Below are 72,089 nucleotides of genomic sequence, written 5' to 3' on the forward strand. Positions count from 1 at the left end.
GCTGCTGTCGGCAGCCTACGTCCCAATAGAGGCGATGGGCTTAAGCTAAACTACAGTGACTCCCTGAGAATTGCCAGTTATCCGGTGACTCAAAAATGCTGTATGGAAAGAAAGAGTGAGCATTCCCACTTAGAACCATGACATCATCTCAGGATGGGCCAATTGTATACTATTGAACTGAAGCCATGATCACATTGCAGCCAATTTGTGTATGGCAAGTTCCCGTAATAATCAAATTGACTATCTTCAGGTGGCAGCCAGGACACCAGAAGAACTTGCTTGAATAATACCATAGTTACTTCACAGTCACTTAAGGGGTCTGACAGGAACTTGGAGTGTAATACTCCCTCCATCTGGGTACCGGATTCCAATCAGTGTTACATACTATATCTTGGACCACTTTCTGATTTCAGAGGTGAGAGAGCTCTCACCAGGCAACAGCTGGCAAGTTGGTCTGCCGGAGTAATTGTGAGAGGGAAGTGGGAGGGTGGGGTGATATTCTCACTGCCTTCCCTAATTTCTTCCATCAGTTTCATCAAGGGCAACATTTGGTGGCTGTTCTCACTGTCAGCTGGAAAGGTTTCCCCTTCAAGGCTGGATTCTAGCCCATAACATTGAGTGATCTACAAGTCAACTCCCCAATTCATGCTAATAATCCACACCCAGTCCAGGGTCAGAATCAGAGTCAGATTTATTAACAGTCAGTTTTGTCATGAAATTTGTTGTTTTGTGGCAGCAGTACAGTGCAATAAATAAAAGGTTACTATCATTTACAAGAAGAGATATAAAAGATAAGTAAGTAATGCAAAAAGAGAGCAAATAGTGAGGTAGTGTTCATGGGTTCATTGTCCATTCAGAAATCAGATAGCGGAGGGGAAGAAGCTGTTCCTAAAATGTTGAGTGTGTGTCTTCAGGCTCCTCCCTGAGGGTAGCAATGAGAAGAGGGCATGTCCTGGATGGGTAGGTTTCTTCCTGAAGGATGCTGTCTTCTTGAGGCACCGCCTTTTGAAGATGTCTTTCGAGGATGGAGAGGCTTGTGATCATGATGGAGCTGGCTGAAGTCTACAACCTTCTGCATTCTTCTTGCAGTCCTGTGCACTGGGATCTCCATACCTGATGTGATGCAACCAGTCAGATGGTTTCCAGTGTGGAGTGAGTGACCTTAAGTTTAACTGCACACTGTTTGCTCCTTTACTTCATCTCCCTGTAAAGGTTTAACCTGCAACAGACAAAGGTTTAATTAATGAACTGAGGTTTGACACAGTACAAACAATGCAGATAGTACTTTTCAGTGCTGACTGGAAACTTGGTTCTGTGCTTGAATTCAAGACTGTTTTTTATTTCAAAAATATATTTTGTTGACAGGAAATACAATTAACACACTTCTTTCTCTACATTCAGCTTACCATCAAATCAATACATTCTCTGACAATGAGCCACTGCTACTCATTTATACAATGCACTCCTGAAGCAATTGAGAGCCTGTTACACAGGACCCAGCCTTCCAGTGTCCAGTGGCAGCAAGGTTGTGGGTTAGAGTCCTCCCCCACAGAGCCTTTCCAGTGCCTGCACTGAGGCTTGGTACGTCTCCCGGCATGGATTCCCACACCCTGGAACATGCCACACAGCAGCATTCACTCATGGACTAGCTGAGAAATAACAAAGGTACCATCAAAGATCTCAGAATCAGGTTATCACTAACGTTTGTTATGAAATTTGTTGTTCTGCAGCAGCAGTACCAAGCAAAATTACTATGCAGGAAGTTACAATAAGAAATATATTTTAAAAATAAATAAGTAGTGCAAAAAAGTGAGATAGTGTTCATGGACTGTTCAGAAACCTGATGGTGGAGGGGACAAAGCTGCTCCTAAAATGTTGATCGTGTGTCTATAGATCCCTATACCTTCTCCCTGATGATAGTAATGAGAAGAGGTAATGTCTCTGATCGTGAGGCTCCTTCATAATGGAGTCTGCCTTTCTGAGGCATCATCTTTTGATGGTGGGGTGGTCAGTGCCCATGGTGGAGCTAGCTGAGTTTACAACCCTCTGCAGCTTTTCTGGTCTGCTGCATTGGTGCTTCCATACCAGACAGTAACGAACCAGTCAGATTACTCTCCACAATACCTATGCTGAAATTTGTGAGAATCATTGGCAAATTTCCAATTTGCCTACCGTCACAAGAGATCAACAGCAGATGCCATTTCATTGGCTCTTCACTCAACCCTGGAACATCTAAATGCTCTTCGTTGACTACAGTTCGGCATTCAGTACTATGATCCCCTCAAAAAATAATCGATAAGCTTCGAGATCTAGATCTAGGCCTCAATGCATCCTTGTGCAACTGGATCCTCAAATTTTTTCACTTGCAGACTAAAATCATTCAAATTGGCAACAACATCTCATCCACAATCACCATCAGCACAGGTGCACCACAAAGCTGAGTGCTTAGCTCCCTGCTCTACTCACTTTGTACTGTGAGGCTAAGTACAGCTCCAATGCCGTATTTAAGTTTGCTAACAACACCACCGCCAATGGCCAAATCAAAGGTGTGATAAATTAGCAGGTAGGAGGAAGATTGACAATGGCTGAGTGGTACCACCGTAACAACATCTGACTCCGTGTCAGCAAGACCAAAGAGCTGATTATTGACTTCAGGAGAAGAGGAAACCAGAAGTCCATGAGCCAGTCCTCATCAAGGGTTCAGATGCAGAGAGGGTCAGCAACTTTAAATTTCTTGGTGTTATCATTTCAGAGGTTCTGTCATGGGCCCAGCATGTCAGTGTCATTATGAAGAAAGCATGGCAGCATCTCTACCTAAAAGTTTGTGAAGATTCAGCATGTCACCTAAAACTTTGGAAAACCTCTATAGATGTGTGGTGGAGTGTATATTGAATGGTTGCATCAGGGCCTGCTATGGAGGCACCACTGCCCTTGAATGGAAAAGTCTACGAAGGTAGTGGATGTGGCCCAGCCCATCATGGATAAAGCCCTCCCCACCATTGAGTATGTCTACATGGAGCACTGTGACAGGAAAGCAACATCTATCATCAAGGGCCCCCACCATCCAGGCCATGCTCTCTTCCCACTGCCACCATGGGAAGGAGGTACAGGAGCCTTAGGACCTACACCACCAGGTTCAGGAACGGTTATTACCCCTCAACCAACAGGCTCTAAAACCAAAGGGGATAATTTCACTCAACTTCATTCACCCCATCACTGAAAAATTCCCACAACCTGTGGATTAATTTCAAGAACTCTTCATCTCAATTTCTTGATATTTATTTATTATTATTATTATTATAATTATTATTAAATAATTTTTCACAGCTCAAGCTGGTAAAAACCTGAGGTAAGGGCAAAGCAAAGCACATCCATTTCTTTATTGCTAAGAACTTTTTGGACTATTCTAGTGGTGTTTAGTATTGTGTCTTTCTGACCACAGTAAGAGATACTTTGTTTCCGTCAATCCTGCTCATTTCTTTGTGAACTATATTAAAGTGATCTCTTTGTTCCGCAGGTTTCTATGTAGTGGAAGAAGCTGAAATTCTTTATTGTGGATTTCCTGCTGATTGATCAAGTATACACCAGCCGGGCTCTGTGAAACTCCAGTGATCATTGACATGGATCACAGGTTAGACAAGCAGTAATCTGAGACAGTTATGATCAGTGTTAATTTGCGTCCCACTGGGAATTTCCAGCTGAGGCTACAGATGCATTGTTACCTTGGTTTATATAAGCTTTATTTGCCACATCTACATTGAAGCATGCAGCCAAACATCAAATCAAATCAGTAAGGACGTACTGGGCAGCCACACTTCTGACACCAAGTAGCATCAGTGCCACTCACTAATCCTAACTCACACATCTCTGAAACATGAGAGGAAAGTGGAGAACCGGAGGGAACCCATGTGGTCGAAGGGAGAATGTGCAAACCCCTTCCAGACAGCAGTAGGGATTGAGCCATGATTTCACAGGTGGCACTGTAACAGTGTTTTGCTAACCGATAGGCCGCCGTCCCCTCAGGAGAAGGAGAATTTGAGAAAGATTAAATGATGGAACAGACTTGATAGACTGAATGGCCTAATTCTGCTCCTATGTTTTATGGCCTCCTGAATAAGTCTTCTTAGGGATTTGCTGTTCCCAATAAGTAGGTTTAGTTTTCTTTCATGTCTCAGTTTTACCTACTGCTTTGAAACCAACCATTCAACACCCACACTGGAGCCCAACGTTTACATTCATGACTAGTGCAATGGAAATACTGCACTGTCAGATATGCTGTTTCTCCAGATGATGTATTACTCTGCCCTCAAGAGAATGGGGAAGCAGGAAACTCCTTCTTGGACTTTGGGCAACACATATCCCTCCACTAACAACACTAAAAAATAAAATTATTTGGTCAATCTGTCGGTGCCATCTCTAAGAGCTTGCTGGGCACAAATTGGCTGTGGTAACTGGTCTATAAAATAATTTACAGCCTATAAAGTGCCTCAAGACAGCCTGGGTTTGTGAAAACATTGTATAATTTGAGGAGACTGTTTCAAATTGCATAGGTTAGACTGAAATCCAGAGTTCACTGGGGCCAGGTTTCATGCTCCTGTGAATTGTGTTTCTTCTTCTCTGATCGAAAGCTTTAATTGTCCCTCTGGAGCTTTCAAAACTCAACGTCAAAGAGCAGACACAGAGGCCCTAAAACACTAATGGCTAATCTGAAAACTGAGAGGTGTCAGTAATAGCTTCACTGTCTATGCATCAACAGAACAAATTCAGGTACATCAAGGAGTCCCAGATCATTTATTCTATAGAATGAACTTACACACACACACACACACACACACACACACACACTCACACACACACACACACACACACACACACACACACTCACACACACACACTCACACACACACACACTCACACACACACACACACACACACACACTCATACACACACACACACACACACTCACACACACACACACACACACACACACACACACACACTTTTACATGAGGCCATGATTTCCACTTCTCAGCTTTTTTCTCTTTCCTCTCTGCTGGTTTGACGTCAGGTTGCAGCATTACCGAAGGGGCCATTGCCCACTCTGACTGGATATTTCAGTTGACCATTCAGTTCATTGTGCCTACTCCACCCTTAAAACATAGCTGATTTATTATCTCTCCCAACCCTGTTCTCATGAATTCTCCCCATAACCCTCAACACCTTTACTGATCAAGAACCTTCCATTTACCACTGGGTGAAAGAAAACTCAGATTTCAAGCCCCTGCTGCCTTGGGGGAAAATGGGAGTAAACCCCTCGGAAAGTTCTGGAATGGAGTCTCCAAGGCAGTCCGATGTTGAGTTCAATGCTGACTGGCAACCCCTGCGACGCCGATGGTGCCAGGCTGCATCAGTCTCTGCTGTTCCTTTGGATTCATCGGCTGCGTTGAGAGGGGCAGCCTGCTGCATGGGCAACAGTGTGGACTCCGTATTGTACTGCCCTGGCTTGCATATCAACTCTTGGCAACAATGTAGACAGCTAGGACACAACATCCATGGTCAGCACTGCAAACAGAGAGACTCTGCCATCCTCCGCTTTGAAGATACCTAATGGCTTGACCTCCACAGCTGTCTGTGGTAATGAGTTCCACAGATTCACCACCCTCTGGCTAAAGAAATTCCTCCTCAACTCTGTCCTGAGAGGGCCCCCAGAGGGCTGTGCCCTCCGGTCCTAGACTCTGCACCCTACTGGAAATGTCTACTCTATCTAGACCTTTCATTCCGGGTTATTCTTGTGGCTCTCCTCCTGAGCCTTTTCAAAACCAGGAGACAATATGACAGGACCTCGCCTCCTCTACATTCATTTTCCTGCTGACTGGGCCCAGCATTACCTGTTACACTGCCTGTAAGAGGTTTGTAAGTTCTCCCCGTGACTGCATGGGGTTACCATCCGATGCTCCAGTTTCCTCCCACTATCCAAACACATGCAGAGAGTAAGTTAATTGGTCACAAGGGTTTAGTGGAGCGGCAGGGGCGTTGGGTTGCAAAGACCTGTTAGTTACCTTGTTGTATATCCAAATAAAAATAATTTTAAAAAAACAAGAAACCATGGTCTGAGGTAATCTAACTGGTCAAGGGACTGCTAGCAGTGATAAGAAAGCCCACAAGCTGGAAGTAAGTCCCAGCCAGATCAGTGGAGTTCCCAGTAGGATCTTTTTTAAAACTAAACTCCGAAAATGATGAAGGGCCTCGCCTGTCTATTTCCCTCCATAGATGCTGAATTCCTCCAGCATTTAGTGTGTGTTTCCAGCACCTGCCGGATCTCTCGTGTTTCGACAATGGAGTCATACGAACTTGGTTGATCCGTCCAGCTGAACCACCCTCTCTGCTCTTGGGTCCAAGTGTAAACCGAGATCTTGAAGCACTTTGATATCTTTAGTAGCGTTGACCTGGACTGCAGTTGCCTCTTCCAAGATATACCTACGAAGTTTGCTCCTCTCTAACCCCTTCCGCTTTGCAAGAAATCAATGAGGATATTTGTGGGATGCAGCTCCATAGAGAGTTAATCTTCCTTGCTACGGTGCTGATTGCTGGCAGATATGGGGGCGGAATTGCTTCGGTCCTGGACTCAATTGATCCATGAAGCTTTCACTCTTAATAAATTTAGTTTTGAATTGCTGGAAATACAGATGAAAGATGCAGCCTTTCCCCGCTCTGTGAATATCAGGCACAAGGTCTATATGTTTAATAATGTTTATGATCTGTTTTGAAAATGTTTCAGAACACTTGATTGTAGCCAGCGGGTTTTCATCTTAGGTGACTTAACGTTGTTTGGCACAACCAGGGATCAGTAATATCAAAAAAATGAAATCCACATTTCTGTTACTTTCAGTTGTTCTGCAGCGCCGACGGAAAGGGACGAGAATTTCTGCCACATCCCTTGTCTGTTGAGGTTTCATCGCCGGCATCTGGTCCGGCCTCCACCTGCGGCCAATTCTCCCCCTGATCTCCTCCCCTCCGTTAACGTAATGTAAAACGATCAAAGGCTGACTACAGGCCCCGCCGAAGTCTTCCCTACTTTGATTAACCTCGCGGCTGTCAGCCTCCGCAAAACTAAATCAGGGGTTTCCAGACAGCGCTGTGCTTTGTTAGCCGAAGACTATATTTATTAAATAAGTTTGTGCTTGCAAATGGCGGGGTGGGATAGCCCTGGCCTTGGGTGGTTCGAGGGAGCAAACCTGAGATCGCCTCATTGAATAAATTCCACCGTTGCTAAAAATGGACCGAAAATTTCACTGTCAGAATTTGGGATGGTTAGTGACTTCTTTGGAATCAGGTTTGTCATCCATCACTAACAGACGCTGTGAAACTTGCTGTTTAGTGTCAGCAGTACAGGGCAAGATGTAAACTTCGTGATGTTACAAATAAGTAAATAAACACAGCGAAAGAGTAATAGAGAGGTTGTGTTCATGGTTCTATGAACCCCTTTCAGGTCTCTTCAACTCCATTGATCAGAACATTGGATATGCAAATTGTCAAATTATGTTGTAGCATGACAGCGTAGCGGTTAGCGCTAGCATCCCGGGTTCGGTTCCCGTCGCTGTCTGTACGTTCTCCCCGTGACAGTGTGGGTTTCCTCGGTTCCCTTCCACATTCCACCTGCTTACGGGTAAGTGGATTGATTGGACACATGGGTTCATTGGGCCGGGAGGGCCAATCACCTGCAGTGGCTGAGCGTCCATTCTCCGCTCGCTTTGAGCAACACACACACAAAATGCTGGCGGAACGCAGCAGGCCAGGCAGCATCTATAGTCAGAAGTACAGTCGACGTTTCGGGCCGAGACCCTTCGTCAGGACTAACTGAAAGAAAAGATAGTAAGAGATTAGAAAGTGGGAGGGGGAGGGGAGGGGAGGGGGAAATACGAAATGATAGGAGAAGACCGGAGGGGGAGGAGGTGGAAAGTTGATCGGCAAAAGGGACATAGAACTGGAGAAGGGGGAGGATCATGGGACGGGAGGCCTAGGGAGAAAGAAAGAGGGAGGGGAGCGCCAGAGGGGAATGGAGAACAGGCAAAGAGTGATTGTGAGAGGGGGCAGAGAGAGAAAAAAAAGAATTAAAAAAGAGAGAAGGGGGAATGAATGAATAAATAGATAAATAAGGAATGGGGTAAGAAGGGGAGGAGGGGCATTAACGGAAGTTAGAGAAATCAATGTTCATGCCATCAGGTTGGAGGCTACCCAGACGGAATATAAGGTGGGTTCAGAGTTTAAACTCTTTCGGTTCTGTTCTCCGACTGGATGCCACCGGAAGGGTGGCGTAGTGACACGATGCTTCCCATTCGAGGGTTTTGGTTACCGATTTACAAGTCAGACCTGGACAGTCTTACACTTCAGATCTCCTGGGAGCCAGCAGTGCGATTTCAGCAGGAGGATATAACTCATGTTGGGAGTAAGGTGCCCTCTAACCTCTTAGCCCGAATTAGAGAATGGTCCCGGGTACAGTGACCGTAAACGTCTCTCGCTGTTGGCTGCATCTCCAGCTGGCGTGCCCAGGAAGTGCGAGCAGCCTGCTTCTGGTGTGACTGCCGTCAGTCCGGCGTTTGGGAAGAGTCAAGAGAACCCCGTCTCATAGGAAGGTAATTAAATGTTTGCAGGGTAAATTAATTGCTAATCGTGAAACGTGAGCATAGTGTGCACAGCTGTAAAATCTGACCGAAGTTTGAAATTCCAAATGAGGTTATTATCATATACTACCCCGAGACTTCATATTCTCGCGGGCATTCACCATAGAATCAATGGGGAACCGCGCGCAACGAAGATGGACAACTAAAGTGCCAAAGATAATAGAGCAAATACAAAAATAAATAAACAAACAAACAAACAGACAATAGATGTTGAGAAAATGAGTTGAAGTGCTTGAAAGAGAGTCCGTAGGTTGTGGGATCAGTTCAGTGTTGGGGTGAGAGAAGTTATCCCCTCTGGTTCAAGAACCTGATGGTTGAGGGGTAATAACTCCTCCTGAACCTGGTGGTGTCGGACCTGAGGCTCCGGTATCATCTTCCTGATGGCAGCAGTGAGAAGAGAGCATGGCCTGGATGGGGGGAGGGGGGAGCGGCGCTTCTGGGCCCCTTAAGTTAATGGATTGCCGTCACTATTGTAGGGAGATTGTTGGCTAAAATGAACATAATAATCGACAATAAAACAAAAATCTCTTTATTGGTTGAAACATGAATTTTGTTAAGCTGACAAATTGTACCTCCGGATAAGGAGGGCCCTTTTATTCCTGCACAGGTGTATTTTTTGGCCGTTCCATGCGTTTCCAACTTCAATGGACTCAGTGAATCCAGTGGGTTAGTTTGCAGGCACGAGAAAATCAGCAGATGCCGTAAATCAAAGCAACACACACACACACACACACACACACACACACACACACACACACACACACACACACACACACACACACACACACACACACACACACACACACACACACACACACACACACACACACACACACACACACACACACACACACACACCCGCTGGAGAAACTCAGCAGGCCAGGCAGCATCTATAGAAATGAGTCGACGTTTCGGGCCGAGTCCCGTCATCAGGACGGGCCTGAAAGGAACGAGAACCGGACAAAAACGTCGACTGTTTACTCTTTTCCATAGATGCTGCCTAACGTGCTGAGTTCCTCCAGCATTTTGTGTGTGTTGCTATGGATTTCCAGCACCCGCTGTTCAAGAATTTTCTGGTGACCGAGATACTCAAACCACTCCATCTGCACCAACTATCATTCCATGGTCAAAGTCACTTGGATCACATTTCTTCCCCCATTCTGATGTCTGGTCTGAACAACAACTGAACCTCTTGACCATGTCTGCATGCTTTTATGCACGGAGTTGCTGCCTGGTTAGATACGAGAGGGTGTACAGGTGTATCTAAGTGGCCACTGAATGTATGTCACGTAGCTTCCGCCTAAAATGGTTCTCCGATAAAGAATATAATGGGGTAACAACACGTCTTTGTGGCCTGTATAAAATGATGTTGACGTGACGAGATTAAATTCCCATCAGAATCGCTGTCGATATTCTGTCGCTTTTACCCCCCCCCCCTCGAAAACACGCAAAAGAGACTAAAGTTGCGGCCCAATACAAAGCCAGGAAATGAGCAAAATCACACGCGTGAACGCAGTAAGAATGCCCCAGGAACAGACATCAGGCCGCTGTCTTCCCAAGGAAGAACGTTCCCATCGGTTGAAGTTACAGATGTTGGAAAGGATCAAAAATATATCGTGTTTAGCGGATAGATTCTAGTCCTCCTAGTTACCGTCTCCGATTTGTAGATATTTTCCCTGTTTAGACTTTGTCAATGTTGCAGCTAAAATAAAGTTTATTTTTACTGGATTTCTGAGCTAGTGCACTCGGTAAAGGCTGGAGGCTTATCAGATCTGCAGAGGTTTTTAATTCTTCACTTCCATTGACTGTTTCTCGAGCACATAACGGGCACAACACTCCCACCACTGAGGATGTCATCAAGAAACGGTACCACAAGAAGGCAGCGCCATCGGGGACGTGCCCTCCTCCCGTTACTGAAGACCCACAGTCAGCGTTTTAGAAACAGCCACTTCCCTTCCATCGGCAGATTTCTGAACTATACACGTTCAGAAATTGCTTTCATCCGCACCATTTATTTGGTGATTTATAGTAATCTTTTGCCTTTGCACTGCGCTGCTGCCGTGTAATTACAAATCCTAATGAAGGATCTTATCCCGAAAAGCCCCTTCCCCCAGCGCCGCCACCACCCCCACAGATGCTGCCAGTCCTGCTGAGATCCTGCAGCATGCTGTGTGTGTGTGTTGCTCTGGATTTCCAACATCCTCACGACCTCGTGTTTACTAAATGGTTCCATCGAAAGAAGATCTCCTGACCTCATAATCTACCTCATCGCGGTCTTGCCCCTTCTTATTTACCCGCACCGCAACACTCTGTTCTGCATCTGCTGTTGTTCTACCTTGTTCTTGCCCAGTTCACTATGAGCAATGGTCTGCTCTGCGTGAACAGTATGGGGGACAAGCTTCTCACTGTACAGCGGGATATGTTGAAAATTCAAAGAAAATTTATTATCAAAGCACAATACAGTCTGGCACTATATACAGTCCAGGGATTCATTTTCTAGTGGGCATACTCAATAAATCTATAGAATAATAACGATAACATAATAAATGAAAGACCACCCCCACCCCCACCCCCACCACCACCAGCAGCACCATCTTGGGTGTTCTACCAGGGTGCTAAAGACAACAAACCGTGCAAATATAAAAATAAATAAATAAATATAACGATAAATACATAAGCAATAAATATCGAGGACGTGAGATGAAGAGTCGTTGAAAGTGAGTCCATGGGTTGGGGGAACATTTCAATGATGTGCCAGTGAAGCTGTGGGTAGTTATCGCCATTGGTTCAAATGTCTGGTGGTTGAGGGTAATAACTGCTCCTGAACCTGGTGATCTGAGTCCTGAGGCTCCTGTACCTTCTCCCTGATGGCAGCGGAGAACATGACCTAGGTCCTCCACAATGGATGCTGTTTTCCTGCAGTAGTGTTTCATGTAGATGTACTCAAAGGTGGGAGGGAGGGGAGAGATAATAAACCAATTCAGATTCTTAAACAACAAACATCGACTGAAATATCGAACTGTCAGGAGCGGGTCTTGGCGCGAGACCTGGACTGTTCATTTCTCTCCATAGATGCTGCCTGACCTGCTGAATTCCTCCAGCATTGTGTGTGTGTTGATCCTAAACAACAAATGTCACGTCATCTAAGTGAGTGATAACTCAAGATTCAAGGATCTTTTTTCCACTACACGAGTGTCAAGGGGAACAAATAATCTGTTTCAATGATTGCCAGCCTGCCGCCCTTTCTAAATCAAATTCTCATTAGCTTACGTTTTCCTATGTCGCCAATCAAATTGGTTTAAATCATCCACCGGACAAGCATTTGCCAGGACAGTTGTAATCGCAATACCCGACGAGTATGGCTGAGTACATTGATGGTTTAGACACTGGTCAGATTCGGGATCCTCTCCCTGTGTTATCCAAGGAGTTACTCCGGCATTGGGATCGAATCTCCTCCAGAAGAACTCCGAGAGGGAGGATGTAACGGGAAAGAGAGGATTTGTAAAACTCCGGTACCCGGTCAGATTCAGAATCAGGTTTAATATCACTGACGTATGTCGTGAAACTTGTTGTTTTGTAGGAGCAGTACAGTGCAAGACATTCAAAAAAAAAACACTGAAATATATCTAAAATGAAATTAAATTAACCAGGTAGTACAAAAAGAGAGAAAAAACTATTGAGGTGATGTTCATGGGTTGGTTCATTGTCCGTTCTGAAATTTGATAAGGGAGAGGCAGAAGCTGCTCCTAAAACGTTGAGTGTGTGTCTTTGGGCTCTTGTACCTCCTCCCTGATGGGGAGATGGTATGCCCTGGGTGGTGTCGCGAGTTACCAAACATCCTTCACGGTTCAAAGTTAATTTTATTATCAAAGTACGTGCATGCCGCTTTAACAAACTCCGAGATTCATTTTCTTGCAGGCATTCAGAGTAGAACAAAGAAATTCAATACGCGCAATGTAAAACTGTAGACAAAGACCGACAAACTGTGCAGATACAAAAGAAACAAGTAATAATCAATAGACAAACAATACTGAGCGCATTAGTTGTAGAGTCTTTGCAAGTGAGCCCAAAGGTTCAATCAACAACACACACAAAATGCTGGTGGAACACAGCAGGCCAGGCAGCATCTATAGGGAGAAGCGCTGTCGACGTTTCGGGCCGAGACCCTTCGTCAGAAAGGTTCAATGATCGGTTCAGTGTTGTGGTGATGAGTTTATTCCCGTCCTGCCTATCGCAGCGAAAGCATTTGGTTTCCTGAAGTTTCCAAATACATTGAGGAAAGACCGCTATCCCGGGGCAATCCTAACCGACCCGAATCGAGCAATTGGAATCACGGCAATCAGACGGTGTCCTGATTTGAAAGGAAGACAGCGTGGGTGCTGGAGTTCTCGCTCTTGGCCGATCTTCTAAATAATTTCCGTTCTGTTCTCTGTGGTCCCATTGGAGCCGCTGAGGGGGCAGCCCTTCAGAATAGGCGAACCTCCGTTATAAAGTATTTCATACAGGCGCAGGTCGATCTATTCTCTTCCTTCGGCCTTGTAATTGTTTTAAGGTTCGAATGTTCCAACAGATCCCGCTTCTTCATCATCTCTATGATACTGTCGCAGACCAGGCGTTCGCCAGCTTTTGTTTCCATCTGTGTTTGCGGTGCGCGTCTCTCCCCCAAAGGCAACTCGTTGTGTCGATAGGAAGATACAAAATATCAGGGGGACTCGGTGGTTCCGGCAGCATCCGAGGATGCTGGGTCAACGGGGTTAAAAATCAAAGTGTGTCTCAGTACCTGGGTACATATGACCATAAGACCACAAAGCCATAAAAAATAGAAGAAGAATTAGTTTGGCCGATCGAGTCTGCTCTGCCATTTCATCGTGGCTGATCAATTTCCCTTCAAGCCCCAGTCTCCTGCCTTCTCCCCGTATCCCTTCATGCCCTGACTAATCAATAATCTATCAGCCTCTGCCTTAAATATACCCAATGACCTGGCCTTAATCGGGGTTAACGTTTCAGGTCGGCGGTTTGCCAGCGACGTGGGTTCGATCCTGACCTCCGGTGCTGTCTGTGTGGCATTTGCATGTCCTCCATGTGAATTTACTCCCGGTTTCCTTTGACTTCCCACGCTCCCTCATCACCATCACAGATGCTGCTCTTCCTCCAGTAGGTTTCTTTGCTCCATATTCCAGCATCTGAAGCTTCGCGTGTCTCTAGTGTTGTTTAATAATTTTATAAGACCAATAGTTTAAATGTAAATTAGAAAAACCCCGAATAATTTCAAACTCCGTTGTTTGTATAGAACGTCCCATGGCAAACTACAGGAGTGCGAGAAAGTCAGACCACATTCCGTGGATAGGTGAAATCACGGAGTTATACAGCGCGGCACAGGGTTCTCCGCCCGCTATCAACATAACACTATCCCATTTTTAATTTCCCCGCATTCCCAACAATTCGCCCCCTCCCACTTCCCTAGATTCCACCCCTCGCCGACACAACAGCGCTAGCTTACAGCGGCCACAAGCCATTTGGGATGTGGTGTGGGGTGAGTGGCGCTGGGGGAAGAATCAGAGGGAAACCAGCCATCACAGGGTTACGTGCAAACTCCACACAGACAGCGCCCAAGCTGAGGATTGAACTTGCTGAGCTTCCTCCAGCATTTTGTGCGCGTTGCTGTGGATTTCCAGCAACTATAGGATCTCCCGCGTTTATACCTCATCAGGAACCCACTGTCCCATTTGTAGTCGAGACCATGGGAATAATACTTGATCTGACCGTTTACCGCATCATGGCTTTGCACTTCGTTGTCTACCTGCCTTCTTCATTCTCTGCAACTGTAATATTTTATTCTGCTTTCTATTATTATTTTCCTTGTGCTGCCTCTCTGTACTGAAACGATCTGTATGAATAGCATGAAAATCAAAGTGTGTCTCAGTACCTGGGTACATATGACAATAAGACCATAAAGCCATAAGAAATAGAAGAAGAATTAGTTTGGCCCATCGAGTCTGCTCTGCCATTTCATCCTGGCTGATCAATTTCCCTTCCAGCCCCAGTCTCCTGCCTTCTCCCCGTATCCCTTCATGCCCTGACTAATCAATAATCTATCAGCCTCTGCCTTAAATATACCCAGTGACCTGGCCTTCACAGCTCTCTGTGAACGACTTCCACCGCTCTCTGGCTAAAGAAATTCTGCCTCATCTCCGTTCTAAGAGGACACCCGTCTATTCAGAGGCTCTGTCCTCTGGTCTTAGACTCCCTCACCATAGGGAACATCCACTCTATCGAGGCGTTACAACATTCAATAGTGTCTAATTTACCAATTGAAACATTACCAATGTTATACATTCATTATTCCATTACTTAACCAACATGAACACTGGAGATTCTGTGGAAGCTGGAAATCCACATACAAAACGCTAGAGGAAGTCAGCAGATCAGATAGCATCTATGGAAAGGAACAAACAGTTGACATTTCAGGCCAAGTCCCCTCATCAGGACTTGTTTATTCTTTTTTATAGATGCTGCCTGACTTGCAGAGTTCCTCCAGTGTATTGTAGGTGTTGCTTTGATTCATAATAGCAGAGTGATAGTGCAGTGACAGTGATCCATTTTCAGATTCATTCATGGAATTTAGTTTAGTGTCCACGTCTTGTACCCAGTCGTTAATGAGGAGTGGATTATCACTCAAAGGATGTCATCCATACCCAGACATAAAATTCAACAACTCAGTGTTGTGTTTATAAAGAGCATTGGAAGCACAGCTGACCAAAACCTTGATTAAAGAAACACGTTTTACGACACATCTCAGTGGAAAGGAAGGACTGGTAACTCGATGGAGACATCTGGGAACGGAGGGAGAATTGCAGAGGTCAGGGCCTTATCAGCTCAAAGCACAATTGCCAACTTGGCACCAATTAGAGGCAGGAAATTGCCAAAGAGGGTGGAATTGGAGGAGGGCAGAGATCGTAGAGATTATGAGGGGAAAGTAGGGAATACAGAAATACAAAGGGCAAGGCCATGAATGGATTTGAACTCCAGAATATGAATTCCAGAACCGCTGACAGTCGGTGAAGACTGAGAGCTGGGTGTGTTTGGTGTCATCGAAGTGATGAGGAGTGTTCTGAAGGCTGCAATCCTTTACACAGTGAGCCTCTTTGGTGCTGCCGGTTTTGAGTTTTTGTCTTTTGAAGGAACTGGAGTTTATGGTGGTGGGGGGGGGGTGGGGGTAGGAGGTGAAAGATAAGAGAACACCCAAGCAGCAGATATCCAGCATTAAGCTCCAACCTGAGTCAGCAAGCTGCACTAACAAATTCTGGAAGAGGATATTTGGGATAGGCCAGAGTAGGCGGAAATTCAATCTTAACTGGCCTCAGAAAGTGACACCATTTAATTATACCTTGAGGTAACAACATCTTTCTTCAATTGTCCTCTATTGGTTACCCATTCCAGATGAATGGGATGTCATTTGTCACATATCAATGATTCTGGAGGCCCAGGATGGATTCAGAGAAGAACTTTCAAATGAGAAAGTAGTGGAAAGGCCTTTCAAAGTTCGAAGTACATTTAGCATCAAAGTAAGTATATGTCATCATATACTACCTTGAAATTAATTTTCTTGCAGGCATTCACAGTAGAAGTACAATAGAATTGATGAAAAAATACTCACAAAGAATGACAAACAACCAATGTGCAAAAAAGGACAAATTGTCCAAATACAAACTAAACAAATAATAATATTAAGAATGTTAATAATTAGTAAGAAAGTAAATGAATAAATAGGCAGTTAAATAGATAAATAATACTGAGGACGTGGGTTGTAGAGTCCTTGAAGGTACGTCCTTAGGTTGTGGAATCAGTTTATTGTTGAGGTGAGTGAAGTTATCCATGTTGGTTTAGGAGCCTGATGGTTGTGGTCCTTGACAATGGATACCGCTTCCTTCCAACAGCGCGCCATGCAGATGCGCGCAACAGGGGAGTGGCCTTTGCCCATGACTGGGCTGTGTCCACCACTTTTTGTTAGGCTTTTCTATTCTGGGATATTGGTTTTCCCATACCAGGCCATGATCCAACCAGTCAGATCCAACCAGAGTGGGGGGAGGGCAAGAGTGTGACAGACAACTGACATCGGCCAATTGTATTTCACTTTACCTCAGGTAACCATTTTCAAAGAATGAGAACGGATTATTCAAAAGAGATGCAGGGGTTGTGTATCATGTTTTATTTTATAACATGCATTTGCAAAGAGCCAAACAGTTAATGTGAAAATCTAATGGTTTCAAGGAATGTAAAGAATACAATAAAATTCAAATTGGTTTTTGAGAAGTCATGTAGGAATGTGATGTCTCACCAGTTTGTATACAGTGAGGTTTCACATATCCCATCTCCAGCCAGAGAATTACTCATCACCGTTCTGTGCAAGTGATTTATACTAACACACCCAGCACCCAGTGTAAATGAGAATATTGCACTGCCTCTGCATAGGAAGCTTATGGACAGCTTTCCAACTTTTACAGCAAAGGTTTTACTTATATTTAGAGATTAAAATAAGCTGCAGAAAGTTGTAAAATTGGTCAGCTCATCATGGGCACTAGCCTCCTTAGTATCCAAGACATCTTATATAACCATATAACCATATAACAATTACAGCACAGAAACAGACCATCTCGGCCCTTCTAGTCTGTGCCGAACGCTTACTCTCACCTAGTCCCACCGGCCTGCACTCAGCCCATAACCCTCCATTCCTTTCCTGTCCATATACCTATCCAATTTTACTTTAAATGACAATACCGAACCTGCCTCTACCACTTCTTCTGGAAGCTCGTTCCACACAGCTACCACTCTCTGAGTAAAGAAGTTCCCCCTCGTGTTACCCCTGAATTTTTGCCCCCTGACTCTCAACTCATGTTCTCTTGTTTGAATCTCCCCTACTCTCAATGGAAAAAACCTATCCACGTAAACTCTATCTATCTATCTTCAGGGAGCAGTGCCTCAGAAAGGTGGCATCCATTATTAAGGATCCCCACCACCCAGGACGTGCCCTCTTCTCACTGTTACCATCAGGAAGGAGATACAGAAGTCTGAAAGGACACACTCAATGATTCAGGAACAGCTTCTTCCCCTCTGTCATGTGATTTCTGAATGGGCATTGAACCCATGAACACTACCTCACTACTTTTCATTTCTGTTTTTGCACCACTTATTTAATTTAACTATTTAATGTACACATATATACTTACTGTAATTCACAGTATTTTCATGCATGGTATTTTACTACCGCTGCTGGGAAGTTAACAAATTTCACAACATATGCCAGTGATATTTAACCTAATCCTGATTACAGCCTGGTAACAGGCCCTTCTGGCCCACTGTGCCCATGCTGCCCAATTACACCATGTGACCAATTAACCTCTTAGCCTGTATGCCATTGGAATGTGGGAGGAAACTGGAGCACCTGGAAGAAACCACATGGCCATGAGAGAATGTACAAGCAGCAGCAGGAATTGAACCTGGGTTGCTGCCACTGTAATAGTGTTATGCTAATCACTACACTACTGTGTGCCTTGGCTGTGAAACACTTTGATATGTCCGGAGGTTCTAAAGCATGTTATGGAAATGCTAAAATTTCTGCTTTCTTCCCCAAATGTAATTACACATATCTGCTTTTGATCTAACCCATTAGAGTGAAATCACATGTGCATGTGGAATCACAATCTAAATTTCACATTTACCCAAAATGCAGAGACATTAGTACTGTGTCAGACAGCATGATGTTACACATGTGATAACAGGATAAGCACAGATTACAATCACTGATAAAATTCAGGAACATATTTTATGCTCCCAGTTGATACCAAATAAGATGATTTATAGCCATTTCCCACTCAATGAAATTACATGTTCTTACTGTTTACACCAGGACCACTGTTTATGTGATTGATCTTCATCATTTTGTACCACTGATCACTGAAAACCTGGGAATGCCCACACTGTGTCAGTAATATGACCTGAGAAGCAATGCTTTATTCACCAAAATATTTTGTATGTTGGAGCTTGCAGTCAGCTGCTGTGGAGAAAGCTCAGAATTAGGATTATTATCAATAGCGAATGTCATGAAATTTGTTGTTTTGTGGTAGCAGTACAATGCAATACATAACAAATACTATAGATTACAATAAGAAAAAGATACATATAATTAACATATATGGTATCATAGTGGTTAGCAGAATGCCTTACAGTACCCGGAATCTGGGTTCAATTCCCGTCACTGCCTGTAAGGATTTGGTACGTTCTCTATGTGCCCTTGTGGGTTTCCACCAGGTGCTCCTGCTTCCTCCCACAGTCCAAAGAATGTCAATAAATAAATAAGTATTGCAAAAAGGGAACAAAAATAGTAATGCAGCTCTTCTTAAATCCTCTTGGCCGTTGTTTAGTGATATAGGTCAATATTCCTGAACTTCATAAATTATCTTGGGCTTTCTTTCATATTGACACATATTTTCACATCACACTGTCTCATAACATTAAACCCAGAAACTATACTAGCAAACAATGCTAACAAGTGTACCATAGTTTGGAGAGAGCATAAATATTTCTACAGGCATCATTCTTGAGAAAATCTCAGATAACTCAACTGATTTTTTATATGAAGTCTCAATTTCTAAACTGAGACTTCTAATTTCTACACTAGATGTTGATTGTGTGAGTTTATGTAAAACTAAATACCTTGGGCAGTCATGGTATATAAGTAAATTATGGGCATTTCTGCAGAGGGGTCTCAGTATTATTTCAGATGGGCAGCATGGTAGCATAGTGATCAGCACAACGCTTTACAGTACCAGCAACCAGGGTTCAGTTCCTGTGCTGCCTGTAAGGAGTTCATACATTCTCCCCGTGACCGCATGGGTTTCCTCTGGGTGCTCCAGTTTCCTCCACAGTCCAAGAATGTACCAGTTGGTAGGTTAATTGGTCATTGTAAATTGTCCCATGATAGGGCTAGGGTTGAAGTATGGGTTGCCAGGTGGCACAGCTCAAAGCTCCAGATAGCTGTGTTCCGCACTGGATCTCAATAAACAAACAAACAAATAAATAAATCTTTGTTCCTCTCTGGACAAAGCAATTAAAACATTCAACCGACTCAAATTCAGTGCTCTAGTTGAGACGCAGGAACCAACGTGCGACTATAGCTATGCTTTGCATACGTTTTGAACACACAATTCCCAGTATTTTCCGTTGACCAGTCCCTATAGTGAACAGTCGTGCTCACAACTCAACTGAGAAGCTGCTTTGTTGTTTCAAAAGAAGTTTTTGCTGGGATGTTGGCGATGACACGCATCCTGAACAACAGATCTAAGAAACAGGTTCTTATTGTCAGATGATAATGAATGACAGAACTTTGTGTGTGTGTGTGTGTGTGTGTGTGTGTGTGTGTGTGTGTGTGTGTGTGTGTGTGTGTGTGTGTGTGTGTGTGTGTGTGTGTGTGTGTGTGTGTGAGAGAGAGAGAGATGGGAAGTGGTGAGGTGGGAGGTGCTCGGTGGTGGATGGGTGGGGAGGAAGAATCATTGTCATTTGGAGATGCTATGAACATTAGTTTCTGAACCAAAGAGCCAACTGTGTCAATGAAATTAACCCATGACATCTACCTATATGATCCACACTACATCAAGACAGAGTAAAATACAGCTGTTTTAAGCCCTTTACCTATACTGGGGCATAGGTTGCTGACAGCAGCCTAGCAGTCCTCTGTCCTGGGCTAGTCTTTCAAGTTGTCCCCAAGCGTAGCCCATCTTCGAAGATCTTTCCTCTCCCAGGGATGAGGACTTTGGAGCTTCCATTGGCAGTTCTGTAGCCCTGAGTTTTTAAGCAATGGGGCAGCTAGCCCCGTGCCCAACCCTCCTATTCCACAGTCAGGCTTGAGACCATTCACCCATGGTGCAGTTAAAATGCAGCTGGTTCTTTAGCATTGATCTTGTATCCTGCAGTGTTGTTTTCTCAGGCTGAATTGGTGCTTGTGTTAAGTTCTGATGAAGCAATCATTCCTGAAAATAATCTTGTTCATAAATAATGCAACTTATAGTAAAAATATTCTGTGTGTCAATAGAGAATAAAATGGACATGTTGTAAAGGAAATTTCAATGGATTTAATATTTATATTTCTGCTAAATGAGTCAGGTCAATGTTCCTTAATAATTTGCATAAAGAGTACAGAATTATTTGTTGTCTTTAATGATCGCATGATTAAATGCTACTTTAACAGTGAAAGTGTTTACTTTGTCTAAAATGGCAGCTTAAGAATTTTGTGGCCTCCTCTACATCAGTGAGAGCTGATGCAGATTGGGGTCTGCTTCATCGAGCACCTCCAAGAGGACCACGACCTCGTTGTAGGGTTTGGATGCTTGCGTGCCTCAATGACCTGGAGAGGTACTATATGTTGGCTGGAGTCAGGACCTTATGCATTGCTTCTTGGTAGGGTCACCCATGCCAAACAGGTCAAACTAAAAGTGATCCATCGGTTTGGTGTCCAGCTCAGGGCTAACAACACTGACTGGTTAAAAAACAATTGTTATGGAAACAAACAGCAATGACGTTGGAGGGCCTTCATTGCTGCCCTAAGCACCAATAGCGAAACAGGCAATAAGTTTATTAAGTACCTTCATTCCATCCACCACAATAGACAGGGTTTTTTAGTGGCCAACCATTTTAATTCTGCTTCAAATTCCCATTCTGACATGTTAGCCCATGGCCTCCTTTACTGCCATAAAGACAGGTTGGAGGAGCAACACCTCATATTCCATTTAGGTAGCCTCCAAACTGAACTTTGATTTCTCCAATTTCCAAAAATTTCTCCCTCATTCCCATTCTCACTTTTCCCATTTACCATTCTGGCTCCTCTTTTACCCCTTCTCTTCTCACCTCCCCTGGGTGACCCTCCTCCTTCCCCTTCTCTCATGGTCCACTCACCTTTTCTATCAGATTCCTTCTTCAACACTTCATCTCTTCCACCTATCACCTCTCAGCTTCTCACTTCATCCCCCTCCCCAATCACCCACCCACCTTCCTCCTCACCTACTTCCACCTATCACCTGCCAGTGTGTACTGTGCCCCTCCACCCACCTTATTCTGGTTCCTTCCTCCTTTCTTTCCAGTCCTGATGAAAAGTCTCAGCCCAAAACGTCAACTGTTTATTCCCCTCCATAAATGCTGCCTGACCTGCTGAGTTCTTCTAAAGTTTTGTGTGTGTTGCTCTGGATTTCCAACATTTGCAGAATCTCTTGTGTTTAAGAATTTTTCCCATTCTTTTCCTACTGTCCGACACTAAGTCCACAGATCAAAATGAAATATTTTCAAACAATTCACCCCAAAAACGTTCTCAATTTTACTAATGTTTGAATATTTCCTTCTATCAGCTTGCTACGCCTACCAACTAGGATAAGAGCAGTAAGCTCCAGGTAACATGACCTCCTGACCTGGAATATCTTCAACTTGGCTGGGTCCAGTTCCTGGAACTCCCTCCCCACAATAGCACAGTGGGAACACCTTCAATAGTAGTGGTTCGGGAAGGTGTACACCACCAACTTCCCAAGGGCAATTAGAAAGGGCAATAAATGTGGCCTTTCCATTGCAACCACATCCCATTTCAGTGCACTCCCTTGTTAGGTAGAGCAGAGCAGGCATGGTGTTTGGCCCTTGGGCTATGCAGTTTTACAATCCCTTTCAGAAAACATTGGCACTTTTATAAGGTTATGAAAACCCCAGGATTCAAAACAGTTAAACAACCTCATAAAACAGAAGTTGACTACTTGTGATGATTGATGAGTTGAAAATCACAAATCCCATCAGGAGGAATGGGGAAGCTATCTGACAATGGGAGGGCAAAGATGGGCTGAAAGGCTTCCCTCCTCATAACCGACGGAACAACATTTCAGTACAAATTGAAATACAATAAATGTTTCCAGTTTCATGAACTCAAGTTGGTGAATAATCCTTTAATATTAACATTGGCAGTGCTCTCTGTGTTCTCTGGAGCAGGGGGTTAAGAGTTGGTTCTGGGATCTGAGGCTTAAGGGTGTGAAGGAGTCAGAAACAAATCAATTTGGCTTTAGAATTGAGATTCAATATGATTTTATCAAATTGAGTGAGACTTTTCCTGTCCCTGAACTGGTGGGTTAAGGAGTTAACCTCCCCCATGTCTGCAATGTGCAACTGTACATCTACGGCTGTCCTTCCAAAGCGCAGTGTCACGTTACCACAGTGCACGAGAGACACACCCACTGCTGGGCACCAGGCCCCTATTTCACCTAGCTATTCATGAATGAAACCTACACTGAGCACTCCCCACCCCTTGCGCAGAACATGCTGCCACTGGGATCTCTCTGGCTCAGAGGCTGGAGATAAGTTGGAGTTCTCAACACTGATATCAGTATTACTTTGAGGTACAAGATAGATCGACTTGATAGCTAGAGACTTTTTCCCAGGGGGCAGAAATATGAGGGGCACAATTTTGAGGTGATTGGAGGAAAGAATGGGTGGAGGGGGTGCCAGAGGTAAGTTTTTTTTTTACACAGAGCCCACCAGGGGTAATCACAGAGAGAGATATACTATAGGCATTTGAGCAACTCTTTGATGGGCACATGGATGATAAAAAGATGGAGGGCTATCTAGAAGGGAAGGGTTGGTTTTAGAGAAGGTGGGCCGAAGGGCCTGTACTGTGCACTATTGTTCTGTGTATTGTGTAACTTGGAGCAAAGGGGTGATGGTGGGATTGAGACCAGTCATGTTTTCAAGGACTGCCCTGTTCTCTGGGCAGACATGGAGGTAATTGCCTGCCCTGCCACTTGTTACAGAACACCGCTGGTTGAGGTGTCCTCCAATGTTCATAGTCGCGTCAGATCAACTACATCAGATTTCACCACAACTGCCAAGTCATCAGTTACCCGGGGAATAAGCAGTGGAGGACTGGTCAATAATTAACCCATCTGGTCGAGCAGCATCTGTGGGGAGGAGAGGAATCTGATCAGATGCTGGGATCTGGTCTGTTTTTGGGCAGATACTTCGTTTATAACTGCACATGGTATGGGTTTCCATCATCTCCAACATTCAGCTTGCTTGGTCAAATCATAAATTTAGTTTGATTCCTGAGACTCTTCGCCATACCTAGACCCTATGACCATATTACGTCAATGATGGCACCTTTATTTTATTTTAGATACAGCGCAGATACTTCTGGCCCAATTACGTCTATGTGACCCAATTAACCGTACGGGTTTGGGATGTGGAACAAGGACATCCCTTGTTAGTAGGAACAATGAAATTGAAGCCACGCTGTCACGGGGAGAACATACAAACTCCTTACAGACAGCTGCGGGGATTGAACCCTGATCGCCGGGACTGTGCCAGTTTAAAACGTCCTGCGGCAGGGTTTCGGCCCGAAACGTCGGCTGTACTGTTTTCCATAGATGCTGCCTGGCCTGCTGAGTTCCTCCAGCATTTTGTGCGTGCTGCTCTATTTCTTTGAAATGATTTTTCTCCACAAAAGAAACAATCCGGTGGATCTCAGTAAATGGTCACCTGGAGACTTCGCTGTAAGTGTTTTGTAACCTCCCGCTGGGCGCCGGCTCATAGTCAGTGTGGGACGTTAGTTATACTGGCAACCCATGACATTTACCTCGCTGATGGTGATTTGAATGACAAGCTAGTCAGGTACGCTGGTGAAAAGATTTCCTCGGGTCAACGCATTCTTTGCGGCTGGCCTGACGTGACGCGACAGTCCTCATTATGTGCGGGGTATAGCCTGGTGTTGATCTCAGTGGACTGGTGACACTTAAATGGCCGCAAGTACTGAGGGTCTGGTGCTGGGGGTGCTTGGTACCTGCGGTTACAGGAGCGGAGGGAACAGCACAGCCTAACTCTCGGTGTCAGTCGCTGCTAGTCGCTCCCTCTCTGATCAAAGCTGCTGGCCAGGCGGCTGATTGGAGCTGGAGCCGCGACTGGGGCAGCGACAATGAGCTAATGTGCCGGGGCCGAGACGGGGCGTCCCCCCGGCTGTCAGTGGCCGCGTTCACAGCTCCATCGTGCCGGACGCGACAGCGCTCTCTCCTCACCCGGCCCAATGAGCAGCAGCGAGACGTCAGCCCCGAGGCTACTGAGCAAACTTTTGATTGAAAATAAATCCACCTGTTCCACCATTCAACTGATTTACAGGCGGGGTCAGAGTTGCCTGATCAAAGGCAGCGGGAGACCGTTAATAAATTTTCTCTGTTCAGGGCAGTTGAGTGAATGTCTGACGCAGTGAGTCCACCCCACCCCCTCCCACTACACAGTGGGCTCTCCAGAACTCTCTGAAAATCACTGCACCTCTCTCAGGTCCGTTGGGATGGCGGGCAGTTCTCAATTAATGTCTCAATTTCTCTCTAGTGACATTTCTTAATCATTCGTGTGCGTGTTTATGTAGTTATATATTAAACTGTGTTCTTCATACAGTTAGTTACGTACATGTTATCAATATACTCTTTAATGTCAACATATATGTCAATGCATTAATCAATATAACTGTCTAATCTCGTCGAGAAATGTCCAATACCAGAGGGCGTGCATTTAAGGTGAGAGAGGGGATAATTTCAAAGAATATGTGAGGGTCAAATGTTTTACACAGAGTGGTAGGGGCATGGAGTGGTGGTAGAGACAGAAACATTAGGGACTTTTAAGAGATGTTTGGATAGGCACATGAATGCGAGGAAAATGGAGGGACATGGACATAGGGTAGGCAAGAGAGATTGGTTTATTTGGCCATTTGATTCGTAATTTAATTGGTAAGGTACAACATTGTGGGCCGAAGGGCCTATTCCTGTATGTTCTGTGTTCTAAATATATATTAGAAAATGCAGGAAACGCTCCTCAGTTTTCCATCTCTTTATAATTTCAGATTTAAGTATTCACAATGCTTTATTCTGATCTAAGTATAACAACTGTAATATATTACACAAATTATTTGTGTTAATGGAAGCATATTTCACCAATACATTTTTCATTCATCTGCTAATTGATAGTTATGTATATAATAATCTGTGTTAACCAATACAGATATACTGTCATAATAATCTGGTATAAATATGGAATAATCAACTTATATCATTAATATCATGGCGTTTATCGCTTTGGTCCATTTTGAGTTCCACGAAAAGAGCGACAGTCCATTATTAAATCTTACTTTTAATTTCCTTGCACGCCACTTTCCCTGACTGTGATTATGGTGTTTTCGAACTGATGCCATTTCTTACCCGGATATTTTTCACGCATTCTGTTGTTACCTGTTATTTGCATACCCTTCCCTTCTCTCATCATTTAGTCATCAATCCTTACTTGCTCCTTGCAACTTGCAACCTGCATCTTCCCGTCTTCCCGAAGACCATTCTCTCCTGCTCTCTATATTAAAGCGGAGTTTACTAATAACTGTCGACACGATAAGTACTATGGAGTTCCATTATACTACAAGAGTTGATTCTTTATTCTTTATAATTGCTGAATGTTGCCTTTTGTTGCACGTCGCGCCAACACTCCACAGCAAATTCCTAATACAGGCACAGTAAATGTATATGGCGAATAAAGTCGACCCATGATCCCCGATCCTCGATTTAAAATTAACCTTTCACTTTAAGATGCCTCTTTTATCTCCGATCTCTCAATAGCATCTGGAGATACCGCGCACTCAGCAGACTTCACAATTTTTATAACATCTCTGCAAAAATACATGTTTTCCCTTTCTAATACAAATTAAACTGTTCATGAGGTATTGATGCTCAAGTATTTCCATTATCGCAATGACACCTTTCGATAAAACCCCTTCTCGGAACATATTTGAAAGTAGGTACTGTATAACATTTGAAATTTGGCATTAACTGGAGGTTGATCAGCAGAGAAAAATAATTTTATGCTTTTAAGGAAATTGTCGTTCGTTCTGGGCAATGTCGCTACTGTCAATGGAATGTATTTAGTTTACATTTAGTATTCATTTTGTTGATCCGAGCATCAGAAATAACCAATTAGTATATAATAGATTACGAATGATTCATGAATGCTTTGTACAAAAAATGCAATAATCACATTTTATTCGTGTGATTAATAAATGAACTAGAAAACAATTTTTGTCCCATTCTCGCTGTCCACTACCCCTAGGATGTCACTGGCCGCCAATGAGATTTACGGCTTTCCTCGCAAGTGTGACAATCGATATGTTCATTATGTGGAATTACTTCATTCGCGTCATCGTGTCTACTTTGCTATCCGGGGTACGAACCGCTCCGGCTGCAGTGGAGAGAAGCGGCGAGGCGCGCATCTCCAGTACCAAGGGATTCATCATTCGGTCACGGACTGCAGCCTCTGGCGTCTAATGCTAGTTTCTCGCCCGCTGACCCTCTCACTGGCATCCCAGTTTTGAACCAAACACGTGAAAGTTTTAAGACTGAACGAAAACGTCCCAAATAATAAATCTTTATTTGCAACGATACCTGTCAACAACAACAATATTGTACGTCTCTGTATCATTGCGCCCACATGATATTTGCCGTGTTAGGAAAAGTTACCCGTCTGTTTGCTCTGAACAGCGAGCGCGCGGCTTGTTCCGCATCAATGCGGCGAACGGCCAGATTTTTTCCCTCTCTGTGACCCTTAATATGGCCAAAAGTTGTTGGTGTCAGCGCCCCCAACCGATACCTGAGAGAAGGATGGGAGTGGTAGGGGAGGCAGAGAGCGAGGTGGGGGGGGGGGGCAGAGAGAGGGAGACGGAGGGAGAAGAGAGAGAGGGAGGAGAGCGAAAGATGAAACTCTACGGCATCAAATGGGGGGGACACGGAGAGAGTTAACAAATTAGGGACACATGCAAACGCCTAAAGTTTGTAAACGGCCTACGGATTTGGGTTAGTTATAACGAAAGGATCACGTTCGGCCGAGAGTTCCCAACCGCAGCCGCGATTTAACGAGGGAGGGCTGAGGGGCTGAGGGACTGAGGGACTGAGGGACTGAGGGGCTGAGGGGCTGAGGGGCTGCGATCGGGTGATGGGAACAATCCTTCTGTTCATACTTTTTTTTAAAAACCATATAGGTTCCTGGGAGGAAGGTTTCAATTTCGTCTGTTCAGTAAAAGGTCTCGGTGTTGGATGAAATGATTGCGATTATTTTGTCGGTTTGCCTGTCTGTTTAATTTCCAGTTTGCTTTTACGAGGCTGAAAGGATGCCTCTGATCTGCGGCTGGTGTAAGAATCCAGTGCTCGAGACACGAACGTTGCTTATTTCAGTATCACACACAAGGTCGGATACGTGTCATGGATCCCTCTTTTCTGTGGAAAATCGGCAGTGCGTTCGGTTTCTTTGGTGCCCTGTACCTGGTTGGCTTTTAAAACCAAATCTGTTCATTCCCCCGAGTTTAACATTATAGACACACGTGCACAAAGCAGTCAATTTTAAGAGTAAAAGTCAAATTTAAAAAATGCGCAGCAAATTATCAATACAATTTATTAGTAGATATACGTTAATCACATATTTTATTCCTTGATTTTGTTTTTTTTAAAGAATTTCTTCATTTAAGGCGTAGATACTTGTTCTGCTTTTATTGATTTTCGGGTAGGACAAAGTTTGCCTTAAGCGAGTAACTTAGAAATGAAGAAGTATTAATGCGGTCCCTTCCCTGCACTTGAATGGAATAAAATTCTTCACTCGGCACCTGCGAGAACACACAGATGGTAATTTTCTAAAGATAGGAGCAAATGGAGCTGGAAGGAATTACATATTATTCTCCGGTAATAATATTGGAGGGTAAATGTATAATTAACTTCCCGATGTGTGTAATGGTTTGAATCCGGAGTTCTGCCTAATAACAGAAAGTGATTAAATTGATGCCGTGGAATGCGCAGAGCCGAGTTACTCTGATCAGATGCGGCAAGATTTGACATTTCTAGGTAATTTCATCTTTTATCAATATTAATAAAGGCACAATATTGTCATTAGCCTTTGGACAAAGATGACTAGAGGAAATTAATGATATTCTGGAAGCGTCTGCTCTGATGTTATCGGTGAATGACCATTTAATTGGACCATTTAACCGGGAGACTGCTAGTCCCCACTGCGAATGGATGTAAGGGGAAATGTCGCAATGACATGCTGCAATGCGAGCAGGTTTCCGCAATCCGGTCGGCTGAAGATGCGGGAAGCAGAGGGACAGGGGGAAGAACTTAGAATTTAAAAAAAAGTTGACACCACAAAGTTATGACGGTGAATCTCAGCCAGCTGTTTCAGAATTGCTATTTGAAAGATGATTACCAATTTATTTTGCTCGGCATAACACCGTGTGCAGAAGGGTCTGTTCCGGTGCTCTACTCTTCTATGTTCTTCTACAAACTGAAAACTGACTTAGCAAGTCAGGCAGCATCTGTGGAGAAAGAAACTGGGTTCACGTTTGGGGTGGGTGTCCTTACATTAGCCAATTCCAATGAGCGATCATTGCCGGTACTGCGGAGTATTTCAAATTCTCTCATTCACTTCCCTTATGGATTCACTTTCAACGACTCTGCAACTCATGTTCTCAATATTATTATTTATTACTTATTTATTTTTTTATATTTGCACGATCTGTCGTCTCTTGCACACTGGTTGTTGTCTGTAGTTCCCTATTGATTCTATTGTTTTTTTTCTACTGCGAATGCCCACAAGAAAATTAACCCCAAGGTTATACATGGTGACATATAAGCACTTTAATAAAGTTACTCTGAACTTTGGATTACCATTCTGTCGAAGGAAACGATGGCATCAGCCAAAATCTGTCCGGTGAATGAGAACATGTAGCCATATCAATATACCCAACACCGAAGCGATCTTCAATCCAGCATTAAAAAGAAACCTACACGGAGATGGAACTATAATTGAAACGGTGCACCCGATAGCAATATATATTTTTTTTATTTTTAAGCTTTCAAATGTTACTTTTAAGCCATGAGTTTATATTTGCAATCACAGCTATAAATTGCATCTTAGAATTTCACCAAAATCTTAATTGAAAAGAAGTGATCGGGTCTGAGAATTAGTCTTTATTTCACGCAGTTATTAACGCGTGTCCACTGTCCCACGGAACAGCCAAAGAACGAAGTAATAATTTGAGCAAATACGCTTGAACCGATTATGAGTTTTGAGTTGGTAATAAAATAATGCTAAGTTCGCAGAAATATTATTTTATTCGCTGAGCAGAGCTAAGTCACAGAAACGGTAAAACTGATAAGTTCCGTGTCACGTTCACGCAAGTGATTTAATGCATTCTAAATATTATGTTTCCATTTAGTAAATTATGCAGCACCAGGACTTTGGGAAACAGGTTATTTTTCCCAGCTATGCAGAAATACACGTTTATGGTACCTAATAGATAATGTGACCGCACATGACATGTAAGCCTTGTAACAAATCGCTGCTGCCGTTCTCTGGATAGATGAATATAATATTCAACAGTAAATGACCCGAGGAGTTGGCTGCCTCGTCAATCCCACTGCTATACGCACATTCCCGACTAATTGGCGGTTTATAACGAATTCTTTACCCCTACAACCCCTCTGCTAATAGAGTTATTTGCTTCACTCGCTCCTTTTTGTACAAGTCACACACGGTGAGATAAAGATCCCTGGGCAGGTTGCTTGGCTTCCGCAGATATTTTTGCTCCTAACGCTTTCCAACCCGGATCGGCTCAGGGACAAGTGCACTTTTCATAATTTTGAGTTATGGGATCATAAAGAAGAGAGAAAGAGAGAGTTTCGCAAAATATGATCACACCTGACTCGGACACTAGGGCTGGAAATCCAAACAACACACACAAAATGCTGGAGGAACTCAGTAGGCCGGGCAGCATCTATGGAAAAGAGTAAACAGTCGACGACGTTTCAGGCTGAGACCCTTCATCAGGACCAAAAACAAAAGACGAGAGGTTAGAGCAAGAAGGTGGGGGGAGGGGAGGAGGAAGTGCAAGGTGGTAGGTGCTGCCTGCCCAGCTGAGTTCCTCCAGCATTTTGTGTCTGATGCTCGGACACTAGGGACTGGTTTTCCTAATTATTTTCTAATATAGATAGGTATACTGCATTTAAGTACGTAGATACATAGGTAAGTAGGAAGGTAGGTAGGTAGTTAGGTAAAATAATACTGTATTAGTTGATAGCTGATTGATAAAATAGACAAATGCAGACATGATTGATAGATGTAGATACGCAGAGACAGACAGGCAGATGGAAACGTGCCTGCAGTTAGACAGACAGATAAATAAATGAAGAAATAGTTTGGTAGGTCTAAAGGTAGCTGTAGCAGTTCTGTCGCCATTTCTGCACACGCGAATCTACTAAATGCATTTTCTATAAGGATTAAGTCAATTGTATAATTCCCACGATCTTCAGAGAGTCATGGAATGCTCTGGGTTGTATCCGTAAGTGTAACAAAACTGGTTACAAAAATATTTCGCTGCTCCTATTTTTGTTTTTATTCGTTTTATAATCACGCGAGAAATAGCGAATAGGAAGAAATCCTCCTGATCTCGTGGGCCACGTGGTAAACAACGGACCCATGTGCTATCCCCAACTCGCACCACTCTAATTTCGAGGTTCCCCTCCGTGTTCTTTCTACTTTTGTTGGATTATCTCACAAATAGCAATGACATGTCAGTGTGTTGGTCTGGTCTGATTTTCAAAGCCGGTGGAAGGTATGGACAGAAGGCGCACTTCCCCTAGGTTTGAGTGAACCTGTCTTGGAGGCAAGCATATCCTCATAGCGGGATTGGTAATATCTGGCAGGTATTCACCACCTAAAGCCAGATACAGCGAGCGTCAAAAACTAGCCATCAAGTGGAAATTTCCACTCAACAAAAAATGGGATTAGTTATTAATGGATAGAGATATTTATTATTATGCCCCTGGTGATGCAGCACAAATGGCTTCTTCCGTTCAGCGAATCTAAAGTTCCAGATCCAGGTGAGCACTGAACTCTGAACCTGAACAGATAGCACCTGTTTTCCTAACTACCTCCGGGATTGTGCCAGTTCCTGTTCCCCGTTGCTTTTCTCCTCTAATTTCCTTTGGTTAATTAGAGGTTTTGACCTGTCTATCGATACATATTCCATCAGCACTCAATCACCTGCTGAACGGATCCGTCTCAAATTCGCTGATTCACAGAGGACCGCTTCCCTCCTAGCTGAAATTTTAAACGTGTCCCGGCCATTTAAAGGCACTGGCACGGTTATATTCGGGAGGTCAGCACGGAACTGCGTGTAAAATTATATCACCTTTTACCTGACCCGAAACTTTCTCAACACAACCTCTTGTGAAAACCTAGGATCCCAGAAGTGACAACATAACATACTCATTTATTTCTACAGCGACCCGTAGAATCTAACAGTCGTTCATCATTTGCCAGGTGTATTTTATATCTGGCTGATAAATTTCTAAGCGTTATGAAAGCGGTTCTCAAGCATACAGGTGAAGGCAGTGTTTCAGCGTCGAGTGATTGAAGCTTGTTGCAAAGAACTGAACGTAAAGAATCCAGTAGTAGATCCCAAATTACAGAGCGTACAGTATTTCAGAGAGAGATAGATGGGTGAGGGGAACAGGGATGGGGTAGAAGTGGATGAAGAGAGATGAGTGGAAGGAAGAATAAAGGAAGATCGGAGAATGAGGAAAGGGGCAGGCGGTTGACCAAGGCACAGGAGACATGCGCACAGCGAAGCACAGGGAGGGAGTAGTGTCCGGTAGGTAGGGGCGCAGGAAGGTAAAAGGAGAAATGTGGACATAAGGGGCTCGAACACGAAAAGGAGGGCAGAGTGAAAGAGAAAGGGGCGAAGAGAGGGCAGAAGATGGGGACTTGGTTAGGAAATCGGGCAGAGAGGAGAAAAAAAAGTTGTGCAGGCGTAATTAATTGTATTCCATTCCGACAGGGTACAGGAACTATGACAAGGTCAATACGATTCGCTGTCGCTGCCTTCCCAGAGCACGGGGAAAAGGCGGGCTGCTTTTACATTGATGGTCTACATGTGATATCAAAAATTATGAAGGAGTTTGACAGGTCTTAAACTGCCTGGCGCCACGGCCCGTGGTCTCTGCTAAAAATAGGCACAGATGGGATGGGATGGGGAGGCGGTGGTGTTGCTGAAGAAATTAAAATGGGAGTCAGAGAGGAGTGTAGAGAGAGGGATAATGTAAAAGAAATCATGTTTCACCATGCCGCGTCTTTCGAAACGCAGAATTGTACATCCCACTGATGAGTGGGTTTAAATACTGGCGATGAACATAAACATTAAATGAGTAATGGTATAAAAATTAAACTACCCAGAGCAAGAGACCCTTTAAGAAAAGGCATGCAAACGAATAAAGGCAAAGATGATAATAACTAAATACTTAAAGGATAATTATTTCTTCCCTAAAGTGAACCTCAACCGTCCAAGAAAATAATCCGTTTTGATTTTTAAGGTAGTTTTCATCGGATTCCTGTTATGAATTCATCTGCCTAGAACTCTGGCTACAAACACAGACTCACTCATTTACAAAACTCACAGAACAGACACTATTCACACAGCACATGCCCAAGCGCATATACTCAAAAAGAGAAAATGCAGACGCACATGCAGTCATATAGCACAGACAGAAAATCTTAAATTCCCCGCACTCCACGTTCACCCTCACTTTTATAAACACAATAGGCACTCGCAGCTCGCGCACTTTCAACTTTCAATCTTTCCAACCATGTAGTTTAAATCCGGGCGGTAATGAGTGGAGGTAACAAGACAATTGAGTAACTACTGAACTAAACTGTTTTCACGGCTCCCATTTTTAAAGTTGCCTTGTAGCTTAACAAGCCTTGGAACACCTATGCAGCGAGTTCAACATCCCTCGTTGGTACTTTCTATGAAACAATTATAAATTTGCAAACTTTGTCTTTATAATATTTGCGCGAGCAAGCGCAAAGCGAGGTGCGAGATTTAATTCATACTTCGCCGCTGGGGGGAAAATAATCTCTATTCTTTATCGGGACTGCGAAAAATGTGTTCTAAAGGAAATAAAATCGGATAACGTACACCAAGTGAATATACCCATTGTAACCTCGGTGAACTGGTCCACAAAATAGGCCAGTTTCCGTTACAAATACAAATGTAAATTAATAATTGAACATAACAGGTAAATATCCGCAATATGTATGTATCTTGCAATCAGCACCGTGATGGTAATTGCGGGCACAATAAGCTGGCCCGTTCAAAGTGTCATGTGATAATTTTATTCCACCGAACTCAAAATGACACAATTTTGCAACGAATTAGGTTCCTCTGTGTAAAGGAGAGGAAAGAAAAGACAAGAGGTAGAGAAGACACTCTCGTTGGACCCATTGGAGTTTAAAATACAAGGTCAGTTTGCGTTCACAAATACATTTCGTGCAATTGATTACAAAGACTTTCAACTCAAAACTGCGGGGAAATCTGCAGAAACTGCAAAAACGGCCGCTCAATAGCATCTACTACTGAACTTTAAACACATCATTTTAAGCTTGGTTAATTGCTATTTGTATGTGTTTTGTGTGAACACACACACACGCACACACACACACACACACACACACACGCACACACACACACACACACACACACACACACACACACACACACACACACACACATACAGACACACACACACACAGACAGACACGCACACACACATACACACACACAGACAGACACATACACACACACAGACACACGCGCACACACACACACAGACAGACACGCACACACACACACACATATACAGACACACACACACAGACAGACACATACACACACACACACGCACACACACACATACACACACACAGACAGACACATACACACACACACGCACATATACAGACACACACACACGCACACACACACACACATATACAGACACACACACGCACACACACATACACACAGACAGACAGACACATCACACACACACACACACACACACACACACACACACACACACACACACACACACACACACACACACACACAGAGCTCTGATACAAGCTGTATATAAAGGTTGCATTTCAAAGGGATATTTCACATAGAGCTTCCAGAAAGTGCCAGTTTAATACACTACAGTAACCATGGAGTGACCTCAAGATGGTGAGTTCGTCCCAGGGATCTCATACGCAATCAACAACCTGGCCGTCAGATGCATTTTGGAACTCATGTCTCAAACAGCCACCGGCCACAAGGATTAAATACTGTAAACATGGTGGCTGTGTCTGCTTGTTCTGGCGCATAACAACCAGGTCATGCGAAGCCGGTGGCTAATTGAGAACGGCAATCGGCCCCAATCGGTCATTCGACCGTCGTCCGAGCGCGTCCGCCTCGCGACTTCAGACCTTCGCGTTAGCCCCTGAACAAAACAGCTAACGTGTTTGCTAAAATACGTATCGCGATTTAGCGGCTTAACTCTTGTTTCTCTGTATAATCCCAGGATATTTCTGCACTCCTTACAATAAAAAAATATACATTCAAATTACAATCACTCCGAAACTTGCCTCGGTAGATTGTTGCTGGCTAATAATTTTGATAACTAAAATTAAACATACTAAAATCATGTATGGTTTAAATAATACCAAATGCTTTATATGTTCTACGTCTGTTATCTGTGTAGAATACTCCTGTTAATTTACTGATTAATAAAATATTTACGGAAAATTGCTTTTTAAGTGACGGTTAACGTCTCTGAGAAATAGTATAATTTAATTCCAATGTCATCGAGCTGTTCCTATGGTCACACTTTGTAACATTTCGCAGATACCTGTTGTGAATGTTTTTATTTCTCAAACACACGCGCACGCACACTCACACGCGAACACACGCACACACACGCACTTTCTAAAACCTTTCTATTTGCACAAGATCTTTGAACCAGACATAACTGTATACTCAGTGAGGAGGGTTCGTCGTGTGCTAAAACACCCTGCATTACGAGTTGGACAACGGAGCACTCCATCTACCAGACCTCACACACCGCGATCAATTTTAGGTGAGAGTGTAATTACCTTGAATAAAAACGCCTCGCAAAGGGGATCTGTCCTCCCTCCTAAATGGTTGGTAAATTATTGTGTGGATGAAGTGGGGTGAGGGGTTGCTCTATTGACTGGCTAGTTATTTCACGGAATAGGTCAGTAATCATCTCAAAGTACCTGTATATTGCTGATTAATGTTTCAGCTTCAAGTAGGGAGGTGAAGAATAAACAGTCCTAGGCAAGGTCTCAGTATTTTTTGCAGGTATTTTATCTGTGGCGCCACTGACACTATTTGACCAACAGATAGAGGGTATGAAAACAAAGGTGCAATGCACCTTGTTGGATAGGGGCACGTATTATAACTCTCCTTTGCACAGTGATTGGGTTGAAATGCTATGTATCAGCCCTGGCCCACGTCTTAGTAGTCGAAGTTCTGTATATACGATTAATTTCTCAGCACACAATGTTTCCATGTCGGAAATGGTGGTAACTCACAGGGAACAACACGGAACAGGGCTGGTAAACCTGGCTGGAATGAAACAAAATGTTCCGCTTTTTATTCAAGATTCAAGATTGCTTAATGCCATTTTCCAGTACACAAGTGTAAAGGAGAACGAAATAATTGTTACTCCGGATACGATGCAGCACAAAAAGAAACACAATAAGATAAAAATAACAAAATAATAAAAAAAACCCACAATAAATATAAATACATAAGATAGCTTAGAGATTGATTGAATGCACCCATGCTCCAGTGTCCCGACTTTTGTCACTGGTGAAGGAAGTGATTTTGAATATGAAACATTCCAAGAAGCTAACAAAAATATTTACAGTGTGAGAAGCCAGTGTCCAGGAGACAATTACTGGGATTTTAAACCAGTTTGCTTGTCTGGTGAACTGTTGATTCTCACAGTTTTGAATACTAAAAGGCTTTTTTGGCAATTTGTGGAAATTAAATCAGTTAACAAATATTCGAGCTTTTTCCCCCCCACAAATTTGTGATAAGTGATGAGTATGATTGTTTTCCTCTCCCGGCCAGGTGATTAAATTTTCCACCCTGTCCCATTTGCCGCTTCAAAATTTGCAAAGTAAATTTATTTTTAAAGTACATACATGTCACCACATACAACCTGAGATATATTTTCTTGGTGTTTTCACAGTAAATACAAAGAAACATTATAGAATCAATGAAAAACGACACACAAAGACGGACAAACAACCAAGGTGCAAAATATAACAAACCATGGAAATGTAAAAACAAAATAATATTATTAAATAAATAAATAATGAATAATATTGGGGATGAGAAAAAAAGACTAGAAACCAAGGGAAATATGACCGAAAAAACTGCGTTGCCTCTCGCTAATAATTCTTAAACTCGAGTATCTCAACCCGGACGGAAGATTTTAAATAATTTCGTGTTTGAAATCTCTCAGAAATCGGCGGACATCCGCGTTGAACACGGCGAGTTTAGATTTTTATTTTTTTTCCACCAGCAGTGGTTATTGGAGAGGTGAGAGGGGAGAATGGAGAGAGGAGGGGCGCTGATAAAATTTCTTTGGTTAATGCGAAGTGACAGGAGACGGTGCTTATTGTTAGACGTCAGCAGTCTGGCGCCAAGCGCTCTCGACAAGCCATGTCCGACTTAATCGGAGGAGATGGTTTCGAGGAACCTTGCATCTCCCACTCTGAGAATCCGCCTAACCCCTCTAAACCTTCTCTCCCTTAAACATGTTCATATTTGGGTTGAAACACACGCCAATCGCGTTACAACCACATCACCCGAAAGCTTTATGGTTCACGATCTCGCGGGGTTTTCTCTCAATGCGGTTATCTAACCCCCACTCCCCGTCACTCAAAACACCGGGATGATAGTTTAGGGGTCTGTAAGCACTCGGAATGAGTACCGAGTGCGGCGTTTTGCGGGCGCGTCTCGCTTGGCTTTTCCCACGATTCGTAACGCGCTGGAGCGTTTGGACAACTCGCTGGCTGGAAAATTAAAAAGGGCAATGTCCTTATTTAGACGCCAGTACTGATTCAGTGACTAAAGATAAACACGCACCTCGGAGAGGGGAGGCAAATATCACTACCCTCCCCACACAAACAAAAAACGTTTCGAACCTGCTTTACAACTTAAGGTTGCGATTGTGCGATTGTTTCCCGATAACTTTATTTCAAATCATAATTACGCCATCTGGTGGGACCCACCGCCAAAAAGTTGACTTTTTTTTAATCCCCGTGGTCTGGTGAGTTAACCAGCAGACAGTACTAGCTGAATGAAACGACGCGGAATCAAAAGTGTTTGACTTCACAAAGTTCGGACTAAAAATAACGACACTTCGGTAAAATGAAACTACCGCAGCGTTTGCTGATGCAGATAACTTTCGAAATAGGTCAAAGATTATGTTTGTGATTTAAAAAAATGTCTTTAAACTGTTAGGCTCTGTGCTCAGAATATGGCTGTACTGGGACGTATAATAGGCGCTGCAGTATCCTAAGTAAAATTTCAAGAATCCATTAACCCGTCTTACCAGTGATGCCAGTCCGGAGCGACAACGTAATTCTAAATATCCTGCAATTAGTGCGTAAAATTATAGATTTAGCCGTTTAAAGAAAGTATATCCGTTTCTGGAGTAACAAACACATCTGAAAATGTCAACTCTCTTCGGTTCGGGTCGGACCATTTTAGTTTTTATATATTTATAAATCCACAATCTGTATGTCGTTACCTGCGGGTTTTGACGATTTTAGCGGCTCTAGGTGTTTGTATGCGCCGTAAAGTCTCCGTCCGGGGCCGGGCACTCTTAATCCGGGAAGCGGGAAGGATGGAGACAGCCGGGGGGAGGGAAAAGGACGGGGAGTGTGTGTTGGCGGGGGGGTGTGGAGGGGGTATCATGCTTTTCTGTCATTGGTTAATATTTAATTTTGTTGACATGTTTTCAAAAAGCGATCTTACTGATGGTTACTGTACGTTGGAGCTTCCGACACCTTTTCTCCCACCCCTCCTCTTTCCTAACTCATCCATCCTGATTTTAGTTGTCAAAACTCCGCCTATCCAGGCACACAATTGGTCGGGACGCGTAAAATCACCAATCAACTGGGCGGTTCATTAGCAGGACGAAGCCGAAGGAAGATCATTGTAGGAAGGACCTGTGTGTGTATGTGTGTGTGTGTGTGTATGTGTGTGTGTATGTGTTTGTGTGTGTGTGTGCGTGAGTGAGATAGAGAAAGAGAGAGAGAGAGAATTGTCGATCGGCACTGGTTCTTCCAGGTGGTGTACAGAAGACCCGGCGAGGCGATTCTTCCGACAGAAATCTTCCTATATCCCCCCTTCTTCTTTTCCGGATGCACCCATGAGAGATCCAGTTTTAGCGGCGACCAGTATGGCTTATCATCCGTTTCACGCTCACCGAGCCGCGGATTTCCCAATGAACGCGTTCCTGGCTGCTCAGCCGTCTTTCTTCCCCGCTCTGGCGCTGCCACCGAGCGGAGCGGCTGCTCTCTCGCTACCCGGAGCTTTGGGCAAACCCTTGACCGACTCGAGTATGGCAGAGGCCGGGATCCACGTTTCCGCTCTCGGGCATCAGTCGACACACCTGCGGCCCCTCAAGAGCCTGGAGCCAGAGGACGAGGTCGAGGACGATCCTAAAGTGAACCTGGAAGCGAAAGATTTGTGGGACCAGTTTCACAAAGTGGGCACCGAAATGGTGATTACGAAGTCTGGGAGGTATGGTTTGTGTTCGTAGCCACACTCAGTTTAACGCAGCGGTGTTTCCCCCCTCCCCGTTCTTATCATCCCTTGGAACTTTTTCTGATCATTTCTATCTCATTCTGTTTTTATTTAAATCAAAACTACAATTAAGAATCAGTCATCTGTTAAATTAATTCTAGTGAATTTGCGAAGTCCTTGAGAGAAGCCAGTTGTCAATGTGCCAAAGGCACAATCGGATTTGCCAGTGAAATCTGAGCGTTTTAATGTCCAGTCCCTTATTAAAGAGCTAAATAGCAACTGTTAAAGGTTATGCGTTCTGCTCCGGATGCCCATTCGCTTCTTTATCTTAGATCTATATAAAGTCCGCGCTCCGGGTATTTCGATCCTTTCTCCTCGCGTTGTAATCAAGCAGTTTAAATTAAAATGAACGCTTTTAAATATCTACATTGTAAAAACAAGCATCTTCCGGGGAATTTTTCCTTGTCTCGAAATATAATCGTAATCTATTGTGAACTGCCGCGTCGTTAATGGGAAGAATCCCATTTAGTCCCCAATTCTCCCGAACACTGTTTGGACCTTAGCAGAAGCTGTGAGGTTGAAGCCATAGGTCTGTTGCTAATAATAGCCCTTGATTGCAATCGGCCGGTGTGGACCGCTGGAAAGGCTCGGATAGATCGGGAAGAAAGCATTAGACAAATGCGGTGGGATTCCACATTTTAAAACTACCAAACTTCACAGTGACTCATCAAATAACTTAGAAATATCACACTTAGAAGGAATGGTACGCATTCTTCGCAGTCAGTACACACCGGGGCAGCCGAGATGCTGCTGACCGCCTTAACTGCGATGAGAGTACTTGGGATAGCCTCTTAAGTTTTTTTTTAAAAAATCTGCTAGTTTGATCACGTGTAAAAGAATAAATTCAGGCACATATTTAAGAAGAGATCGGAAGAAAAATATAATAATTTTAACGCATAGTCGAGCAAGTTTCTAAGTATAATGTTTTCGGTTGTATTCTGTGTTTTTACATCTGTACTTTCATGTCGAGCTGTGCTTTTCTTCACTTGGAATATCCCATATTACATTAAATGTGCCGCTTCGTGTGTTCAATTCAGGAGGATGTTCCCCCCGTTTAAAGTGCGGGTCAACGGTTTGGATAAAAAGGCGAAATATATTTTGCTGATGGACATTGTGGCCGCCGATGACTGCCGTTACAAATTTCACAACTCGCGTTGGATGGTAGCCGGGAAGGCCGACCCCGAGATGCCAAAGAGGATGTATATTCATCCTGATAGTCCAGCCACAGGCGAACAATGGATGGCCAAAGCGGTCACGTTTCACAAACTGAAACTCACCAACAACATATCTGACAAGCATGGATTCGTAAGTGTTGCTGTAGGTCCATTTATATATTTTCCATTTTGATTGTCACGTTTTAGTAAGTGTTCAACAAAGGTAACTTGGCAAATCTGCACCACTCTCTGCTTGGCTGGGCCGCATCTTTCGCTCTCTTGTTGTCACAAGTAAAATCGCTTGAATCTCTTCCTATGTCGTTGGAGAGTGCATCACTGTTCCCCCCACTCTCCCAAGCGTCCTTACCAAGCTCAAAACATCATATAAAACATGGCTATTTTTACTCGAGGTTTTGCAAATTTAGGAGAATTCACCGTCTCCCCACAAGCGTGCGTACACACACACACACACACACACACACACACACACACACACACACACACACACACACACACACACACACACACACACACACACACACACACACACACACACACACACACACACACACACACACACACACACACACACACCCCTCATAGACACCGAAACTTGATAAGTACGCCTCTGAAAAAGAAATATATAAAGTGAGTCGAGGGTCGGAAAACCCAGACCACCTTCAATCCTCAATCACCGGTGTGGACGGCCCATTTTAATGTAGGGTTGTTACAATTCCATTCATAGAATGTCACAGAAAGACCCCGAAGCTCCTATTAAAACTTAAATTTTACCTTTAAGTCAAATTGTTTGTGATCATTTAAAAGACGTGTCAGAAGATGTGAAGGGCTTTAATTTTTGCGGGAACACAACGTGTACACTGTTTGCTAAGGCAGGCTTACACAATTTGGAACAATGCATTAAAACTGTCATATTTATTAATTATCGGCTGCTCCGTGATTCAGAATAAAGACACAAATCTATGCTGGAGAGGCATCAGACTCTGCTCAAGGGACTGTTTAGGGGATTATAATTACGCCTTTAAACATTATTGTTTGTCCGCTTTGTGTTTTTTTTGCTGTATGCTAACTCGGGGTCAAACTGAAGTGTATTACGGATATGAGTTGTGAAAAGCAGGTCAGTCTTTGTGGCGTCAGGGAAGAGAGAGGAGAGAGGGGGAGTGCTGTTTAGGTAGAAAGCTCCAACAGAAAGGACGATCTGTTATCTCCCGCCAGCGAGTCTCTTAAAGATCATTCCAATGATGCTTTAGAGGTGGACAAGCGCCAGTAGGGAACAATTTGTGAGCATTTATTTGCGCAGGGAATGAGTGTTGTTAATGCAGTGCCTGGGAAACTTGATTGCAGGTTGTAGGAACGACACTGGAGGTAAAAAGCAGCCATTATGAATAAAAGCGGCACTCCACAGCGAGAGCCCTGAAGACAGAGCTTCCGACCTAGATTCGCTAGCGTGAAAAGAAAATCTGCCGCTTGCTTTTACCAACAGCGGACTGAAAAGTTAACCAAGAATGTGCTAAAATCTACTTTTTTCTTTATTTGTTTATTGTAGTGAATTATTGAGGCTGCGACTCCTGTTCGCTGGCCTTTCCCCGGCTCTCTCCGGGCTGGGGAGGGAGGCATTGTTTATCCGGCCCCGAATGGCCTACCAGTGCTCCTAGAGTCTCGCGGTCTAAAACTGAGAACCGGGGTTTCAGTGGATTACCGAGTGTTGCTTCCACGGAAACGTAGCCAAAACCCGTAAAGACTCAACCGTCCGTCTACTACAGTCCTTTTTGTGTGTTTCTGTTGCAAGCGCCACTGATATTATAAATAAATGATAGAAAATAATATTCATTGTTTTAAAAGGTGTATCCCGTGTAACACTTGGCTGAAGATTCTTGTCTAACCGTAAAGGAATTATGTCTTGGAACAGTTCAGAGGGATTTTGGGAAAACAGAGGCTGGCAAGTTTGTCTTACGGATCCAGGCTTAAGTGGTGGAACTCTTTAGCTGATTTGCACGCCTGAGCGGGAAAGCACTGTAACATTTTATACTGTATAAATCCAGGACAGAGTTCAAATGACACATCAGTGCCCAGATCTGATGCCTGTATCTTTTATATATCAGACACAATGGCGCGGTTTCCCCTTCACTGCATGGCAGGATATATATATCTCCTATATGTGTGTATGTATATATTACACACACTTACATATATATCTATATATATATATTTAATGTTTTTCTTTACTATTCTTGAAACTGTGGTCTCGATTATTGGCGTATCCCCGTAGTAAAAAAAATCCTTATCCATCTAAAATATGATGGAGGTGGGGAGAGACGGAAAAGGGGAAAATAGGAGGGGGGAGCGGGCGGGGTATTGGTGCGAGCTTTGAGTTAGATTATTTGAGGAAATTAGCCTCTCAAAGAATGAGATGTTTGCCGCGAGTTAGGAAAAAATAAAAGTATTAATATTCCAGTTTGGAATCGTTTATTTTAATGTGATGTTGGTAGTAAATAAAGGCGATTTTGGTCTTGCAGTCAGTTTTATGTTACACCCTTTGGGTTGTAAGACAGGAATGAAAATTAGAATACGAGGTGGTGAGGCTGAGGTACCACTCACCTCTCTCTGCTCAGGTAAACGACACGATTTCCTCGTATTTTTACAGTGTTTCTGAAAAACCAGGAGTAACTGGGGTTTCCAGGTTTCTGTGTAAGGCGACATCAACAACAGGGCACCCCTTTCCCCTGTCCATTTCATTGAGGGGGGGGGGAGGAGGAATATCGGTAGTTTTTAATGTTTAGTGGCCCCCAGGTGCGTCCGAGGCCGAGCGCGAGCTTCCTTTCGGAGAAATTAACCCGACCGTTCTTTCTGTCGCTTTCTCAGACAATCCTGAATTCCATGCACAAATACCAGCCCAGATTCCACGTGGTCCGCGCGAACGATATTCTTAAACTGCCCTACAGCACTTTCCGAACTTACGTGTTCCCAGAGACGGAGTTCATTGCGGTCACAGCCTATCAAAATGATAAGGTGAGTCCCCGGCACGTTTCTCTCGCACTACCTGGGCCCGCACTGGGAGCCACTGGCTGCAGGTATACTGAGACTCGCCTGCTCAATGTGGTAACAATTCGATTCCGTGATTAAAAATGCTTTAATACTTCTTGTCCCTCCGTTGATGAGCCCGAATTCGAACACACTTTTGAATAAAAACACGTTTACTTTCCCACGCAGCATCAGGCAGTTTCGTGTAAAGTTTGATGCTTCTGCTAAATTATAACCTATTATTTGATAGCGATTTGGAAATATGTCCAACTCCGGGAAGCTACGAAATCCCGACAACTGTTATCTTTAAAACGGCATTCAAAATTGGTCAAATAATGCAACCCACAGCATTCACTGTAAAGGGACGTTTAATTGGATGCTTTGAAGACACGCAGGAATTAAAGACAGTTCAAAAAATTTAATATTGGATAGCTTAAACGAATCCTGATTGTTTGAAAATCAGCATTTCACTGTGCGATCCGGGAAAACGCCACCACATCCCCCGGTCTGATCCTGTATGAAGAATTAGTACAATAAAGCGATTACAGTGTAATTCCAAGAAGCCATTGCATCTAAAGAGTTATTTACAGATCAAAACAATTTTTCTGTGCAGGTAGGAAATTGTGGTTTAGACCTGTGTTCATTTAATACTAAAATGCACCTGGCGTTGCCCACCTCCCCCCCCTCTCTCTCTCTCATTTTCTCTCTCATCCTCTCGCTCCCACTCTCTCTGTCTCTCTCTCTCTCTCTCTCTCTCTCTCTCTCTCTCTCTCTCTCTCTCTCTCTCTCTCTCTCTCTCTCTCTCTCTCTCTCTCTCCCCCCCCCCTCTCTATCTCTCTCTCTCTCTCTCTCTCCCTTTCTCTCTGTTTTATATTTTTACCGGTTGGACAGTTTCTGTTGATTCTCCACCAACAATTTATGCCGAGAATCGAAATCAATTAAAGTCTACTTATCACTGCAGACTCTCCTGATCGAAGCCCGAACGTCGCCTCTGCTCTGTTGATCTTGCCTGATATTAACAAACTTATTGGTGCACGATATATCAACATTTAAAGATAAACTCATAGATTAAACCACAAAGATACTGCAGCCAAATCTCCCCTGACATTGCATTTCCATTGATATGGTTGCCAACGTAATTACAATAGGAATTCAAATTTGCAATGGGGCCTCTTCCAATAGGCGGTTCTTCAGGCATTATAACAAGGAGTACCCTACTTATCCCACTAGATCTATGATACTTTAGAGGTTTAATTCTTTACTTCTCTCGTGTTTTGCCCGTCCTTAACAGTATTAACATATTTTTGCACAACCCGGCTTATGGATACAGACTAAGCTAGAGAGATGCACTTCTGTGCTTGCTGTTTTCATAAAGGCACACCATAATTTGTCAGAGGCATTCATAACCTGAACATGTAAACAAACTGTTAGAAGCTTTTTCGCAGTGCTTCATAACCTTCTTGTTGGCAACCGAGATTAAACATCCCAGCAAGACGCGGAGAAAATGATAAACCATGAATGTGGGCATGCTATGTTGGTGCTGGAGTGTGTACTGACACGTGCGGGCTGCCTCCAGCACACCTTTAGGCTGTGTCAGTTGTTAATGCAAACAACACCTTTCACTGTATGTTTCCATGTACATGTGATAAATAACGAACCTGAAGCTGAAAATACCCAACCTTTGCTCGAGGTATGAAAGTTTAGTTTTAAAACGGTGGAAAACGCTCAGCAGGTTATGCAACATCCGTGCAGAGGGAACTAGAGTTAGTATCTCAAGTTGATAAGCTTTCACATGCTGGAACAAATTCTGCAAAGGCAGCAATTCCGTTTTTAGCATTTTTGGGAGGGGTTTATCATAGATTCTAATTAATCAAATTTCCGACTGAATGTATTAATAGAATGATACAAATGTCTCACCAGACTATTAGTATGGTGCTTTCAAAATGCAACACATTTATTTATTTAAAGATACAGCACAGCATAGGCTCTTTAAGCCATGCTGCCCTGCAGACCCTGACAAACCCCAGTTTAATACTAACCTAATCACAGGACAATTTACAATGACCAGATAACCTACTAAACCTGTACATTTTTGGACTGTGGGTGGAAACCAGAGCACCTGGATAAAACCCAAGTATTCCACAAGGATGAATGATAGAGACTGTTTACAGAGGATGCCAGAATTGAACTCTGAACTGTAACGGTACCCCTATGATAACGAAGTGGGAACTGTTACTGATTTACCGAGGAATCCGAATCAGATTTTGGTATCTCTGGTGTATGTCATGAATTTTTTCTCGTTCTGTGGCAGAAGTATATAAATTAAATAAAAAGTGCAGAGAGAGAGAGAGAGAGCAAAACAAGAAAAAAGATAATGGGGTAGTGTATGTGGATTCACTGTCCATTCACAAATCTGATGGTGATGGGGAAGAACCTGTTCCTTAAACGTTGAGTGAACTTGTACCTCCTCCTTGATGGAAGCAATGAGAACGTCCTGGATGATAGAGGTCCTTAGTGAAAATAGTTGGTAACGTTTTGTAGGGAGCAAGACTTCACAAAAAGAAGCACTTTGTTTTGGTGATGTTGGTTGTGGAATATTGTACAGGGCACGTGTAGGTAAAAAAAGATCCATTCGTATATCTTTTTTTTTATTCCTTTGCTACCGAAGCAGGGTTTTTTTTTTGCTGTTTACAAATTTTACTTTTACTAACCATTTTTTAAAAATTCAACAGATAACGCAGCTTAAGATTGACAACAACCCTTTTGCGAAAGGATTCAGAGACACTGGGAACGGGAGAAGAGAAAAAAGGTAAACAGATAGATCGGTTCATTATCAGTCCGGGCATCAGCAGTTTTATCTAGAACACAGGGGATTAGCTGGCAGAGAGATTATTCTCTTTCTCTCCCCTTGATGCGTTTAACCCTGATAATTCAGAGAAGCAGGGACAGGAGTCGATAGAGGGGCGACCCGTTCCTCTTCCTGTAATGATGGTGTCTCCAGACTGTCCCTGGGCCCCCTCCTAGTGGTCATTAATGAAATGACAACATGAAATATCGAGGTTCAGTTGAACGCCTCGTCTTAGAAATGTCTTAGAAAAACTGTATGCTAACTGTATTCTGATATTTACTTTTAATTTGCATATTATTTTAATTGGTTTTAAACAACAGCATTTAAGATCGTTATTGCTCTCATTATAAAACTAAGAATTCGCATTTTTTTCCAGAAAACAACTCTCTCTACCCTCTTTGCGCGTGTACGAGGATCAGTGTAAAGGCGATCGAGATGGCGGAGATTCTGATGCCTCCTCCAGCGACCAGCCCCCAGCCAGGGAGACCCTCCGTTCGCCCTTGCCTCTAGACCCCATTTCTCTCCATTTCGGTCAAACTCCTAAAGGTAAATGTTTGGAAGGGAGGGGCGGGGCAAGAGGGAGGAGCGGGGTTGCTGATCCAATCCAGAGATCAAGGGCGCACGGTTTGTTGACCGCATGGCGTCCTCCGGCTTAACCACGGGACGACTGGCTTAACCTTTAAAGACCAGTGCCATTATCTGCTCCAGTAAATTCTAATAAATGGGTCCCGAGGACACCGGCACACGGGGAAACACCAACTTCTAAAGTATTAATCATAATGAAGACAGCATGAGATTAAAACCTTGCCCTGAACTCAGAACAAATAGTATATAAATCAGCGAATGTGCAGCCTTGGGGAATGTTTCATTGGATAGATTTAGCAGGATTCCATTTCCAGCTCACCCATATTTAAATGCTATTTCCTGATATTATAATAGACACGGGGAAAGCTTGAAATAATATAAACACTGGGGGTCGGGGAAGGGGAGACGAGGAGACAATTTTTAATGTGTCGATTATTTTAAAAATATTTCAACAGCGTCCACATAAGTGGGAGGTCAGCAATCTGCAGTTACGGATCACTCTTGTTCATAACTCAGAAATCCCCGAAGTATAAAATACACAGCGGAGTGTTTTATGCGAGTTATAACCCTAACGACCCCTTCACACACACTGTGAGCGTTCCTCTAACTGAGAATGGCGCTTGTGTCACCCAGAGTGTGATTGGGATCTGCAGACTTGGAGTCCTGCTCCGAATCTGACCTTCTGGCAGAATGTTAAAGACTTCCCTTGTTATCAAATAGATAATTTCAAAAATTAAACGTCGCCAGCAGAGAAAAGTTGGTAACAAAAGAGACGAGCATAAACCTCGGTAACCCTTAGGGAGCCGATCATCGCGATTTTAGGTTCAAACCTCGTTTCCCCTGTGCAGGTTAAGATTTAACGCTCATCCGTCTCGACTTTGTTTCTGATGCGCTTGAGATGATACGTAACAGAATATCATTTGCGTGAAGTTTGTGTAAAATCACATCGGGTGTTCGTCACTGATCTGGATAATGAAAATAAACGTCAAAATTAATATTTCTGAAAATGTCCTGTATGAAATTCCCAGATTCTCTCTGCTTCGTCCTTCTCTTGTTTTATAGGGATTGTGTAGATTTCAGAATAGACCCGTCCGTTGGTCAAACACAGAAATACAAAGAGTAACAAGGAAAAAAACCTTTGTTTTGATATTTTATTTCATAGTAAATGCAAAAGACTCTGATGTGTTTAGTTCTATGCTTGAACATTATTTGTAACGATATATGAGGTACAAAATCTATCAAGAATATTTAAAAACGCCTCCATGATCGCCGAATAGCACTGAAATCTCGTGCTTCTATTGACTTTGTTTTAATGCCAGGATCCGTCTTGTTTATCTCCCGGTTATCTCTAGATGACAAGTCAGGAGCCGACAGTGAGCCGGAGCTGGAGAGGCACCGGGAGCTTCCGGGAGCAGTCACCTGCAGTCCGCGGGTGGGGGTCTCCAGGGCGGGCACCCCGCCGGCGGGGGAGGCTGTTGCAGACTCCTCTCACCGGCAGAAACAGGGATTGGCGGCTGAGAAGAGGGAGTCGCTGGAATCGCGCAGGGACAGTGACACGTGCTTCAGTCACAGGGAGAAAGGAGACGGGCGAAGAAAGGATGACTCCAAGAAAGACGGCGAGTGTTTGAGTAAAGAGAGCTATTCGCCGTTGGTAATCCAAACGGACGGACCTTCGCATCTTAACGCCGGACATATGCAAAGCTTGGCTTTCTCGGGGTTGCACAGCCAGCAGTTTTTTAACCCTTTAAACGTCGGACAGCCTCTCTTTATCCATCCCGGGCAGTTTGCAGTCGCCCCGGGAGCTTTCTCGGCCATGGCCACCGGCATGGGACATTTATTAGCTTCGGTGTCGGGAGCTGGGACCTTGGAGAACGCGAGTATATCCTCAGCCCAGGCCTCGGCCGGAACCGCCCCGCACTTCCCCTTCCACCTCTCTCAACACGTTTTGGCTTCTCAGGTAAGGAGTCTGTTGTCAGTGGAGCGCGGACTGGTTTTGCACTTATTAGGTCGTTGATCGTAAATAAAGGGATCTCCTAGTAAATGACACGGATTTGTAATTTTAATATAGTCCAATATAGTTCGTTCCTAGAGAACAACGTCTGACTTCGTTTTGAAGACAGGAGCATGGATGCCCTTTCTTAAAGAAGAAGTCTTCCTCTCCCTCACACTGTTTTATATATTTTATAGCTTGTGAGAATGTGCCTGCGGGAAACACAGCGTTGGGTAGAGAAATGAGCTGGAGATAGGGTCAGTTTAGGGAGACAGGACACCTACAGGCGAGCAGGATAAAAATCCAGTGGCTAGTTACAGGGAGAGAGAAACGGCCCTGGAGATCGCTGGTTCGGCAGCCTCTCGCTGTTAGTTCCTCGAGGTGCGTTTCTGATTCCGATTATTGTTACGGCTATGGTCCGCCCTGCCTTGTCAGTCCAAGTGTTTTCTATGAATTGAGGGTTAATCGTCTTTGACCAATAAAATGGGAGAGTATGTTGAGGCCAAGCAATGGCTGTGAAATTACATCACTATTTATTAAAATTGGAATGGCCAAGATACCAATGAACAGGCAGGTTCTTTCTCCCAGTGATACACTGGGGTATTCATTCCAATTTCCACCATCAGTATTAACTCAGAATTTATCATTTGGTGTTATAGTGGCAGTGGGTTTATGGGAGAATGAGGAAATACACTGTTAAAACTATTAACCTGTTCCCAATCATTTGTTGATTGTGTAATCAATAGTTCATTTAAACAACTCAGTGTCTGATAGATAGGTCACCAGGTCCTACCAGGTCCTGTAAGCTTAGCTGAGGGTTTCAATCAGCCTCCAGCCTATGTTTCGGAGCCTGGCTGATACTGTTCATACATGACTACAGTGACATGACATCTTCTATCCATCCCTGTATTATGTTGCAATTCATAACAACCAGATCTCTTTCTCCTCTCTGCTGGGGTATTTTTGGAAAAACTAGCTCGCCACCTGAGAGTGCAGAACGTTTAAATTAATTCCTCCTAAAGTAATGTGAAAAGACTCCTGAAACAATTAAATTATTATTAATATATAAATACTGATACAGTAATGTTTTACAGAGAAGGTGATACATGAATGTAGTCAGAAGCATAAATATATTTTTAGAATGTCTTTATGCAGGATCTGATTAACCCAACCCAATATTAGTTTATTTATACAAATTGTTTTAACAATGCTAAAATCTGCTCACCATGTTGTAAGGGCATATTGAACTTTATTCTGTCTGCACTCAAAGTCTTTTGACAGATTGCATTTTATTTGTTTAAACTGGATTCAGAAGTATACGGGGCTGCCTGCCGGATGCCTGGAAGAGAAAAAAAACAGTTATTTTTAAAATTTTGTTTAGTCATCTGTTCACACTCTCAGCTAACTTCCTTCAAACCTCTAGTAGATGCATAGCACTTGCTCTTTTCCAAACACACAGACTATATTCCAGCCCGGTATTTTATCGCCCAACTCCCGTTTCAAATCTGCATTTTAGACTCCACTGAATTAACTCTTTTTGATTTTAATATGCACGCTTTAAGACCATAAGACATAGGAGCAGAATTAGGCCATTCAGCCCATCGAGTCTGCTCTGTCATTCCATTGTGGCTAATTTATTATCTCTCTTAACATTGTTTCTGCCTTCTCCCTGTTTGAAGTAAATTTTGAAATTTTGAAATTAATACAACTAAATTTGAATTGTTGAATGTGGAGGAATACAAACCAAGTCCTGGAAGACTAGGTGCACCCAGGGCAGAGACTCCTGCAGCTGCGAAATAAAAGGAAGGCCACTTTAGTCTCAGAGAGACAGGGCATCGTTCTGTTTTGTAACCTGCAGCACGCCAGGGGGGAGGGTCACTGTGCAGGTGTCCGAGTGTCAGCCAGCCCTGCTCCCAATCTTTGGGCCCTGGGATAAAATCCAAGATTCAACTATGCATCTAAAAGCAAAAATTTTTTTAAAAAATCCAATTTATTTCCCTTTCACCGTGCGCTTGCTCCCGAATGTGGGAACGTGTGAGCAGGAGTAGGTTATTCCCGTCCATCACTGCCCCCTTCAATGAGTGGGTCTGTTTCTCCTGCTCTCCCTCTCCCCTCCACCTTCAAGTTTCCGACTTAGATTTGTTTTTGCGGATTTATATTTCTTCCAGAGCCCGTTATTTCTAAACATCGGCCTAGGTCTGATTTTGTTGTAGATCTTCATTTCCGTGCATCATCTGATGGCACTCACAAAGCCTGCTTCTCTCTTTCTGTTTTATAATACAGGGGATCCCAATGACCACGTTTGGAGGCCTTTTCCCTTACCCTTACACGTACATGGCCGCTGCTGCCGCAGCCGCCGCCTTGCCCAACAGTTCCGGAGCGCCGTCCTCTCTCCACCGGCATCCGTTCCTTAGTGGCGGACGACCCCGGCTTCGATTCAACCCTTACCCCATCCCTGTGTCTATCCCGGCCAGCACCAACCTGCTCACCACCGCCATGCCCTCGGCTCTGGGCGGCTCCGACACCAAGCTGTGCAGCCGGGAGTCCAGCCCCGTTTCCTCCAGCCTGGCCTCGGAACTCAACCACAAGAGCAACGGCGGCAGTTTAAGGACTGTGGGCAGCGCCCCCTCCCCGAAACCGTCCTCTAAGGACGCTATCAACGAACTCCAGAACATCCAGAGGTTAGTCAGCGGTCTGGACAGCAACCGGGAGACGTCTCCGGCTCGGGATTCTCCCAAATGAGTCCTTCGAAACATCCCAGGATATCGGCGCTGATAGCACACGCAAAAGAGAAATTACAACCCCTGTGCAAATATCGTCTGCATCCGACCGAGGAGGGCGTGGGGTCTTGGTGCGGTCCAGGGACTAGAAGCACCCAGTGTCCGGACTGAAAGAGCTGCCCCCCCACAGAGTGACGGCGGCGCGCTGTTGACTGTGTGTAAACTGGGATAAAGGAACGACCACTTCGCTAAAAGTAGCGCGTACCAGAAATGTATCCTCACACGAGAAAAATAAAGGATCGTTGCTATTTATGTAATTAATTAGTAATTTTTTTTTGTAAATATACTATGGATGGCAGAATATGCAAAATCGGTATTAATTTATTCACCATTTGTAAATTCGCGTGTACATATATATTAGAGTTTAATTCTGTGCATTTTAATGGGTTTTTTTGTTTCGTTTTACACACAAACATCACAATATATTGTAAATGAAATATATAGCGCGTTGGGAAGTGTGTGCCAGAGAATGGATGAGTTTCTAATTGTGTTTTATCATAGAGGTTTATTCCGTCTGCTTTAGTGGAAACGGTTTTAAAACGTGCCATCCATTACTTCATTGCTATTCCAGTGTTACCTGTTAAACATTAACGGCGTTATGTACTGTACAATATGACAGATTTAAAGGAATTTAAGATAATTCTGTACTCCTGTGCTAGCGGGGTATATACCAAGTGCCGCTTGGCCACCTCAGGTTTGGTTCAACTCCAGGTGCGGAGACTCAGTGGACTGGCTCTCCCATCGGGCTCATGCGAAGCGGCTTAAATAAAAAAAAAAATTGTATCTCAAACTGTGTTGGTTATTCGGGTATTCTATCAATTTAGAAAAATGAGTTCTCTCACAACTTTCAATAAACATTTTGAAGTGAAGCGTTTTCATCTGATGTGAGAGTTTGTGCTGTTTGTGTGTGTGTGTGTGTGTGTGTGTGTGTGTGTGTGTGTGTGTGTGTGTGTGTGTGTGTGTGTGAGAGAGAGAGAGAGAGAGAGGGGGGGGGGGGGGAGAAGACCCGAATGAAGATCAGCGCGTGTGAGAGGAAGAAAGAGAAGAAAGAGAGGGTCACTTGTCCCTCAGTGAGTGTGTGTGTGTGTGTGTGTGTGAGAGAGAGAGAGAGAGACAGAGACAGAGAGAGGGGTGCATCAGCGAGGGTCGGTGAGTGAGAAACAGAGGGACAAATCCCCCAATGAGGATCATCGTGTGTGTGTCCGAGAGAGATGCCCCGTCCACCAGTGAGGGTCTGTGTGTGTGAGAGAGAGGGAGAGAGACCCGTCCCCCAGTGATGGTGTCTGTGTGTGTGAGAGGGAGAGAGACCCGTCCCCCAGTGATGGTGTCTGTGTGTGTGTGTGAGAGGGAGAGAGACCCGTCCCCCAGTGACGGTTCGTGTCTGTATGTATAAGTGTTTATGTATGTGTGTGAGCGCGCGAGCACAGATTTTGTGTATCTTTTTTTGCTCGCGTATTCCAGTTTATGTAGCTGAACTTGTCGGCCTGTTTTTCCACCACCGTCGGCTTTGATAATACCCGACTTAGAATTGCGCACATAGTTATTAAAGGATCCGCCACATTAAAGAACAACTTCAATCACTGCAGTGGATGTTGTTAAAGATTTAAAACCCAGATAAACTAAAGGAAAACACTGAAACAGAGTTCTCTGTGAAGGAACTGAAACAAGAGATATTCAATCTTTTCCATTTTAGAGCTTTCTGTACGCCCTTGGTCTCCCGCATACGATAATAGATAATAAACAACACCGTAAGGATTTTGCTTTTGCTAAACATGTTTCCTTGAAATTTATACCTGCCTTTCCAATCTACTGGATTCAAATTCAGAATTTATCGCGGTCCTTTTCTCTTGGAAAAGCCGCTGAGTTGCATGGAGCAACTCCAATGGTTTTTGATCTGTCGGTTATATTGCAATTCGATTCCTCCCTAATGTATATATCAATTACGACCTCTTAAAACATTAAGAATGTACGCTCTGCGTTTTAGACAAGATTTATGTCCATTAGCTCTTAAAAAATTATCTACCAATGGAAATGCTTACTGGGTCTTTTCATTCAAATGTGCGTCTTTTACACGAATGTTCTGGGGGGGGGGGCGGTACACCCTTCATCTCCGTGGGGGGTTCCGCGCATTCCGTATCAGTACTTCAGAGTGATTTCAAAGGACCCTGTGGATCTATCTGTTAGTCAGGTGTCTCACGCTGACCTTGGTTTGAGGAGAGAGGCTGAAGTTTGATTACATTATCAAAGGTTTTGATGGCGTCTGCTGTGTCAAAATGCTTCATGGCGAATAAATGGCACTGAAACATGCACATGTCATCATCTGGAACGAGGAAGTGGCCAAGGAAATTGGTCTATCCAAAGGGAAATGTCAAAATTATACATCTGGACGGTGCAGGATGATTTTAATTGGTATTATTTGGGTAAAGTGACAAGTCCTGGCGGGCTGAGTGTGTATTAAATTAAAACATATTTTGGAAAATCCATGCCATTTTCATAATCAAGAGAGAGCGAAATGCAAACGAATTAAACTACCCTGTACGAATACTCTCGGCAGCGAATCCCCTGAAGAACGAAACATGAGAATAGGAGGATTGTTGATACCAATGAAAGATTGGAGCTAAAATCCTAACAAAGTAACACAAGTTAGTTGGAAAATGGCGTTGCAATCACTGACGAAAGGAACAGGATTCGGCCGGACGTGTAGAGACACTGACACTTGCTCACGCTCACAGATACAAGTTAATTGGTATCACGTCACAGAAACACATTCGGGTATCACATTGACCACCCTCATCCCGAAAAATGAATTTTTAAAAATGGATTACACACACAGACACACATATACGCGCAAACACAAATACTCGTACAAATTCGACAGCCAGTCACGCCACACATCTACTTGAAGCATCAATGTTCTCCCTCTGCCTTCCCTCTATCTCTCCCTCTTTGTCTCTCTCTCTCTCACTCCCTCCGTCCCTCTCCGTCTCCCACTCCTTCTACTTTCCTTCTCTCTTCTCTCTCTCTCTCTCACACACACACACACACACACACACACACACACACACACACACACACACACACACACACACACACACACACACACACACACACACACACACACACACACACACACACACACAAACAAATGAACAGATACGAACTCACACGTACACAAATACACAAGGCGCAGGGTTTCCTTCCAGTCCGATTATTTGGGAAGTTTTTCTTCATCCCTTCCCCACCCCCACCCCCGAGACTGGTTCACACGGGATGCTGAATTTTCCTTCTTCTCCGGCAGAAAAGTTTACGAATCCCTATCTGATTAACTTAAAGAGTTCAATTGATTTAGCGACTGCTCCTGCCAGACATCCTGCGATTGGTAGTCTTTTAATTTTGGAAAACTGAGTAAAATGTGTGAATGAAAAGTGATCCGAGGACTTGCTCCACCTCACAGTGAAAGGCTATCACTTTATTTGCTGTCTCCCTTACTCAAAGGCCAGAAATTAAAAAAGAGAAATCACTTTGATGTATGGGTTGATGGGAGGTCGTACTCAAATTCAACCTGGCGGCTTTAAGTTCAGACCATTAATGCATGAAATAAACAGTCTTTTCTTCGCCAATTACCAATGGCTGCGTACCGGCAAGATTTACGAGGCTTTGTGTCACCAGCTGATGGCTTCATTTTCGGATCCTGCGCTGCTTCGGCGCACTTTGGGCGCCACCTCCTGGAACGATGCGGCATTGCGGGTGGGAGTTGGTGATGAGCCGGAGCAGCTTAAAGCGCTCCGCTTTAAATCCAAAAAAATATCGCTTCATGGAAAGCCGAAGTAACTTCCAAAACACAGTTAAAAATCTGGTTCCCAAGACACTAATTCTCAGCCGCCCTTTAGTTTTTCATGAATTAAAAATATAGTTATTTTTCAAGTTAAGCTCAAGATACGGAGGTGCCCATCTTTCTATTAAATTCGACTATCATTTACTGACGCCGACCTTTTCGTAGTTATTTTGTTTAATGTACTGATTCTTTCAGCAACCTTTAATAGAAGAATTTTGGAAACTCAGTCCTGAGCACGTAGTCATGGAGTCACACAGAAAGGAAACAGGCCCTTCGGCCCGACTCGGCTATACGAACCCAGATGCCCATTTAAACTTGTCCCACCACGAAACATGTTCCCGATGTTGGGGGAATCCAGAATAGTCTAGATAGAGCTCTTATAGATAGCGGAGTCAAGGGATATGGGGAGAAGGAAGGAACGGGGTACTGATTGTGGATGATCAGCCATGATCACGGTGAATGGAGGTGCTGACTCGAAGGGCCGAATGGCCTAGTCCTGCACCTATTGTCTGTTGTCTATCAACCCGTGTTGACCCATGCTCCTCCAACCTCTCCTATCCATGTGTCGGACGAAGCGTCGTTTAAAATATTGTTAATATACTGTACCTGCCTCAACCTCTTCCTCTGGCAGCTTATTCCATATACTGACCACCCCCGGGTGAAAAAAATGCCCCTTGGGTTACTTTTAATCTCCTCCCTCTCTCCTTAAGTTCAGTAAGTAACTAGATATCGGTAGCTTCGCTGAAGTTTGAGCTATTTTGATACACTGCGCGTTGTAGCGTTGAAGTTGTGGACGAGTCTCGCAAGAACCGGGATCTATCTGTAGTCGACTCGGCGGACTGGGCCGAGGCGGGTGGGTTACTGTTCAATTTCTCAACTGGACGTTCATGCACACGGAGTCACGCTTGACCCGCGAAAAAGAAACATGGAGAGCGAGGGGCTGAGGGCAGAAACGGAGAATCTGACGGAGAGAGAGAGAGAGCAATCTGAGAATATTGCAGAGAGTGAGAGAGTAGCGTTTAGTGACTCCAGGCCTGTACTCGCTGAGTTTATTGGGGGGGGGGGGGATCTTCTTGAAATCTATCGAATATTGAAAGGCCTAGATAGACTGGACATGGAGAGGATGTCCAATAGTGAGGGGGTCTAGGACCAGAGCGAACAGCTCCAGAATAGTTTTAGAAGAGAGACGAGGATGGCATACTTTTCCAGAAGATGGTGAATCTGGGGAAATTATTGCCACAGGCCAAGTCAAGGTCAAACCCTCTGGTGGGGGAGAATGGGGTTGAGAGGGATAATAAATAAATAATAAATGGACCAGTGATGGGATGGCGGAGCAGATTCGATGGCTTAATTCTGCTCCTATGTCTTATGGTCTAAAAAGAGAGAGACGCAGGGAGAGACTGTGAAAGATTCAGGGTTCAATATTGTTTATTGTCATTCTTCAGAACGAAATGGTTATTACTCCTGGATCCGACGCTGAAGAAAATGATACAATAAGCATAAAGATTTCAATTAAAACAACAAAACACAATAAATATAAAATCAATTCTATAAAATATAACGTGAAATTAACTGTTAAATACACCGACTGATTGTATGTACATAAAGTGACGCTAGGGGATTTGTATGTTATGGTGGGGCTGGGGAGGCACAAAATGGACACGGGAGACAGCAGCGATTGACAGAGTCAAACAGAAAATTCACAGAGGTGCAGGACTAAAGGTAATGTCCGAGACTGCACGCACTCCAAAGAGATCTGAAGAGAAGGGAAAGTGCGGGGGTGGGGGTGGGGGGGGGGGAGCGGCTGTGGAGAGGGTGAAAAAAGCAGGAAATGATCCGCCGGCGAACGCACAGGAGAAAATGACCAGTGAGGGAGAGAGACGGGGGCTTCATAGAACCAAATATATTCTGTGAATTCCGGTTTATTACTGAGATTCTGATCGGCTCCACTGTCACTGGGATACATGTGTACCAAGGAACTGAATTCATTATCCGATCGGCAAGTTGACGGGACGAGAACGTGAGCCGGTTAAACGGAGATGAAAATAAATGTGTTACCCTGGATTTCCAGCATCCGCAGAAGCTCTTGTGTTTATCATTTCCAGCATTTATTGTGTCTTTTTTTTAAAATTGAAAATAAATGAAAAATGTTAAACAGAGAACAGCCCGAAGTAAACTGAAAATAATCACGCACACAGGAACAGGATTTTAGAATTAATGAACAGTATCAGCGTTTCCGATCGGAAATGAATTCCATGAATAGCAAGACCTATGAAGCGTTATGTGAGGACCTGTTCATGAGATGGGCGGATAGATGGCAGATGTAGTTCAAGGTTGAAAAAGTACAGTAAAATATTTTAGAAATTAATGGTGGAGGAACTCAGCAGTCCAGGCAGCAATATAAACATGCAAACAGTAGAAACGTCGGCTGTTTATTTCTCTCCGTAGATGCTGCATGACCTGCTGAGTGCCTCCTGTACTTAGTGTGTGTTGTTTAGGAAATAAATGGTTCTGACATTGCATTAGTAATCCAGCAGGTGTCATTCGAATTTATCATGTATTTAAATATATCTGCACATCAGAACTCGACATTTTTCCTATGAAAATTGCCCTAGAATTGGCCAGATTGTTCACCAAACTAAAGTTGTGTTTACTTCCCTCCTTTTGGGAGTGAATGGCATAGGCCTGACTGGTCTGACCCATCTGTGCTCCTGCTTGTGAGATGACCCTGGGATGGCAGGGCTGACTTATTAAGGGACTTCAGGTTGACCAGGTTTATGTTCTCCAGAGGCTAGAATAATGACGCCATTGACAATCAGCTGGTGGGACTGTACAGGCTAGGTGCAAATAAAGTTCATGCCGCAAAGATACCAGAAAATGACCATCTCTAACAAACAGGACTTCATTTTACCCTTGATGTTCAATTATCTTACATCATTGATAGCATGGTGGAGTAGTTGTTGCAAAACTTTAACAGAGTCAGTGATCCAGGTTCAATTCCTACCGCTGTCTACAAGGAGTTTGCACGTTCTCCCTGTGATCACATAGTTTTCCTCCCAGTGCTTCAGCTTCCTCCAGCATTCCAAAGATGCAGTGATTGGGGTTAGTAAGTTGTGGGCACGCCATGTTGATGTTGGAAGCATGTCAACACTTGTGGGCTGCCCCCCAGCACATCCTCGTCCTGCAGTAAACAATTCATCTCTTGATACTTTCCACAATTGCCAGGGCACAAGCCAAGGCAAACTCTCCCCCTGTCCAGAAGAACGGAGCTCCAACAAGTCAGCCCACTTGATTAGTAACCCTAAACATTTACACCACTACCACCAATACACAATGTTGAAACCTATCAAATATTGAATGGCCTTGATAGAGTGGATGTGGAGAGGATGTTTCCTATAGTGGGGGAGTCTAGGACCAGAGGACACAGATAGAGTGGATGTGGAGAGGATGTTTCCTATAGTGGGGGAGTCTAGGACCAGAGGACACAGATAGAGTGGATGTGGAGAGGATGTTTCCTATAGTGGGGGAGTCTAGGACCAGAGGACACAGATAGAGTGGATGTGGAGAGGATGTTTCCTATAGTGGGGGAGTCTAGGACCAGAGGACACAGATAGAGTGGATGTGGAGAGGATGTTTCCTATAGTGGGGGAGTCTAGGACCAGAGGACACAGATAGAGTGGATGTGGAGAGGATGTTTCCTATAGTGGGGGAGTCTAGGACCAGAGGACACAGATAGAGTGGATGTGGAGAGGATGTTTCCTATAGTGGGGGAGTCTAGGACCAGAGGACACAGATAGAGTGGATGTGGAGAGGATGTTTCCTATAGTGGGGGAGTCTAGGACCAGAGGACACAGATAGAGTGGATGTGGAGAGGATGTTTCCTATAGTGGGGGAGTCTAGGACCAGAGGACACAGATAGAGTGGATGTGGAGAGGATGTTTCCTATATTGGGAGAGTCTAGGACCAGAGGACACAGATAGAGTGGGTGTGGAGAGGATGTTTCCTATAGTGGGGGAGTCTAGGACCAGAGGACACAGATAGAGTGGATGTGGAGAGGATGTTTCCTATTGTGAGGGAGTCTAGGACCAGAGGACACAGATAGAGTGGGTGTGGAGAGGATGTTTCCTATAGTGGGGGAGTCTAGGACCAGAGGACACAGATAGAGTGGATGTGGAGAGGATGTTTCCTATAGTGGGGGAGTCTAGGACCAGAGGACACAGATAGAGTGGATGTGGAGAGGATGTTTCCTATAGTGGGGGAGTCTAGGACCAGAGGACACAGATAGAGTGGATGTGGAGAGGATGTTTCCTATAGTGGGGGAGTCTAGGACCAGAGGACACAGATAGAGTGGATGTGGAGAGGATGTTTCCTATATTGGGAGAGTCTAGGAGCAGAGGACACAGATAGAGTGGATGTGGAGAGGATGTTTCCTATAGTGGGGGAGTCTAGGACCAGAGGACACAGATAGAGTGGATGTGGAGAGGATGTTTCCTATTGTGAGGGAGTCTAGGACCAGAGGACACAGATAGAGTGGGTGTGGAGAGGATGTTTCCTATAGTGGGGGAGTCTAGGACCAGAGGGCACTGATAGAGTGGATGTGGAGAGGATGTTTCCTATAGTGGGGGGAGTCTAGGACCAGAGGACACAGATAGAGTGGATGTGGAGAGGATGTTTCCTATAGTGGGAGAGTCTAGGACCAGAGGACACAGATAGAGTGGATGTGGAGAGGATGTTTCCTATGGTTGGGGAGTCTAAAACCAGTGGACACAACCTCAGAATAGAGGGGCATCCTTTTAGAACGGAGATGAGGAGGAATTTCTTTAGCCAGAGGGTGGAGAATCTGTGGTGTTCATTGCCACAGGTGACTGTGGAGGCCAAGTCATTGGGTATGCTTAAGACCGAAGTTGATTAGCCAAAGCATGAAGGGATATGTGGAGAAGGCCGGAGATTGGGGCTGAGAGGGAAAATGGATCAGCCATGATGAAATGGTGGAGTAGACTCGATGGGCCATATTGCCTAATCCTTCTCCTCCATCTTGTGATCATATGGTCGTTTGGTGTATTAGTGGCCTCAACCATATTAGCCAAGCAGAACAAGACCAGCAAGTGCATGGGAGAACGACCTCCAGCAAGTGTAAATGTGTGACAGTGTCCATTTTCTCTCTGCCTTGTGTCTGTGGTGGAGGCAGATACACTAGTGAAATTTATGAGACTACTAGACAGGTATATGGAGGAATTTAAGGTGGAGGGGTTATATGGGAGGCAGGGTTTGAGGGTCAGCACAACATTATGGGCTGAAGGGCCTGTACTGTGCTGTACTATTCTATGTTCTATGTTGTCTGATGAGCATTTCTACCACTTTTATTATTTTAGATTAGAAGAATGAGGCTGAATTTCATTGAAACCTATCAAATATGGAAAGGTCTAGATCAAGTGGACATGGAGAGAATGTTTCCAATACTGGAAGAGCCTTGGACCATAGGGCACAGCCTCAGAATACAAGGAGATATCTTTGGAGCACAGATCAGGAGTATTTTCTTAGCCAGAGGGTGGCAAATCAGTGGAATTCATTGTCACAGATGGGTGTGTAAGCCAAGTCATTGAGTATATTTAGGGTGGAGGTTGATAGGTTCATGATTAGTCAGGGTGTCACAGGCTATGGGGAAAAGGCAGGAGAATGGTGTTGAGAGGGATACTATATCGGCAATGACGGAATGGTGGAGCAGGCCTGATGGCCTAATTCTTCCCCGACATCTTATGGGCATCTTATTATTGTACTATTACTATTTTTATCACTCCACGCATTCCTCCAACCGGACACTTCAGCTCTTCTCCATGCCCATGTATGGCATTACGTTTCCACTTACTTTGCCCCCACTTTCTGAAATGCTCCATCTTCAACATCCCTCCCAACAGCATACGTATCATCTGGCTCATCCACCCCCCGAGATAACCTGAACCACTTAATGTTATTCTTCCTTTCCTCTCTGCAAAACATCACAGGACAGCTTTTACATAAAAGACTGTAGTGTAATATAAATGTAAAGAGATACTCAGCAGGCCAGGTGGCATTTGTGGTGAGGAAAGCAATGTTTCAGACTGATAACCTTCAATCAGAATCATTACCATCTTTCTCTTTTCATGGACTTTTACTATCACTATGTTATCAGTTAGATGGGAAGGCATGCAATAGATTAGGAGTGGCGCCATGCAGGTCGTCATGGAGCAAATTAATCAGCTCTTCCAAGGTGGCTCAGAAGCTTATTAGAGCAAAAGTGTGTGGGAGCTCTGGTTATTGTATAAAACATATAACATTACAGCCCTTCGGAGCACGGTGTAGTGCCGACATTTTAACTTACTCTAAGATCAACCTAGCCTTTCCCTCCTGCATAGCTCTTGTTTTTCCTTTCATTCCTACACCTATCTAAGAGTCTCTTAAATGACTCCAATCTGTCTCCCTTCAAGTTCGACTTTCCTTGGTGTGTTACTGAACTGAACTCCATCTGCCGCTTCTCAGCCTGTCCAATCAATGTCCCATTCTAACCTTCAACACTATCCACAATGCCACCAACTTTTTGTAGATAGATGAGGAGATAACAAGGGAAAGAAGAAATGGAACAGTCAATAGACAATAGACAATAGGTGCAGAAGTAGACCATTCGGCCCTTCGAGCCTGCACCGCCGTTTTGAGATCATGGCTGATCAATTCCTATCAATACCCAGTTCCTGCCTTGTCCCCATATCCCTTGATTCCCCTATCCATAAGATACCTATCTAGCTCCTTCTTGAAAGCATCCAGAGAATTGGCCTCCACTACCTTCCGAGGCAGTGCATTCCAGACCCCCACAACTCTCTGGGAGAAGAAGTTTTTCCTTAACTCTGTCCTAAATGACCTACTCCTTATTCTCAAACCATGCCCTCTGGTACTGGACTCTCCCAGCATCTGGAACATATTTCCTGCCTCTATCTTGTCCAATCCCTTAATAATCTTATATGTTTCAATCAGATCCCCTCTCAATCTCCTTAATTCCAGCATGTACAAGCCCAGTCTCTCTAACCTCTCTGCGTAAGACAGTCCAGACATCCCAGGAATTAACCTCGTGAATCTACGCTGCACTTCCTCTACAGCCAGGATGTCCTTCCTTAACCCTGGAGACTAAAACTGTACACAATACTCCAGGTGTGGTCTCACCAGGGCTCTGTACAAATGCAAGAGGATTTCCTTGCTCTTGTACTCAATCCCCTTTGTAATAAAGGCCAACATTCCATTAGCCTTCTTCACTGCCTGCTGCACTTGCTCATTCACCTTCAGTGACTGATGAACAAGAACTCCGAGATCTCTTTGTATTACTCCCTTACCCAACTCTGTACTGTTCAGATAATAATCTGCCTTCCTGTTCTTACTCCCAAAGTGGATAGCCTCACACTTATTCACATTAAATGCCATCTGCCATGTATCTGCCCACTCACCCAGCCAATCCAAGTCACCCTGAATTCTCCTAACATCCTCATCACATGTCACACTGCCCCCCAGCTTAGTATCATCAGCAAATTTGCTGATGTTATTTTCTATGCCTTCATCCAAATCGTTAACGTAAATGGTAAACAGCTGTGGTCCCAATACCGAGCCCTGTGGCACCCCACTAGTCACCACCTGCCATTCCGAGAAACACCCATTCACCGCTACCCTTTGCTTTCTATCTGCCAACCAGTTTTCTATCCATGTCAATGCCTTCCCCCCGATGCCCTGAGCTTTGATTTTACCCACCAATCTTCTATGTGGGACCTTATCAAATGCCTTCTGAAAATCGAGGTACACTACATCCACTGGATCTCCCCCGTCTAACTTCCTGGCTACATCCTCGAAAAACTCCAACAGATTAGTCAAGCATGATTTACCCTTGGTAAATCCATGCTGGCTTGGCCCAATCCTATCACTGCTATCTAGATATGCCACTATTTCATCCTTAATAATGGACTCTAGCATCTTTCCCACCACCGATGTTAGGCTGACAGGTTGATAGTTCTCTGTTTTCTCCCTCCTTTCTTAAAAAGTGGGATAACATTAGCCATTCTCCAATCCTCAGGAACTGATCCTGAATCTAAGGAACATTGGAAAATGATTACCAATGCATCCGCAATTTCCAGGGCCACCTCCTTTAGTACCCTAGGGTGCAGACCATCTGGACCTGGGGATTTGTCAGCCTTCAGTCCCATCAGTCTTCTCATCACCGTTTCCTTCCGAATGTCAATCTGTTTCATTTCCGCTGTTACCCTATGTCCTTGGCCCATCCATACATCTGGGAGATTGCTTGTGTCTTCCTTAGTGAAAACAGATCTAAAGTACTCATTAAATTCTTCTGCCATTTCTCTGTTTCCCATAACAATTTCACCCAATTCATTCTTCAAGGGCCCAACATTGTTCTTAACTATCTTCTTTCTCTTCACATACCTAAAAAAGCTTTTGCTATCTTCCTTTATATTCCTGGCTAGCTTGCGTTCGTACCTCATTTTTTCTCCCCGTATTGTCTTTTTAGTTAAGCTCTGTTGTTCCTTAAAAACTTCCCAATCATCTGTCCTCCCACTCACCTCAGCTCTGTCATATTTCCTTTTTTTTAATGCTATGCAGTCTCTGACTTCCTTTGTCAACCACTGAGGCCCCTTTCCCCCCTTTGAATCCTTCCTTCTCTGGGGGATGAACTGATTTTGCACCTTGTGCATTATTCCCAAGAATTCCGGGATTGCTGTTCCACTGTCTTTTCTGCTAGGCTATCCGTCCAGTCAACTTTGGCCAGCTCCTCCCTCATGGCTCCATAGTTTCCCCTGTTCAACTGCAACACTGACACCTCCGAGCTGCCCTTATCCTTCTCAAATTGCAGATAAAAGCTTATCATATTGTGATCACTACCTCCTAATGGCTCCTTTACTGTGAGATCGCTTTTCAAATCCTGTTCATTGCATAACACTAAATCCAGAATAGTCTTGTCCCTGGTCGGCTCTCATACAATTGTTCCAAGAATGCATCCCGTAGGCACTCTACAAACTCCCTATCCTGTGGTCCAGCACCAACCTGATTCTCCCAGTTCACCTGCATGTTGAAATCTCCCATAACTACTGCGACATTACCTTTGCCACATGCCCATGTTAACTCCCTATTTAACTTGCACCCAATATCCATGTTACTGTTTGGGGGCCTGTAGACAACACCCATTTGGGTCCTTTTGCCCTTACTGTTCCTCAGTTCTATCCACACAGACTCTACTTCTCCTGACCCTATGTCTCCCCTTGCAAAGGACTGAATCTCATTCCTCACCAACAGGGCCACCCCACTCCCTCTGCCCACATTTCTGTTCCTATGATAGCATGTATACCCTTGTACATTCATTTCCCAGGTCTGATCTCCCTGCAGCCATGTCTCCGTTATCCCAACAACATCATAGTTACCCATTCGCACCTGGGCTTCAAGCTCATCCGCCTTATTCCTGGCACTTCGTGCATTCAGATATAGAATTTTTAACCCATTTCTCCTCTCTCTGTTTGAATCACTGCCTATTGTGCTTAACCCAGCTCCCCAAACTCCCATCGGGCTATATGCCCCTAGAATTTTGTTGTCCTTCCTACATTTACTTATTCTTTCAACACATTTAACTCCATGTTCCATCAGACCATCCCTCTGTACACGAGTCCTCCTTATCACTTGTTCCGCCCCACCTTCCTCTACTACACACTTAATATTCCGGAACCGTGTAGTCCCCACCTGTCCTTTATTCTTCCTCTTGCTATCCTCTCCCACATTCTAGATCCCCGCCCCCTGCAAATTTAGTTTAAACCCCCCCCAAGAAGCTCTAGCAAACTTCCCTGCAAGAATGTTAGTACCGCTCCAGTTCAGGTGTAAACCGTCCCTTCGGAACAGATCCCACCTTCCCTGGAACAAGGCCCAATTATCTACAAACCTGAAGCCCTCCCTCCTGCACCATCCTCTCAGCCAAGTATTAATCTTTCTAATCTTTCTGTTCCTTGCCTCACTCGCATGTGGCACAGGTAGCAATCCTGAGATTGTTACCCTGGAGGTCCTGCTCTTCAGCTTCGCACCTAACTCCCTGAACTCCCTCGAAGAGAGTAGGAAGAGGCCAAGGGATTATAAATAAAATAATATAGAAATGGCTGAAGATTGAAAGAGGAAGAAAATTATGTGAAATGAGAAAGGCAGGAATGTGGAGAGGACTTTAAGCACCAACAGATTGTGCCTATTTCATAACTCTTTTATGTGAGAATGTATTATGAGAATAAGTATTAAATATGGGGTTTTGTCTAATTGATTGCCTAGTTGGTGTGGTCTTTCATTGTCTATTATGGTTATTATTCTATTATGAGTTTATTGAGTATGCCTGCAAGAAAATGAATCTCGGGGTGGTATATGGTGAATTATATGTACTTTGATAATACATTTATTCTGAAGTTTGAACTTTGGTTTTGGACCTGCGTTGTTAAATACATTTGTAAGTACAGTATGCTGCAAAGTGGTTTAACTGTGTCAGTGGGTATGTGAAGGTAGAATTTAACCATATCTAGTGCCATACACAGAGAAAAGCTGAAGTGTTCAGTTGGAGGAATGCGTGGAAGCAAAATGGATGAGCGTCTTTGAAGGTTAGTTTGTGAAATGGATGGAGTTCTAATAGGTGGCCGCAATTCACTTGTGAACATATATCTCTATCGAATTGTGCATCTACATATACACTATTAATCACCAGAAGTGACAAATCCACGTATCACTAGGAAATAAACAAGTTCATGTCCTTGTGCAATCACAACAACTTGGATATGAATACCTTCAAAATCATGGAGATGCATATTGACTTTAGGAGAAATATGTCTCCACTCCACCCTCTACAACTCCACCCTCTACACCCTCATCAACAACTCTACAGTCAGCACCACTTCAATATTCAGCTTCCTGGGTGTCACTATTTCTCAGGACCTTGGGTGGGAGAACCTTATCTCCTTCCTTAACAAAGTGGCTTGGCAGAGAACGTACTTGAGGTTCTTGGTAAAATTCCACCTTCCCCAGAACATCCTGGTGCAATTCCACATAGAGAGCGTCCTCACATCAGCCTGGTTTAGTGCAGCATCTTCTCACAATATACAAAAACTACAGCCAGTTGTCAGGTCAGCAGAAAAGGTTCTACACCCACTTCAGGAGTTCTGTGTGTCCAGGACAAAGCAGCGGGCAGAAAATATCATTGCAGGCACTACCCACCTTGCAAAGTACCTTTTCCAAAAGCTCCCTCAGGAAAACACTATAAGGCTATTTGAACTAAAATTTAACGCCATCTTCAATGTTTCTTCCCCCCGGCAGTTAATCTGCCCAACCATTCTTGCCATTCCCCAGTCCCCTCTATTTCTTACCCCCATCATTTACAGTGCGCTGTAAATACTTAAGGCCACATTTTATAATGTTACTTACATTGTAAACACTTGCTGGTGTTAGTGTATTTTTGCATATTTACGGTATTCTACATCCATACTTTAACCTTTATTTTTATATAATTATTTATTCTTTATAATTGTTGAATATTGCCTTTTTGTTCCATGTTGTGCCCTGGCCAACACACCACCGCAAATTCCTAATACAAGTAAAGCTACTTGGCGAATAAAGTTGATCCCTGGTCCATGATCGCGCACAGTCACTGTGTGCAGAATACATGCGTGTGTGACTAACGTGAATGAAAATGCCGTATGTGTGTATATGGAAAAGTGTTGTGCCTGGGTATTAAAAACTTGATTAATACAGTAGTTTAATGTTTAGGCGCTATCTAAAAATATTGTGTGAATTGTGGATGAGAATACTGGAAAAGTTGAAGAGTAACTATATCAATAACATATTTGGGCGCCGTGGTAGACTAACAGTTAGCGCGACGCTATTACAGCTCGGGGCGTCGGAGTTGGGAGTTCAGTTCTGCCGTTGCCCGCCAGGAGTTTCTGACTGAAGAATGGTCTCGGCCTGAAACATCGAGTGTACTCTTTTCCACAGATGCTGCCCGGTCTGCTGAGTTCCTCCAGCACTTTGTGTGTGTTGCACCTTCAATCAGAGATCAGTCGGCTGGAAATGGTCATTGATTCCCAACCGCAGAAAGTCCAATTAAACTATGCGACTATTTTAATTTTATCAGTAATAGGGAGGGGTTAGTTTGGGGAAATGGGTGATAATAAAGTGAAACCTTGATTATTCATTATTTTGGTGCAATTTAGTAGGGTGAATATTGTGGGTTATATTCACCACAGTGAAATTTACCGGGAGCGTCGTAGGCAAAGGGCCGGAAGCATTGTTGAGGATCTCTGCCACCCATCCTACAATCTCATTGCCCCAGGAAGGAGGTTCAGGAGCATCAGGACTAGGACTGTCAGACTGGGTAACAGCTTCTTCCCCCAGGGTGTGAGACTAATGAATACCCTGGCACCACTGAGATCTGGTCACTTGGACAGCCAGACTGCTTATCTCTGCTGCTTACTATATGCACTGTATATTTTATTAACTTATTTGTGGCAATATTTTGGTTTAAGTGCTGTGTGTGATGGATGTTTCGTGTGTGCACCACGGTCTGGAGGAACACTCTTCTGTTTGGTTGTTTGGACGTACAGTCAGACGACAATGAACTCGAACTTGAACTGAAGCCAGCAGCCACCTCCCTCTGGGTCTGGAGGTCCAGATTCAGAGAGCCAAAGTTGCCCCCCTTCTTTCAGACAGGACTGCAAAGTGAGACCACAGCTGTCTTCTTTGGCAAACATTCCACACAGCTTTGAAGAAGAACTCTCAGTGCCCTCACTGAACTCAGAAACAACATTTGGCGTTTGATCTCACGGTTGCTTCAGCGACCCTCCCTCATGAATCTTGGAAACTGTTCTCCACTGCACTGGGGGGGGGGGGGGCGGGGGGAGCGTTGAGAAGCAATGATGCCCGCAGAGAAGCAGTGAACGAGATCATTTGGACCACCATATCTGTGCTGGATCTCTGAAGGAGTTCTATATACCTGATCCCAAGCACCCGGACCCTCAGAAATCCTTGAAAAATTATTTAACAAATCATTCTCCACTTTCCCCCCAACTTTGTGTTCAGTTCTGGTCACCTCATTGTAGATGGGATGTGGAAGCTTTAGAGAGGGTGCAGAGGAGATTTACCAGGATACTACCTGGACTAGAGTGCATGTCTTTCGAGGAAAGGATACGAGAGCTATGGCTTTTCCCTTTGGAGTGAAAGATAATGAGAGGTGACTTAACAAAGATGTACAAGCTGAATAAGAGGCATAAATAGAGTGGACAACCAGAGGCTCTTTTCCCAGGGCAGAGTTGTGCAAACGTTTAAGGTGATTGGAGGAATGTACTGTATGGGGGGGGGCATCAGAGCTGGTTTTTATTTATACAGAGAATAGTGGGTGCATAGAGTGCACTGCAGGGGTGGTGGAGACTGATACATTAGGGACATTTCAGAGACTCTTAGATAGGCACATGGATGAAAGAAAGAACGGAGAGCTATGCTGGATGATCTTGGAGTAGATTAATAGGTTGACACAACATGGTGGTCAAAGGGTCTGAACTATAGTGTTCTGTGCTCTATACAACTCTCCAATGGAAGAATTTCTTCTCCTCTTGCCAACCTCAGGTTATCAGCCCATATATAAAGCAATGAGTCAGAACCGGAATCAATGTTGGGTTTATTATCACTGATGTGAAATTTGTTGTTTCTTTTTGTGGCAGCAGTATAGTGCAAGATATAAAAATACTATTAGCAACGATAAAAACTAAACTAAATATATAGCGCAGAAGAGGAATAGTAAGGCAGTGTTGGAGAGTTCGTGGACCGTTCAGAAATCAGAGGGTGGAAGGGAAGAAGCTGTTCCTAAAATGCTAAGTGTGTGCCTTCTGGCTCCTGTACCTCCTCCTTAACAATGAGAAGAGGACATGTCCTGTCCTGAAGACCTTTAATGATGGATTCTGCTTTCTGGGATATCAACTTTTGAAGTTGTCCTCACTGGTGGGGAGGTTTGTGTCTATGATGGATGGAGCTGGCCTAGTCTACGGTCCTCTGCAGCTTTTATCAATCCTGTGCATTGGAGTCTCCTTACAGGCGGCGATGCAACCAGTGAGAATCTGTAGGGATTTTCTCCACTATGGTGACACACCAAATCCCCTCACGCTCCCAATGAAGTGCAGCTGCTGGCGTGCCTTTTTTGTAATTGCATCAATGATCTTTCTTGCCAGCTGATCTTGAAATGGATGTTGTCAAAGAAAGAGGGAGGTGTTCCGTACTGAGGATCTGCAATTAAAATCCTGAAGGTTGGCTTTAAATACATCCGAGCGGTTCTGAAGGGAACTCCCTTTACTCCCAGTGTTCAGGAAGTGCTTTGCACTCTACTCTAGAACGAAGGAAATGCGTCCCCTGCGTATGAAGGATTGGCGGAATCTTTCCCTTGGCTTCCTCCCTTGGAGATTTGGGATTTATTTTCTTTGGTCCTTAGGCTTCTTGATCCCAATCTATCGATACTATCTGCACTTCCTCACGCGTGACTACATGACAGGGGACTGGGCGATGTGCAAAGACAAAGTTTCTTCAGACCCAACGCAGGTCGGTGTCCTCCCTATCTGTGCCAGGTGCCTGTCCCTCTGATTACTGAGTGAACATTTGCCTGCTGCGGTTTCATTCTGTTGATTAAATCGCTGCTAATCCGCCCGTATTGTGTGACGAATGTGAGGATTTACACTCAGGTTGGTGTGAGAGCCGGGTGACGCGGGCTCTCGGCGCACAGAGCCACCCGCTGGTCAGAGCCGGTATTACTCGACAACTGAGTAACAGCACTGGCAAATACGACTAAATAAACCACAGCAACGTGTCTTAAAACTCTCCATTAAAAAGAACAATATATGTACAGGAATTAGACACCATATCCAACATTTCTAACCGGTTGAGAAGTTTGTTATAAACACTTATTAAAATGCCATGGCATTTCCGATAAATTTACACGATACAGCAGAAGAACAGGCCCCTTGGCTTTTGATGTCTGGTTGACTGCTGTAAGATGCTAAACCCATCTAACTGCACATGATCCAATATCCCTCCATTCTCTCACGTACTTGTATAAATGCCTCTTAAACCCCAACATTGTATCTGCTTCAAAGCAACACATACAAAATGCTGGAGGAACTCAGCAGATCTTGCAACATCTATGGCAAAGATGAACAGTCGACGTTTTGGGCTGAGACCCTTCTTCAAGGTCCTGCTCCAGGTATCTGCTTCCACCATTTCTGGGCAGCATAGTCATGTAGGGGTTAGCATGACACTTTGCAGCAGTACCAGCTGTGAGATCGAGTTTCAATTCCCAAACCCGTCTGTAAAGAATTTGTACTCTCTCCCACGCCAGTGTGGGTTTCCTCCAGGTGCTCCAGTTTCCTCCCACATTCCAAAGATGTACAGATAAGTTGTGGGCATGTCAGAAGCAGGCTGCATTGGTTGTTGATACAACAACACACTGTACGTTTTGACGTTTCTATATACATATGACAAATAAAACTAATCTCTATTGCACCTTCCCTGGCAGCACCTATCACACTCGATGTGTGAAATGAAACTTTCCCCCTCTCAGCTCCCCTGTTTGATATACTTATCAGGAAATGCATTGCTGGTCCTGGTTGGAACTAGATTGGAGGTTATGGTGTTCACCACAGTTCCAGATGGACACTCCTGTTCTGAACCTGCCTTCCAAAGTCCTTGTTGATCCTGGGACACTGTCAAAGAATTAAAGACAGCCTTTCAAAGCCTTCCCCCTGCAGCAGTTTTAATGGGAATGTTGTCAGGACTCAAGGGCCCGAGATATAGGGAGATGTTGGACATTGGGAGACAGTGATCATAATTCTATCTCCTTTACAATAGCATTGGAGAGAGATAGGAACAGACAAGTTAAAAAAGCGTTTAATTGGAGTAAGAGGAATTATGAGGCTATCAGGCAGGAAATTGGAAGCTTAAATTGGGAACAAATGTTCTCAGGGAAAAGTACGGAAGAAATGTGGTAAATGTTCAGGGGATATTTGTGTGGAGTTCTGCATAGGTACGTTCCAATGAGACAGGGAAGTTATGGTAGGGTACAGGAACTGTGGTGTACAAAGGCTGTAGTAAATCTAGTCAAGAAGAAAAGAAAAGCTTACAAAAGGTTCAGAGAGCTAGGTAATGTTAGAGATCTAGAAGATTATAAGGCTAACAGGAAGGAGCTTAGAAAGGAAATTAGGAGAGCCAGAAGTGGCCATGAGAAGGCCTTGGTGGGCAGGATTAAGGAAAATCCCAAGACATTCTACAAGTACATGAAGAGCA

At 44.0% G+C, this 72,089-nt stretch overlaps 1 protein-coding gene and 1 long non-coding RNA gene across 4 annotated transcripts; one reads left to right on the forward strand and one right to left on the reverse strand.

Moving 5' to 3' along the window:
- Positions 1–673: 673 nt before the first annotated feature.
- LOC140731588 (uncharacterized) lies at positions 674–38,664 on the reverse strand. The gene is made up of 2 exons (XR_012099872.1): positions 38,442–38,664; positions 674–1,219 (listed from the first exon to the last, which is right to left on the reverse strand). It is a non-coding gene; the product is annotated as an uncharacterized lncRNA (long non-coding RNA).
- On the forward strand, positions 34,056–52,688 carry tbx2b (T-box transcription factor 2b). Of its 3 annotated transcripts, none has more exons than XM_073053130.1 (7): positions 34,056–34,075; positions 40,540–40,819; positions 43,537–43,683; positions 46,428–46,504; positions 46,920–47,089; positions 48,481–49,085; positions 51,402–52,688. In XM_073053130.1, the coding sequence occupies exons 2-7, from the start codon at positions 40,544–40,546 to the stop codon at positions 51,858–51,860; spliced, it is 1,734 nt and encodes a 577-aa protein (XP_072909231.1). In that variant the 5' UTR covers positions 34,056–34,075; positions 40,540–40,543; the 3' UTR covers positions 51,861–52,688. The 3 variants fall into 3 exon arrangements, with proteins under 3 accessions (XP_072909231.1, XP_072909229.1, XP_072909230.1); XM_073053128.1 differs by lacking the exon at positions 34,056–34,075 and adding an exon at positions 38,669–39,439; XM_073053129.1 differs by lacking the exon at positions 34,056–34,075 and adding an exon at positions 38,670–39,439 and having other exon boundaries at positions 40,540–40,807.
- The last annotated feature ends 19,401 nt before the right edge of the window (positions 52,689–72,089 follow it).

This window comes from Hemitrygon akajei, chromosome 8 (assembly GCF_048418815.1).
Source record: "Hemitrygon akajei chromosome 8, sHemAka1.3, whole genome shotgun sequence".
Classification (NCBI taxonomy): domain Eukaryota; kingdom Metazoa; phylum Chordata; class Chondrichthyes; order Myliobatiformes; family Dasyatidae; genus Hemitrygon; species Hemitrygon akajei.

What these genes read in the sequence shown, in the direction of transcription:
- tbx2b (XM_073053128.1), top strand. Translation starts at nt 39,066, where the DNA reads ATGAGAGATCCAGTTTTAGCGGCGACCAGTATGGCTTATCATCCGTTT. An exon ending in CAGCCTATCAAAATGATAAG is followed by an intron (nt 43,684 to 46,427) that starts GTGAGTCCCCGG and finishes AAAATTCAACAG; the next exon opens with ATAACGCAGCTTAAGATTGA. An exon ending in TTTCGGTCAAACTCCTAAAG is followed by an intron (nt 47,090 to 48,480) that starts GTAAATGTTTGG and finishes GGTTATCTCTAG; the next exon opens with ATGACAAGTCAGGAGCCGAC.